Here is a 72089-nt window from a genome sequence, read left to right as displayed (position 1 = left end):
ACGGTCGCAGGTTCGAATCCAGCCTCGGGCATGGACGTGTGTGATGTCCTTAGGTTAGGTAGGTTTAATTAGTTCTATGTCCTAGGGGACTGATGACCTCAGAAGTTAAGTCCCATAGTGCTCAGAGCCATTTGAACCATTTTTTTAGAGATATCCATTCCTCTTCAACTGTACTGCCTACTCAGCTATTCCCTATTGCTGTATCTGAATGACCATGATGCAATCTAACTGAAATCTTCTCGTATCACCCGGCCTTTTCCAAGTATATCTCCTCCTCTTTCTTGAACAGAGTAATCGCTATTACTAGTTGATACCTGTTACAGAACTCAATTACTCTTCCTCCTCTCTCATTCCTTGTGACAAGCCCATATTCTCTTGTAAACTTTTCTTCTACTTCTTCCCCTACAACTGCATTCCAGTCCCCCGTGACTATTACATTTTCATACCCCTTTACATACTGTATTACCCTTTCAATATCCTCATACACTTTCCCTATCTCTTCATCTTCAACTCACGAAGTCGCGCATGTATGGCTAAACTATCGTTGTTGACGTTAGTTTGCTGTCGATTCTGATAGGAATAACCCTGTCACTGAACTGTTCACAGTAACACACTATCTGCCCTAACTTCCTGTTCACAACGAATCCTACTCCGGTTGTACCGTTTTCTGCTGCTGTTGATATTACCCTATACTCATCTGACCAGAGATCTTTGTCTTCTTTCCACTTCACTTCACTGACCTCTACTATATCTACATTGAGCCTTTGCATTTCCCTTTCCAGATTTTCTGGTTTCCCTACCACCTTCAGGCTTCTGACATTCCACACCCCGAATCGTAGAACGTAATCGTTGATTATTCAATCTTTTTCTCATGGTAACCCCCCCCCCCCCTTTGGCAGTCCCCTTCCGGAGATCCGAATGGGGAACTATTCCAGAATGTTTTGCCAATGGAGAGATCGTCATGACACTTCTTCAATTACAGGCCACATGTCCTGTCGATACACGTTACGTGTCTTTAATGCAGGATTTTCCATTGTCTCCTGAATCCTCAAGCCATTGGTAATTGCTGATTCTTCCGCCTTTATGGGCAGTTTCCCACCCCTAGAACAAGAGAGTGCCCTGAACCTCTGTCTGCTCCTCCGCCCTCTTTGACAACGCCGTTGACAGAATGAGGGTGACTTCTTATGCCGGAAGTCTTCGGCCGCCAGTGCTGATTATTAATCAAAATCAAAGCGGCGGGATTCGAACCCGGGACTGAAGATGTTTTGATTGTGAATCGAAGACGGTAGCCCTAGACCACGTGTGCATAGAAATAGCCATGTTAAATTAAATAGCAAACAAAAAGACGAAAGGTACAAACTATGCCATATTCTTGAATTACTAATTAAATCATTTTGGAAATTTATGCCTCGTCCGAAAACTTAGGAGACAGAGACACTAAAGTGCTTTCTAGCATTTGTCAGGTCTGTTCCAAATAGAAAATAGTTAAATTCGAAATGTGAAAATTGCGTCGTAATTTTGAATTAAAAAGCACCACTAATTCACAAAACTGTTCACGCCAAAGTTGCTTTTATCATTAGCAAATCCTGATATTGAACATACAATAGATATAACCTATCTGTAGAAAAACACAAAACTGCAAAACACCTGTTTGATAATCAGAGTGGTAAATACGGTGAAGTCAAATTAAGTATACCACTGTCAACACAACATGAACATCATATTCTCGAAAATAATTTCCAACAGTTACCGTAAACTTTATTCTCAACCTGTAAGTTTCACATTTTTGCAGTTTTTATAGTAGTATTAACCCGTGTCTAAAGCTTGCAAAGAAAATCCGGAATAACAACTCCAGTCTGAGCCTGGAGGCTTTACGAGTCTTTTGACATCTCGAAGCAGACAATGCGTTTGGTTGTCATGGATGGCAGGAAGCGGACGTGTTTTGACGATCGCTCTACAAACTGTAGCCACCACTAATTCATGTGAATATTGTAACCAACAGTGAAAGTGTGTTATAATTTGGAAGTAAGCCATCTGGTGGAAAATGACATCATGGCCAACACTTTTTATTTAAAGGCAAACGTCAAACCAATTTTTAAAAATCTGCACAAGAAGCAGCAGTAGCAGCCTGGGAGACAACGCCCAAATCTTCAAAAACATCAAAAACTAAGTTATCTCCACCTTCTTCATTGTGTCCTAATTTAAATACTTTATGGTGAAGACGAGTACTGCAATCTGTTCATACCTAAAGAGATACGAGGACAAATGGGTGAAGTGACGTTAGAAACAGGCAGCATCAATCTGCGTGATTCTCATCTGTGGACTACAGAATGATTGACGCATCAGCATTGATTCAACATTAATGCGATGGCAGCGATACTTGGCAACCACGTCTTGGACGTGTTATTATTAAACAACTCCTCTACCGGCGAAAGTATCTGAACTTCCTGCGGAATGAAAATGTTTCCATTCCACGTTGGGTGCCTGGCACAGCCACCGGTTATGAATTTCTTGAAATAAGACAGTTCCTTCGTAATATCCCGCCTGGGCTGCTTGAGAACCTGCCTTTGGTAGTACGACAGGTTAAGTGGTTTCAGCATCACGCAGCAGCAATTCACTTCCGCACTACAGTTTTGCCGACATCTCAACAACATCTTCCCTGGACATTGGAAAGGACACTAAGGTCCTGCAGCGTGGCGTGCTAGATGACCGGACTTAAACCCCCTGCGTTTTTACCTCTGGCGACACCTGAAAAGCGTTGTATATGCTGAACCATTTCTTGATGTGCAGACCCTTCAACAGTGTATTCAACACACCCGTAACGCTATTCGGAGGGAGGCCTTAACGTGCGACAGAGTGCGGCAATCCATGATGCGGCGTGTAAACGCGAGAATTGCTTCCCATGGAGATCACTTCGAACATTTGTTGTGACGTGGAGGCGGTGCAGCTCTGTACTGTATTCCTGGACAGTTTGTTGCTGTTGCACGGACACCATACATTTCCGGATACATGTTCATAGGATATCTTCCCATCCATTTTCAGTCAGGAATTCGTCCCTGCTCATTGACAGCTTTATTAATAGTCAACTTGTATTGAATAATTATTAAGTTACTCCTACACTTTCTCTTACAATTAGGAACTTTACGATTCGACGTGTGCGTGAATGATGTACTTGGAACATCGTCGGCAACTCCCAATTCGTACATTTCATGCATTGATGATAGCTGGGTGAAAGATGTGAGTTGTCTCCCGGACTTGTAGACGCTTTCATATAGGAAAGTACTGCTGGCGATATGACGAAAGTGGAGTCGGTTTCTGTGGCTGTGTATACCTCTCTTCCATTAGATGAAAATGATGGTAAACTCCCTCGAAAAAGAAATTCATTTCTTTATTTTAATCTGCCTCAGTAGCTGAGTCACTAACGCACACCTTTGCGGTGACGTTCGACTTGGGGGTAGCCAGATGGAATAATGCCAAGTCTTGATCGTCAGAATCTTTACCGACATCATGGGTTATATTCTAAGCCTTTTCGTGGTGCCGAGAGGAGAGCGTGACGCTGCTGATGGAGACCCGTCAGTTGGCGACCCCCTTGGTGCTATTTGAGATTAATAAGCGACATAGCGGCACCGGTCTGCACCCTCCCCTTTCTTTCACCACCACGAAACAAAAAAATCAACCAACACACAATCTTCTGGCTAGTTAAATGCGGACCACCACGAATTCCTCTCTTGTGCCAACCTCTTCGTCTCAAAGTAGCACTTACAACCTGCGTCCTCAATTATTTGTTGGATGTATTCCAATTTCCGTCCACCCCTACGTACGTCTGCAGCACCTCCATGTAATACCGTGGTAGTTATTTCCCGCTGTCTTAAAATAGGTCCTTTCATCCTATCTCTTCATCCTCTCAGTGTCTCCCATATACACATTTCCTTGTCGATTCAGCGAAGAACTCCCTCATTCATCTCATCAGTCTATATAATTTGCATCACGCCGGCCGCTGTGGCCGAGCAGTTACAGGCGCTTCAGTCTGGAACCGCGTGACCGCTACCGTCGCAGTTTCGAATCCTGCCTCGGACATTAATGTGTGTGATGTCCATAGGTTAGTTAGGTTTAAGTAGTTCTAAGTTCTAGGTGACTGATGACCTCAGATGTTATTTCCAATAGGCTCGGAGCCATTAAAACCATTTCAATTTGCATCACGCTTCTACAGCACCAAATGTCCAACGCTTCAATTCTCCTCATTTCCGGTTTTCCTACCGCCCAGGATTTGCTGCCATGCAATGCTGTGCTTCAAACGAACATCCTCGGAAAGTTTCTCTTCAAGTTAAGGCCCATATTTGATACCAGTACATTTCTCTTGGTCATGAATGCGCTCTTTGCCTATAATAGTCTGCTCTTTATGTTCTCCTAGTCTTATCTGTCTTGAAGAATGCACGAGCTTCATGTACTTCAGTGTCACCAATTGTGATCAGCTTCCAGGGTCAAGCAGACAGAATTCTGACAGATCGCAGACCGCAGCGGGCTTTAGTCAAAAATGGCTGTGAGCACTATGGCACTTAAATTCTGAGGTCATCAGTCCCCTAGAACTTAGAACTACTTAAACCTAACTAACCTGAGGACATCACACACATCCATGCCCGAGGCAGGATTCGAACCTGCGACCGTGGCGGTCGCGCGGTTCCAGACTGTGGCGCCTAGAACCGCTCGGCCACACTTGCCGGCTGGCTGTAGTCGCTTTCGCAGTTGCTTTGTGTGCAGAATGTAGAAATTTCAAATGGTTTGTGTTCCATCCAGTCCTAGACACATGACATGTATGTCGTAGATCCTACCACGATTGATGAAATCAAGGAAACCTCCATTGTTGTGAGGTATAGCGCAGATGCCAAGTTTGATGGTTCGTGCAACTTTTGTACACGACGTCATATAACATGCGGTCCCGACTGCCAATTAAGGACATCTGAGGAGCTACCACTTTGTACTACATGTGATGTATCATTAGGACAGTGTCAAGCAAGGTGCAAGCCTTCTCCAAGAACGGCAGGACTACTGCTTTGCTGGCCTACGCGTTTGTATGAAATGTTAACACTACTTGAACTCATAAAGACTGCTCGTCAAGCGACTGCAACAACATTTAGAGAGGGTAATCCTTTATTTTATTTTCAAAATCAGATTGATTTTCAATCTTTAAGTCACATAGTTGATTTTCAATCACATAGTCGTTTGTCGTGTAGTTCATTTGGTATAAGGGTAATATCAGTTACACATCCTTCTAGCGGTCAGAATTTTCCTAAACGGTTGTGTACGATTATAGATACATGTTGATCTGTTTCAGATGCTCACAATGTACACTGATGAGCTAAGATGTGACTATTGCGCATCGTGAGATAGAAGGTGGTTGTGAGGAAATTTACATAAGCAGAACAGAGACGAATGTGGAATTATTCTAGAAATGATACAGATCGCAAATTGGGAAATGGGAAATGGTTATGACTCGATACACGGAAACGAACATCTCGAAAAGCTGGTCGGCTGCTCCTATGGTACTGTCTTATATCGAGGGGGGGGGGGGGGGTGATTTTGGGAGAAGAGACCAAACAGAGAGGTTATCGGTCTCATCGGATCAGGGAAAGATCGGGAAAGAAATCGGCCATGCCCTGTCAAAGGAACCATCCCAACATTTGCCTGAAGCGATTTAGGGAATTCACGGAAAAACTAAATCAGGATGGCCGGACGCGGGATTGAACCGTCGTCCTCCCGAATGCGAGTCCAGTGTGCTAACCACTGCGCCACCTCGCTCGGTGTCTTATGTTGGTGAAGCACGTTAAAAACACGAGTAAATGACAAGCTGAAACTTCCGGGCAGATTAAAACTGTGTGCCCGACCGAGACTCGCACTCGGGACCTTTGCCTTTCGCGGGCAAATGCTCTACCAACTGAGCTACCGAAGCACGACTCACGCCCGGTACCCACAGTTTTACTTCTGCCTGTATCCCGTCTCTCATTCTGGAAACATCCCCCAGGCTGTGGCTAAGCCATGTCTCCGCTATATCCTTTCTTTCAGGAGTGCTAGTTCTGCAAGGTTCGCAGGAGAACTTCTGTAAAGTTTGGAAGGTAGGAGACGAGATACTGGCAGAAGTAAAGTTGTGGTTACCGGGCGTGAGTCGTGCTTCGGTAGCTCAGTTGGACAGTCTGCTTTAGGCAGTGGCGCGGCACGGACCTGCTGTCCCGGCCGCGGGCGCGCGTGAACGAGGAAGTGTTTACACCGCCGGTACTCGCGCGTGTTGTTGTCTGACTCGATCGCCATGGCACACAATTTTCGAAAGACTACGCTCCAATTTACGTTCGACAACGAATTTGCCAGACCCAAAGCTTTCGAAATAGAGCGTTTTTTGAGGGATGAAGTTCGTTTACCTGCTGCAGACATAATTGGAATACACCTGTCCATTGTAAGCAGTACAATGTACGTAAAGATGACCGATGAAGCTGCGTGTGAAAGAACTCTCTCCGCTGCTCAAAGAGGCTTTAAATTTCGACACTCTGATGGCCATATCAGCGATGTAACAGTAGCTCCTTCAGGATTGGGTGTGAGGGTCATTCGGATCTTTGAGTTGCCGTTTGAGGTGCCAGAATCGATGGTTACTGAATCGCTGCGACCATATGGAACGGTACTTAGTCATACGCCTGAACGCTGGGCTAGTTTTAATACCTATCCTGTGCTAAACGGCGTGCGACAGGTGCGGATCGTCCTTACTAAACATATCCCGTCTTATTTATACATTGGCGGATGTCGAGCTATTGTGATCTACGATGGCCAGCCACGCACCTGTTCTGGCTGTGGTGGAGAAGGACATATCCGCTCGGAGTGCATACAACGCCGCGTCGTGCAACTGCCACGTGGAGAAGCGTCACAGCGAGAAGTTCCCACGCAACTGCCGATGACGTACGTGTCGGTGGCCCGCCGGGAGGTGTTGCCAAGTTCGGAGCGTGACAAGGACGTGTTTATGCAAGAGCAGACCGAGTTACGGGAGCATGGAGGTGACTCGGAGAATGTCCCTGCACCCATATCACGACAGTTGAGGGAGGAACCTTCCGAAAACTCACATGTAGCAAGAGACGTGGAAGTGGATGTCCAGACGGTGGCGCCGGCAACGGACCAGCGAACGACCGACGAACACAGTGAGGCAGCAGAGGGCAGGGCACGCAAACAGCGATCGCCGAAGCGTCGCAAAAAGCGTCGCCATAGTTCGGGTGACACGTCCCCCCCTAGCCTAGGGGACACGGAAGGTATCCTAGCCGAAGAACTGTCTGACACAGAACACGTGTCTTCAGAGGACGCTGACAGGATTCCGTCCGATGGTGACCGGATGTCCTGCCTTTTAGATGGTCCCTCTTCATTGACACCGACTGACCCAGCGCTGCCGACGAAAGAGTCAGAGACACCAATGTCCCGGCAGCCACGTCGAACTACATCAGAGGACGTTTCTCGGATGGATGACCACTGCGACTGGGCGGAACCAGTCGAAGACCTACAGGAATTGCCACCCCCAAATGATGACCACTCACCTACAGGATGCACACCACGGAACGACAACGAAGGAGGGCAGCCCGTTGGCGGGCACCCCTCTGAGCACGAATAGTGGACTAAAGCCCTTGGAGTTCTCAATGACATAACACGAGCATGACAACGACAACGAACCAAGCATATAAGGTGGGCACAGTGAACATTAACACCGCACGTTCGCTTGCAAAGATGCAACTTCTCCGGGACATGATTTACGCCACAGACGTTGATATTTTGCTGATGCAGGAAACCTTCAATGCTGCTTTTCCCGACGTGCATGGATACAACACTTATCTAGCGCCGACTCCAGATGGAGGACGTGGCACAGCGATACTAGTCCGGGAAGGGATTCCGATGTGTGACCTCGATTACCTTCCTTCGGCTCGGGGTTTGGCTATGACCGTGAACGGCATTCGTATCGTCAACATCTATGCACCCTCCGGATCTGACAATCGACAGGCGCGTGCACGATTCTACTCGGAGGAGATTGCCCCCCTATTCCATGGGAGGTATGACCACATCTTGGTAAGGGGGGATTTTAACTGTGTACTCACACCGAAGGATCAAACTCCTAATTTCAGCTCCTGCCCCGCATTGAACACGATCTGCCGGGACATGGCCCTTATGGACACGTGGGAAAAGATCCATGGGCAGCGAGAGGGCTACACGTATTTTACTAGCCACTCGGCGAGCAGGCTGGATCGGATTTACGTTTCTGACGGACTAAGAGATCACGTGTTGGCTGCTGAACGTTGGCCCACAGCTTTTACGGATCACCTTGCGTATTTATGCACGTTAACCCTTCCACGGCAGCGGGTCTGGCGGAGTCGTAGTTCCTGGAAACTTAATTCCTCCTTATTGGTGGATCTCGAATGTCGCCAGCGGATCGAAGAAACATGGCAGACTTGCACTCGCCGTCTGCCGCTGCACCGTACGGTTCTTTCGTGGTGGCTGCAGTGCGCAAAACCGGCGATACGAAGAGCTCTCATAACGTATGGCAAGGAAAAAGCAAAATGACTCCGAGATACACTTGACTATTACTACATGGTGCTCCGCGACCTGTCCTCCAGGGCCCCATCGCCCGAACGTAAAGCGGAAGTCCATCGCATTCAGGCCTGCATTTTATCAATCACGAGACGTCGACTGGAGGGACTTTCGATCCGTGCTCGGTGCTTGGACAACGTCGATGGAGAACGTATTGGCATGCATCATGTGTCCAAGGGACATGCGCGTAATCGCCGATCCCTAATCACAGTCCTCCATGATGACGATGGTCGGCCCTTGACGTCACAACAGGCCATTGCTGCTGAGTTTCTGGAGCATTACCGCCTTCTTTTCACTGGGACGCCGACGGACAATCGGACAGAAGAAGAAATTTTGCGACAGATGCAAACGGAGGTGGATGGTCCGGATGCAGAGGTGCTATTGGCACCCCTAACGGAAGATGACATCCGGGGCGCACTCGCGAAGGGTGCGGTGCATAAATCCCCTGGGCCAGATGGGTTGACACTCGAATTTTACCGCGCATTCGCGGATTTAATGATGTCTCAGTTGGTATTGATGTATAACGAGTTATTGAGCCCTGACACGGATGTTCCGTCGCAGTTCATGGCGGGACTGCTTATACCAATACCGAAATCGACAGCGAGTGACAGCGCCCATCAATTTAGACCGCTCACGATGCTCAATACTGACTATAAGATCTTTGCGCGAATGTTGGCGGCAAGGCTCAAGATTGTAATATCCAAAACAATACCACCAGACCAGGCTTGTCTAGGGGTTCGGAGCAACATACATTCTATCCTCGGCGAATACCGTGACGTAATTTCCCTGACGGACGCTTGTCGTATGCGAGCGGCGTTCGTATCGGTGGATTTTGATCGTGCCTTTGACAGGATCAACCATGATTTCCTTGACTCGACCATGCGACGCATGGCGATACCACAGGATTTTATTACCGTCCTCATGCGCCTCCTTCGCGGCGCTTCTTCGACGGTGAGAGTCAATGGCAGGGAGGTAGGAACGATTCCTGTTCGCAGCTCAGTTAGGCAAGGATGTCCCTTGTCGATGATACTGTTTACAATTGCGCTCGAACCATTGATGCAGACTCTTAGACGGACTCTAACAGGCGTCCGACTCCGTGCGAGCTCCTTCACGTGTCGTGCATATGCCGACGACTTGATGATACTCGTCCGGTCGGAGAACGAAGTAAGTCAGGTGGTTACCCTTCTTACTACGTACGGGGTAGCTGCGGGAAGCAGGGTCAACATGAATAAAACCAAGGTCATGCACATCGGTCGAGGGCTGGACGCTCTGCGAAGTCCGTTTACGACGGTGGACATCTTGCGATGCTTAGGTGTCTTGTTCACCCGATCGTTACGGCAATCAGCGGCGGCGAGCTATCGACGTCTCCTCCAGAACGTCCGACTGCACATACGCAACAATTCCCTCCGAACGCACGACCTGCTCCAAAGGGTGGACTACACTAATGTTCACCTGGCCTCGCGACTGCCGCACTTGGCACAGGTACTGCCAATGCCACATGGTCTCGCTGACAGATTAATGGCGGCCTTTGGATACTATGTCAGCCAAGGAATGTTGTTTAAGATCAAATACGAGACTTTAACTCTCCCATACCACTCTGGAGGACTTAACCTCACGGATGTGCGGAACAAGGCTCTAGCTCTATACCTGCGAGCGACGCTACGAACTTGGAACCAGCGGCAACACGCCATCACGTCGGCCATCCTGGATGTGCTTCTTCTCACGTCCTTTGAACCACCGGTAGCAGTAGGCACCATCTCGCCCTCGTTTTCTCACGTCGCGCGATTTTTTGTTGATTTTAGTTATGTTCAGTTACAGATACCTTCTACCAGAATCCCCACTACCCGTGAGATATATCGATACTTGCGGCGTCATCATGGCAGCAATGTTGTCGAACTTAAATACCCAACACGAAACTGGCGACAGATTTGGCGAGCTGTCCACACACTTCTCCTCACCACAGCAGCGCGATCGTCATGGTATACACCAATCAACCGCAAGACAGTCAACCGCCAACGATTGTACGACATTCGCATGGTAGATTCCCCGCTCTGCCTTATATATGGCATGCAGGACACCGACGAACATTCTCTGCACTGCGGTGAGGCAAAGGATGTTTGGCGGCTGACGCAACGCATCATGGCCCTCCTCCGACGCACCGACGAATCCACGATCACGACGGACGCTTTATTTTTCCCTGACCCTGTCTTTTTCCCCTCACACAAAACATCGGCAATCCGATGGATTGGAGGACACGCATCACACTACGTGCTCTCGCGGACCTTGATATCGGTCATGGACTATTGGCATTATCTACTAGAACAACACGAAATCATCAGACGCCACTCTAAATATAAAACGCATTTTGCGAACTTTCTAGGCAGCATGTTTCATAACCCCCCGAAGCGGTGGGGAGTCCCAGGTTTACGTTGGATCGAGGGATAGGATTTACTCCCAGTGAGGTGACGAGGATGTCACTTCGGCCCTATATTTATTTCCCTTCTTCTTTATATATGATTTTTCTTTTGGGACATTAAAATTAAATGAATAAATAAAATATTATTGTTACTACAAAAAAAAAAAACAAAAAACAAAAAAAAAATTACAATATTAATGTTTCCTTCCTGCTGCCTCTCCCTTATCCTGTCAGGGGACGGGGACACCGTGGCCAGGCCTCCAAGTACGACCCCTGCCCACTCTGCCCCCTGACCTACCCAAAAAAAAAAAAAAAAAAAAAAAAAAAAAAAAAAAAAAAAAAAAGAAAAAGTTGGTAGAGCACTTGCCCGCCAAAGGCAAAGGTCCCGAGTTCGAGTCTCGGTCGGGCACACCGTTTTAATCTGCCAGGAAGTTTCATATCAGCGCACACTCCGCTGCAGAGTGGAAATCTCATTCTGGAAATATCCCCCAGGCTGTGGCTAAGCCATTCTCCGCTATATCCTTTCTTTCAGGAGTGCTAGTTCTGCAAGGTTCGCAGGAGAACTTCTGTAAAGTTTGGAAGGTAGGAGACGAGATACTGGCAGAAGTAAAGCTGTGGGTACCGGGCGTGAGTCGTGCTTCGGTAGCTCAGTTGGTAGAGCACTTGCCCGCGAAAGGCAAAGGTCCCGAGTTCAAGTCTCGGTCGGGCACACAGTTTTAATCTGCCAGGAAGTTTCATATCAGCGCACACTCCGCTGCAGAGTGAAAATCTGATTCTGGAAATGATAAGGTGTTGAACGTCCACGCCTCGTCACAGAGCGTAGAGGTCGCAGGCTTACCTGGTATGTGAAGCAGGATTGTTAGCAATCTTTGCAATCGACGGAGTTCAGTTGTGGTGCAGGGTCAAGCCGTTTGGCAGTACAATATTCAAGAAAACTGTCGAATATAGGTTTCCGCACCGGACGACCGGTACTTGTTGCTATGTTGACCCAATGACATCGTGAATTACGAATGCAGTGAGTATGGGATCATAAGGATTTGACCATGGGTCAGTGGAAACATGTCGCCTTGGAACTGTCAGATTTCTTGTTACACCAAGTCGACGGTAGTATCTGGATACGCCGTCATCCAGTCGATCAGCTGTTAACTGCACAATTTACTTTTCTGAAACCAGTATCGGTCCAGACTCTATCTTCTCATGGCGGTATAGATTGTCTATGCAGTTACATACCTTTCGTAAATAAGGATTGGTACTTAGAACGAAGCAAATTCCATTTGTTATTCGGTATACCGTATTACCAAAAAATGAAAAAGTGCATGTGGCATATTTGGCCGGGAGTTCTCTTCCAGAGAGTTCGGCTGGCTTGGTAGAACTCTTTTCTCATTTGGCGCCACTTCAGTAACTTTCGTGTCAATAATGATTAAATGATGAAGAGAACAACACACACATCCAATACTTATTGCAGAAAATCCCTGATCCGGCCGGGAATCGACTCCGTCCCGTGAGCGAGAGTCAGCAATGCTAAGCACAAGACCATGAGCTGCTGACATTGATAACTGAGAGAAGGCACAAATAGATCAGTCTGTATAATGTATTATTTTGAATAAGGAACACCTTGTCTTGGCGAAAGAGGTTCAAAACTACACTAGAAACATAACTTTCCGGTTGGAGATGGATTACAAGCGAAAGTAGTGGCATAAATGTGAGATGTGTAACAGAAAAGTATTGGGAATTTTGTGATTTTGGGCCTTGTACTAGTCCGAGTCACGCATTGTTTCATTGTTGTGTTGATAAACTGTACACAACGTACATTGGTCCTATTGGATGTTTAGTGTGTTGTCAGTTTTCAAAAAAGGTACATGTGTCTGCTTACGAGTGGTGATTATTTGATTGTTTCAAAAGTGGACATGAGAATTTGCATTAAATTATTCTAAAAAAATGGAACAAAACGTAACAAAGTTTCAGAAATGGTGAATACCGCTTTTGATGTCTCTGCTATGAGTAAAACATGGGTTTACTAGTTACCGCGATAGTCGTGAAGAAGTTGAAGATGACAAACGTTCTGGACGCCCTAGCAAGTCAACAACAGATGAAAAAGATAAAAAAGTAAAATAACTGATTATGACCGATCGTCGAATCACAATCAGGAAAGTTGCTGACTCGGTCATCATAAAGTCATGAAGTCTGTTCGGATGTTTTGGGTATGAAACGTGTGAAAGAAAAATTTGTGTCAAAGAAGCTGGATTTCGAGCAAAAACAGAGGCTAACTGAAGCTACTCAGGCGTCGCTAAATGAAGTCAACAACAATACATAACAAACAGTTGACGGAGCATGGGTGTTGGGTACGACGTCGAAGCTATGCCTCAGTAGTTCTAGTGAAGGCATTCTCGCTCCCAAAAAAGCTCGGCATGTGCTGTCCAATGTCAATGTTCTGAGTACTGTTTACTTAGTTTTTAACGGCATAGCGCGTCATGACTTCTTCCACAAAGGCCAAACAATCAATAAAGAGTACTACTTACATGTTCCACGCCGTTTGCGGCAGACAGTCCGAAAAGAATGCCCAAATTTGTGGCGAAACAACTCGTGGCTTTTGCACCTGCTCACATTTCATTGCTTGTTTGCGAGTTTTTGGTAAGAAAACAACAGAGCAATGGTGCACAGCCTCCATATTTGCCAAATGTGGCCCCGTAGGACGTTTTTCTATTTACAAAAATAAAGAGAACCTCTAAGGGACCGTTGTTTTAGAAACTTAGATGAGATTAAAAGTCTATCGCTAAAAGAACTGAGTGCTATCCCAAAGATCGAGTTCCATAAGTGTTTCGAGAATTGGGAGAAGTGCTGGCATGAGTGTATAATATTTAATGGGGATGCTTTGAAGGAGATAAGATCAATGTAGACGAATAAATAAAATTATTTCTACAAATTATCAAGTATTATTTGGACGTACCTCGTATGTCGCTCATTCTAAGAAATCGTGGCTGTCTGCGATGTCTCCCTCATCGATGTATTCTAGGGAGTCAGGGCATGCTCAGAAGAACATCAATCACGGATACGACCATTAAGTTTTCTTCTTCTGCATGTGCGTCTATATTCTGCGAACCACTGTGATGTGTATTTTACCTGTTATTAGGGCTTCATCCCGTTCCATACAAGTATGGAACGAGGGCAGAATGACTTCTTAGATGGCTGTGTGTGCGTTGTAATGAATCTAATCTTGTCCTCGACCTTCTTACGGGAGCTATAAGTAGGGGGTTGCAGTATACTGCTGGAGTCTTCTTTTAAAGCCGGTTCTTAAACCTTTGTAAACAGGTTTACTGGAGTAGTTTACTTCTGTCTTCAAGTGTCTGCCATTTCAATTTCTTCAGCATCTCTCTGACACTCTCCCATAGATCAAACCAACCTGTGATAATTCTTGCTGCTGTTCTCTTTACAGGTTCAATAGCCCCTATTAATACTATTTGGTACGGGTCTCACACACTTGAGCAGTACTATAGGATGAGTCACATGAGTAATTTGTTAGCAGTCTCCTTTGCACAGGTTCGAATCTTGCCTCGGGCATGGATGTGTGTGGTGTCCTTAGGTTAGTTAGGATTAAGCAGTTGTAAGTTCTAGGGGATTGATGACCTCAGAAGTTAAGTAAGTTAAGTCCCATAGTTCTGAGAACCAACCAACCACCCCTTATACACTGGCTGCTTTTTCATACTTTTATATCAATAAACCGAAGTTTTCAACGTGCTTTAGCTTCACCTGAGCGTATGTAGATGTTTCATTTCGTATCCCTATGGACTTTTAGACTGAGGAATTTTTATGAGTTGACTGATTAGAACTGTGACTCGTTGATACAGTAGTCATAAAATATTGTTTACTGGCTGCGCAATTTAGATTTTGAAAATTAAAAGCAAGTTGCCGATCTTTGCGTGAATTGGAAACCTTATCCATATCTGACTGAATATTTGAGCAGCTTTTCTCAGACAGCATCTCATCACAGGTACCTGAAGTATCTGCAAAAATTCTGAAATTACTCTTGGTATTAATGTACGTAAGGTCACTAACATACTTACATGAAGATATTAGTATTGGATGACTATTGTCTGAGTACACAATGGCTATTTCAAGTAGATTTCACGTCACAGGTGAAATTTATACGCCAAAGCCACGGAATTCTCACAGTTGGTTGTACAAAATAAGAGTAGAGGTAAGCGTAACTCATTTTATTACAAAAGGGCAACAAAAAGTACAAACATAACAAGGACTATAAAAAAACAACGAAGGATGATGGGACGCGAGGTCCGTTTGGAGGTGAGAGAGCGAGTGTAATGTACATATGACAGTCAGCGACTATGTGGGCGGCAGCGGCAGGCGGAGTCAGCGGTCAGTGCCATCCGTGGGCCTTGATCTGGTGGTACACGTGCTTGTAGACGGGCACGTGCACGGGGTACGGCTTGGGCACCGGCACGGCGATGGGCTTCTCCACGGTCACGTGGTACGGCTTCTCCACGGGGTAGGGAACCTTCTTCTCCACCGTCACGTGGTACGGCTTCTCGACGGGCACGTGGATGGTCTTGATGACCGGCACCTCGACGCGCTCAGCGTGCCGCGTGTACACGGGGTACGGGTGCGGCACGTGGACGGCCACGGGGTGTGGTACCGGCACCGGAATGTGGTGCGGCACCGGGATCTGCGGACAAATTGCAATTCCCATTAACATGACGTACTACATCAACAGTCACACGGAAGGGGCGTTCGACAACAGGGTTGAACAAGTGTATCTCACAAGACAGATCGTAAACAACGCACTATACAGATATCATCAAACATTTGTTACTAGACCGTGTTTACCGAGAGGTTGTTATATGTATATAAGTTAGTTCCGTTCATGGCAGGAAGAATGTTCACAGCAAGTAATCCTGACACATGGTGCTCAAGGTACTGGAACGCTATGCTGTATTGCAACTGGTCGATAAAGAGCATGCGAACCTGTAAAACCATAAAAGGTAATCGTTGAGTGAAAGACAAGGCTGTTCTCGCGAAAGACTCAGTTATTCTGCATCTGTCTTTTACCCTATGTAGCGGTGTCATCAGAATGACAAAATAAAGGGTATGGTGTTTAATGGATGCTCACAGTAATTAATCTCTTGATACGTACGATAATGATGTTCGAAAGAGCATAACTAACACTTATATGAGGGATCCTACGTGCTGCAATTTACAGTGACATGCGGCGTATTCACGTAGATGTGCAAACTATTTAACGATAGGCAAAGAACCGCGCAGATAGCTTAATCTTTAACACTGGTGACAGTGCTGAGCTATCCTGTTACATCAGGTGGGTTGCTCGAAACTCTGCTCTACAAAAGCCATCTTTCTCTTCATCACGTTGTGGAAAGATTTCCTCTGATTTTCTCTTTATGATGGTGACTGTTAGCCACTGACAAAGCCAGTCTCTCTTACGTTTCTTGCTTGCCAGTACTCGCGGGGGAAGGTTAGCAGAAAAGCCGTTTATGTTTTAGCGAAAACATCCGCAAGGTACTAGCGGAAGGGACCTTTATGGCACCTCAAATGATGAATCACATTGATAACTCATTTGATGGGATACTGATTGTAAATGCTGATGCCTAGATTTGGAGCAGTTGTAATGTTTCCTGAATGACAGCTGCAGAGAAAATTGTTCTGCACACGTAGGCCTCATTCAGAGTTAGTTAGCAACGCTAGTTGGACGTTTGGTCGTCAACCACCGTCTCTAGTTTGGGGTAAAAACGTATGAAAGAACAGCTGTGAAACATTTCAGAGGGGAAGTACCAAAACTTTGGTTATTCCTGCATCTTCTGCTGTTACACATATGCCAAGGAAAACGTTTTCCGTGGAATCACTTCAAATAGGAAACACAGGGTGAACACTGCTACCGAATTTTTGTAATTAAACGGGAGTGGGGCGATCATCTGGACATTCTAACACTGCACATAGTCCTCTGATGAACAATAAGAATAAGAAAGTAACATCGCTGTCAGGGCCAGCGGGCACTCGACGCAACCAGCCACCACATGATTCTCTGTACAGTGGCGTTTCTGTATGGGGTGGCATATCATCACAGCGGCATTCCAGTTGTCATATTTCTGAACCCTGCTCCTCTGAAGAATAAATCTGGGGTCAACCCATAAGCAGGATCTGAGGCTTTTTCGCTCACGGGCTCAGGCCCAGAAAGTTATACAGAGGAACTTCGGAGGATTTTGCAAAGCGGAACTGACATACGTACAAAGCTTTGGATCTGTTAATGAGGGGTTCTCGTATATGTGAGCTAGTAAGAGCATGTTACTGTCAGAACACTGTTCCACTTTTAACGTGACGGGAAATTTCGTTATGGCGTTCACACCATTTGAAAGTGAACAATTAAGTCTGAGATTCCAACTGTTAATGTGTTAGTAATTCGTAGATGAGACCTATGAGTGTTTCTTGAAATAGGAAATCACTCTAACTAGCAATTTTGATTTAGTCTTGTCACACATATATCGGATGCATCATCTGTTGGTGTCGAACAGCTGGTGATGTTACGTTAAGCGCACTAGTGATGGAGTGCGAGGTATTAATGATGATTACTCACCTTGAGCACCTTGACCTTGGGTGGCTCGATGCTCTTGTGGAAGACGTTCACGTGCTCATGAATTGGCTCGTAGCTGCCGGCGTCGTGTCCGCCGTCGCCGCCGCCGCCGTAGCCGCCCCCATAGCCTCCATCGTAGCCGCCTCCGACGCCGCCGCCATAGCCGCCGCCTCCGTAGCCACCTCCTTGGCCTTCAAGGCCGCCGCCCCCGACGCCGCCGTCGACGCCCCGCTTCTCCACCTTGCGCTCATTGGGCGCTGCCGGGTAGCAGTGCGCGCTCGCCACCAGTAACGCCAAGCAAATCTGTCCGAACGCGGTGTAAATACAAATGTTACTCCGGCTCAGCACTGCGTACGTTAAAGATTAGATTACTTCTTGCAAAGAATTGAAGATGCATTTGCCTCGGGCACTTCTCGTGGTGGAGTTCAGAGTTAGACAGCCTAAGAACAGGGGGACCTTGGCGAAGGATGAACATATGAAACTGAAAATGGAATGGTAGGCAGAACCTTATGTTTCAAGGAATTTGTTCCACTAAAAGTAGTAATCATACCTTACGGAAATGAAAGGTAAGGAGAAGGGGTAAAAATGTACCAGAAAAGATCCTTCTACTCTCGAATATGTCGAAGAATGATAACACGTTGTTTATACTAATCTAAGGACCGAATCACTATTTCCAGTGACACATACCGTCACTGGATCGTATTGTAAGGGAAGTTTGGGGTCTGACCTATGTCTGTGGTGTATGAACTTAAACCTATGTCACCCAGAAGGGGACACAGTTCTCCAACCATCATTCGAGATCGTGTGCTTCTGCAGTAGCATACTTCAACAATACTGGCTGCGGAATTTTGAAAATCGGGCTGCTCTTTTATTCGCGATTTGTGGATGAAAAATGGCAAACTATAAATCACCGCTTCTTCTCTTATTGTTGACTGTGATAATTAAACTAGTGCATCTATTTTCCAATTACTTTTCCAATTTCAAGCTCTAGCGATTCTGCATATGCATGGCGCGTGTCATTGTGATTGCTCCTACAAAACGAGAATACGGGGAAAGAACGACAAATCGTTTTGCCGCACATAGGTCCATATTATATCAAACTCAAACATTACGAACCAGAATTACCGCATGTTTCTGAAATGATGCTATGGCACAGGTGCAACGATTAGAGAAACTCCAGTGAATAATAGTCATAACGAAGAAGATATTTTCACTGTCGCTGGATTATTGTGCAAAAATTAACGTGACTCATTTTATACACACGTTAATTCCTTAGACTATCGGCAATCGATCACTGTTCTGTTATTTAACGTTTCGCTTCCGACGAGTGAGTTACCACAGATTTATTCTGATATTCATTAGAGAATCCATTCCTACCGGTAAATATTTCTTCCCAGGAGAAAGTCTAAGATACTGAAAGGTATCTACTCCATCTAGTCTCGAGATGAATCACTCGAAAGTTCGTCAATACTGACACGTGTTTTCACAAAGTCTTTGACCACTGTCGTCGAGCATGGAAAACACATAAGAAGTGATGTGGCTTGAGAGATCTATTTTGCTATATACAAATGGTTCAAATGGCTCTGAGCACTATGGGACTTAACATCTGAGGTCATCAGTCCCCTAGAACTTAGAACCACTTAAACCTAACTAACCTAAGAACATCACACACATTTATGCCCGACTCAGGATTCGAACCTGCGACCGTAGCGGTCGCGTGGTACCAGACTGAAGCGCCTATAACTGCTCGGCCACAGCGGCCGGCTTGCTATATACATCTACGAGTACATCTGCCTTCTTCACCCCACCTTGTGGTAGTGTTGTATTACGGCTCCATTTTACTAAACATCGGATGATTCAGTGAAACGACAACTTCCGTTGGCAAACCGAATAAATACAAATCTCTCAGAATTTTCGCTAGAAAGCACATGTATCACGATTCGTCTGCGAATGCCGAAGAGTGCTAATAACCTAGTTGTTGGGCTACCTAAACCAATAAACACTAAATCCCCGTCCGCCCCCCCCCCCCCAATACACACACACTTACTCTAAACTGACAGCACAATAAATTTTAAAAATAAGTATTTTCGTTAACCCTTCATCTTGCCTTTAGCGACTCCGGTGGACCTTATTCAACACTTCTATGACACTCTCGTGCTGAACAGGCCCCCAAGCGTTCTTTCGATCTTCCGTGACTTCTCGTTTGTGCAGCTCGGTAGCAGCCTCGGATTAAAGATTTAGTCATAAACCGATTCCTTCGTGGGTGAATTACATTTCAGTGGCTTTCTTCACGCCCTTAGAAATATATTTGTATGATGTAATTTCAGTGCCAGTTTCATTAAATGTCCACCCCTGGTAGCTGAGTGGTCATCGCGACGGGATGTCATACCTAACGGGTCGGATTCGTTTCCTGGCTGAGTCGGAGATTTTTTCCGCTCGGGGACTGCGTGTTGTGTTGTCCATATCATCGTCATTTCATCCCCAACGACACGCAAGTCACTGAAGTGGCGTCGGTTCAAAAGACTGGCACCATGCGAACGGTCTACCCGACGGGAGACCCTTGCCACACGGCATTTCCATTTCAGTTTCAGTAAATCGTTTTCAGGATCAGGATGTGCCATTTTCAAACAAAATTACTATAAAAATCGACGTTTCGACCTTTTCAGCAGCGGTTATTTTTAGAGCTACCAAACTCTGAAAAGACGATGGAAGTGTCTCTTTTTATAGCTGGTTTAGTTTCATTATTACGTGTCCTGACATCGAAGGAATTTTATTCACATATTTGTATGCTACTAGTACCAGACGAGTCTGCCATCGCAGATTTCGACGTTCCGATCTTCTTACTGGCTTTTATCTTCGGGACTAATGAATTCACGCAGTAGTACTGACTAGGACCGCTTAAAAGACAATGGAAAAGTCTATTGTTTTTATAGCTGTTTGGTTTAACACAATGCGCTCTAACACCCAACCTGATTTTATTAAAATATTTATCTATCCTCCTGCCAAACATGGCTGCCTAAGGATATCTGATTATTGCAACTGACCCTAGGAAGTAATCGACGATGGGACAGTAATAAAACAAGTTGTGAGCACTAACCCTATGGGAGCTACAAAAATTCCCGGTAAGAACAACACATATGCTTCAAAAGTTTTTGTCACGATGAAGAGAAATGTTGATTAAAAAAATTTGCACCGCTAGTCACGTTGCACAAGATCTCGATCTCCGTCGCAGGGCGAGCACACGTGAGATGTGGAGCGACTCACCATGTGGAGGGCCATCGTGGCGCTGGAACGATGCTGTGGGCTGCAGAGGAGAGCTACAGTGGGCGACTGATGGCCCGATGGCCGGCGCTGGCCTATTATAGGCGGCCCGACGGCTCCTTTCACCGGGCGAGCAGGCAGAGGCGGCATGCGGCAAGTAGCGCCCCCACCCTGCGTCCGGCAGGTGGGGACCGGGCGCGGCGACAGGACAGCCGGCGAGAGCACGGGGCAGCCGCGGCCGACTTTCCGCGGGCACCCCGCCACCGGATACTCGCCGGCTCCGGCTATCTGCACATTCCTGCCCGCTTCTTTCTCAAACTTGCACCTCCTCAGGGTCGCCTGCGTGCGAATTCCAGAGGAACCATTACCCACGATACTGCAGTGCCTTTGTTTTATTTAGAAAGTACGATTCAGTGTTCCTTCGAACGTGCATGCATGTCTGAATGCATATTGCATCATATACGAACGCGTGGTGTCTGTTCTTTCGAATATGTCCGAGAGAACAGACACTTGCATTCAATTATTGATTCACCTCGATGGGCCGTCAATCGATCATCTTCAGTGCGGTTCCCTGTAGAAATCTCACAGTAGTGAGCATGGGGAACATGGACGGGCACTGCACATAGGAGAAGCTCGGTAGGAGTGTGCGTCGGCCGGAATGCGTGCCCAGATATTCCGCACAGTTTCGAAAAATGCTGTGTCCGGATGGCACACTGGCTAACGCAGCTGACTAGGAAGCATCAGATCTCGATTTCGAGTCCCGGCCCTGTACAAATTTTTACTCCTCGCCGCTGATTTTGCATGAAGTCCCGATGAAGCTGGCATCAGTGAATCCTTCCTTTTCCATTCCTTTCTTCCTGCTGAAATTTCAATTTACGAGGCGTGGTTTTTAGCTAAGTACCGCAGCGCTGCGATCGGCGTTCTGCGCATGAGCACTGGGTCTACGCACTGACGCCATTATAGTTGGTTCTTACTTGTTTACGTTGTGTGCTGTGTGTTTAAGATGCCTCCGACAATCATGAATATGGCTCTGAGCACTATGGGACTTAACTGCTGAGGTCATCAGTCCCCTAGAACTTAGAACTACTTAAACCTAACTAACCTAAGGACATCACACACATCCATGCCCGAGGCAGGATTCGAACCTGCGACCGTAGCGGATAACCGTGAGTCCCGGCGACTGTGAAGTACGGGCTGTTATAAGATTATTTAGTGCTAAAGGCGTGAAAGCGATCGATATTCCTGGTGAGATCTCTGCAGTTTACTGAGAAAACATTATGAGTGATGGAATGGTAAGAAAGTGGGTGAGAGCATTTAAAGATGGCCGCACAAATGTGCATGATGAAGAATGGATTGGGCGTCTTTCGGTCGTTAATGAATGTTAGGTGCAGGAAGTGGACAATAAGTTGAGAGAAAACAGACGCTTTACGGTTTCCTCCTTGCAGGATGACTTTCCTAATGTTTCCCGTAGTGTTTTATATGGCGTCATGACCGAGCACTTGAATTACCGAAAATTTTGCGCAGATTGGGTGCCGAAAATGTTGACAGAAGCGCACAAAACCAAACGTTTAGACAGTGCAATGACTTTTGACTTTCCTTGAGCGGTGCCACAACGACGGTGATGCTTTCTTAAGCCAAATTGTTACGGGCGATGAAACATGGGTGCCCTACGTCACACCACAATCAAAGCAACAGTCCATGGAATGACAGCATTCAGATTCACCCAGAAAAGTGAAGTTTAAGCAAACAATTTCCGCCCAGAAAATTATGTGCACACTTTTATGGGACAGGAAAGAGACAAGCGGGAACTCCGGGTTGGAATCGCAGACCGACACAAATTTTTAATGTCGCCATTCCATTCTGCAGTTTCAGATTCCCTGTATTCGCAACTGAAAATATATTTAATGCACATAAAAAAATAGTACTCTGTGCGAAGTTTGTGTCTCCGTTTCGATTTTTCGTGAAAACGTCGCTATAAAATAATAAGTGTTTCGTATTAATATGTAACTAAATTATCAAATTTAAATACAATGGTTAAATAGAGCAGTACAATTGTTACAGAACAGACATATCACTTTTTTTTTCTTTTTTGCATGAAGCAGGGATCTGTAGATTCATGAAGGCAAAAGCGTATCGAGGAATGTTATCGTTAACGATGAGATCAGCATGATCAGCGGTGGCATCTTTCATAAAACATACGACCACCTGAAGCATATCACAAGCGTACATGACATGCGCTTAGATGGGCTCAATTTAATACTACGCGGTGATGTGTCTCATGGGTCAGCTACGTAGCCGCTTTACGGCGTTTTTTATTTCCTTTTTGAGGCTGCCGTAACTATCACATTTGCTTGGCACTGGACTTATTAGGCCTTTGGATCCCTTTCGACGCGAGCTTATCTGTAACTTGCATTTTCTGTAATGCCGAGAATATCTTATGTGTCGTATGAGATGATATACTTCATGACTTTAAAATTTTCTGTTTACGAGGGCGTACCGGAAAATATTGCCACCGAATTTTTTATCTGAAATCTCTTAAAGCTTTTTAAATAAAAAGTATTCTGTATCTTTATTCTTCGTGGTTTCACACATGCAACCCTCTGCTGCACATGGTGATGTGTAACGTAACAATGTCGGTGCTTGAGGAACAGTGTGCTGCAATTGAGTTTCGAATTCCAAGAGTTCGTCCACACCTCCGTCGGCATCACAGTGCCAGGACCCACGACCAATGTGACATCTGCAATAATCCGATGCCTTGGGTTCACCGTCATCGATCATCTTCCATCCGCTTTTCATATGTTTCCACAACTTAAAGAACACCATCAACGACTTTGATAGTGATGAAGCGGTGCAAACAGAGACGAGATGATGACGCCGTCAACAAAGCTAAACTTTACACATTGACGGTGTCAAGAAACTGGTCCTTTTTTGGGAGAAACTTATTCGTCACCAGGGTGATTATGTTAAATAAATATGCAGATGTGAAGAATTAAGATGTAGGGCGCTAACAACGTTTGTTTTATTTAAAAAGCTTAAGAGTTAGGACATAAAAAAATTGGAGGCATTACTTTTCAGCACCCCTACGTAATAACTATTTTCATTTATATTTTTGTGTTTTCACTTTGGGTCCTACTATTGCTCCGCGAGCTGTTCACAATGACACCCAACTCAGTATACTAGCAAAACGCGTTTTCTAGCTACATCTACTTACATCTTTACACAAAGCTAATTCGTAATAATCACTCACCTGCGCCTTACTGGTACGATGACGTCACAGATCTGATCTATGCGTTGTGCCCTCAAACATTGTTTACGCATTATTAGGCTCGCAGTTATTAACGATTCAAGTCTGACGATACTTTGTCACACAGGACAGTCCTGCAGACGAGTGAGTAGTTTTCACTTCAAAACTACTATGCAACTTTGAATAAATTGTGTTGTCCTTCAGTCGGAAGACTTGGTCGATGTAGTTATCCTCCCTTGTCTGTCAAGTGCAAACTTTTTTACCTCTGTGTAACTACTGTAACCTACATAAATTATGACCTGCTTACAGTGTTAATGTCTTGGTCATTCTTTACAATTTTTACTTACAGTTTCCTCCATTGCCAAAATCACTATCCTTGATGCCTCAGGATGTGTCCTCTAAGCCGATAATTTCTTTTCCCATTTATAATTCTTACATTGTTGTAAGGTATTCACGCATACATGCAATTTCCAGCATTCTTCTATACCACCACATCTCCTTGTCTTAACTGTTTATCGTCCAAGACTACCCTGTAGACAAATATCTAAAGAATAGACATATCAACATTGTAATTTGCAATCGATTTTAACAAATTCCTCTTTATTAACTGCTACCGAAGTGGTTAAGTGTATCTTTATATGAATTTGACCATTAAGGAATTATTTTTGCACCGTAGTAATCTTATCCCGGAACAGAAAATACGTGCTATAACTCATAATGTTTCATTTCTGTGCGGGAAGAAGTATCCGGGCATCCGTTTGTACAGCGGAATTGACCGCTAGATGTCAGGAGAGGTCGACCCACCAGTATAAAAGGAGGAGGGGAGGAGTATCGTGTCAGTAAAGTGGCAGTAACATCAGAATGGGGGGTTGGGGGAGGAGAGCTTAGTGACTCTAACCGTGAAATAGTCATTAGATGTCATCTGAGTAACAGACCCAGCAGAGACAATTCAACCCTTCTAAAGCTGCCCGGGTCGCCAGTGATGTGACTGTGAAGTGCAAATGCGAAGGAACGACCACAGATAAACCGAGACCGGATAGACGTCAGGTACGGACGGACAGGGTGCGTGGAACACTGATGTTTTGGTTGTAAAAAAATCGCATGAAATAACCGGAAGGGGTCGCTTGTGAGTTCCAAAGTACAACCATGAGTTCAGCTATCACAATGACTGCGCCTATGGAGTTGTAAACAATGTGGCCTCTCATAAGGAAAACATATCTGTAGTCAACACATACGGTTATGAAAAGAGCTACACGACTGAATAGTAGACGACTGGAAACGAATTTGGAGTGACGAATCACGCTATATCCGGTAGCAATCACCTGCCATCGTGTGCAGTGCCAACAGTGAATTACAGAGGTGCTTACGTTAAGGCATGGGAGTGAATTTCCTCGCGAAGATGTGGTTCCATTATTGTATGTAAAACAGCTAAATGCGGAAGAAAGTGAAGCACTGTATAGTTTGTGCAGTAGAGTAACAGTTTGGAGTCGATGACTGTATTAGCGTGACATTACACGCTGTCATAAAATAATATCTGCGAGGTAATGTAGAAAATAACATTTATAAAATGGACATGCCTGCACAGGACCGGACCTGAACTCAATAGAACCACCTGTGGGATGAATTACAACGTCTACATTTTTCCAGGCCCCAGCGTCCTGCAACACTACCTTCTTCCCAACGTCTCTGCGCAATTCAGTATGAAACATACCCCAGGCGATGAGTGGATCATTTATTAACCGGCCATGGCCAATACCCCTCGATCTACTGCGTACAAACCTCTTTCAGGAAGCTAATTGTTTCTCTGGACAGACAAGAACCCGAGAGACGTACTTCTATACTCTGCCGATTAGTCGCAGAAAATACGAATAATACACCCACACAACGACGTAACACAACCATTTAGAGCTCAGACTTCGTAAATTGATAACACCACTATGCGGACAGACTGTGTAGGGCGCTGCAAAAAGAGTACTTGCAGAGACGAGAGTGCAGGCGGCAAAGGGCACAGGCGGCAAAGGACGCAGATGACAAATGATCAGAGAGGCAATACAAACGAGACAGGCTGCAGCAGAAGTGGTAGAAGATTAGATGACAGCGGCACAGGCGCGACCAAATACGTAGTCACCGGAGTGTCACGAACTATTAGACAGCAAGAGAAATGTACAAATAAAGGGCAGCATACGCTTCGATAATGTAGAAGCAGAAACAAGCCGTCTGAGGGCGGGAGGCTCGAAGTATTATTGAGGTCCTCGCCTACGGATGATGAGTAGTAGTAAATCTGGCATTAGCTCCCCAGCAGCGAGAGGCTCAGGTACTCCCTCCTGGAAAGCATCGGTGGTGGCATTCTATAAACCTAAACTTTACCTAACTGCCTCTTTTCCCTCTTTCTTAGATTATAAATTGTTAATTTTAACTATTTCCGTCTCCCAGTTAGTTTTAACTTTACACGTGAAGCTGTCACATTGTTAAACTTTGTTAAAATAATAAGAAATAAAATAAGGTTCACATCTCATTTCTATACATGGTAATTGAAGTCACTTACTTACGTCCGTCCGTAAAGAGAGAGCTAATCTCAGGAACAGCTCTAACGATATTGATCCGTACAAACAGAGCAGTTTCTGCATCAGTCACTTGTTTATTTTGCCACTACACATTTCGATGGTTCATACCATCGTCTTCCTGTGGAGAGTTGTTTGCTTACATGGCTGGTGTTGGTGAAGAGTCAGACGTCTTTCCACAGTCACAGACCAAGGGCAGTGTAGGGCTTTTTGTGTCTTTGGCTAATGATAAAAATTTGTTTATTTAGGAAAGGCACTTTACAGGTTAAAAAAAAACATGAATTTTGGGTGTACTTATAGGGATGGTAATGTTGTAAAAGTTCTGCATACTGTTATTTGATGTAAGCTATATCCTCGCCACTGCACATTACTTATAAACTGTCACTTTAGAGATCTTGTAAATATAACACATAATTATTGTTTACTTTGGTTACAGAAATAAACGTGTTATTCATTTTTTAAAATATGAACAAGCTGCACCAGAATACTGACATATGCCACAATTCAGTTATTTTAGTTGGTAGCTATATACTGTAAAAAGGCGTCTGTACTCTTCACCAAAACCAAGCCTGTAAATAAATAGTTTTCTGCCTGAACATGATGATGTGAACCATCGAAACGTGCAATGGCAAAATAAAAAAGTGTCTGACGCAGAAACTGTTTTATTTGTGTTCGTCAACAGTCGCAGCTCTCATAATGCCGTCCCTTATGGGCGAAATATTGATTTTGACCCAGTTTAGACTAACAGACACACTGATTCATGAGGAAGGTTTTTCTATAAAATTTCGAAATATTTCGTAAAAATTGTTCGAATTAATGAAATGTAAGTTGTAGAAACGATGCCACTGACTCCTAGCGAACAGCCGCCATACCTCGGGGGGGGGGGGGGGGGGGGGGCAAAGTGACTTGAGAATGCAGCAAGCCGAGTATGGGATATGTCGTAGTGGGCTAAAGGTAGAGGGTGTGGCTGTAAACTGAAAGACTGTGGGGCCGAATCCTGGCTGAGTATTTTTTTTTCACTCTACCTTTTAACGAGCACTCACCACTCGTGTTGTTGTTGTAGTCTTCAGTCCTGAGACTGATTTGATGCAGCTCTCCATGCTACACTAGACTGTGCAAGCTTCTTCATCTCCCAGTACTTACTGCAACCTACATCCTTCTGAATCTGTTTAGTGTATTCATCTCTCGGTCTCCCTCTACGATTTTTACCCTCCACGCTGCCCTCCAATACTAAATTGGTGATCCCTTGATAACTCAGAACATGTCCTACCAACCGATCCCTTCTTCTAGTTAAGTTGTGCCACAAACTTCTCTTCTCCCCAATCCTATTCAATACCTCCTCATTAGTTATATGATCGACCCATCTAATATTCAGCATTCTTCTGTAGCACCACATTTCGAAAGCTTCTATTCTCTTCTTGTCCTAACTAGTTACCGTCCATGTTTCCCTTCCATACATGGCTACGCTCCATACAAATACTTTCAGAAACGACATCCTGACACTTAAATCAATACTCGATGTTAACAAATTTCTCTTCTTCAGAAACGCTTTCCTTGCCATTGCCAGTCTACATTTTATATCCTCTCTACTTCGACCATCATCAGTTATTTTGCTTCCCAAATAGCAAAACTGCTTTACTACTTTAAGTGTCTCATTTCCTAATCTAACTCCCTCAGCATCACCAGACTTAATTCGACTACATTCCATTATCCTCGTTTTGTTTCTGTTGATGTTCATCTTATACCCTCCTTTCACGACACTGTCCATTCCGTTCAACTGCTCCTTTGCTGTCTCCGACAGAATTACAATGTCGTCGGCGAACCTCAAAGTTTTTATTTCTTCTCCATGGATTTTAATACCTACTCCGAATTTTTCTTTTGTTTCCTTCACTGCTTGCTCAATATACAGATTGAATAACATCGGGGATAGGCTACTACCATGTCTCACTCCCTTCCCAACCACTGCTTCCCTTTCGTGCCCCTCGACTCTTATAACTGCCATCTGGTGTCTGTACAAATTGTAAATAGCTTTCGCTCCCTGTATTTTACCCCAGCCACCTCCAGAATTTGAAAGAGAGTATTCCAGTCAGCATTGTCAAAAGCTTTCTCTAAGTCTACAAATGCTAGGAACGTAGGTTTGTCTTTCCTTAATCTAGCTTCTACGATAAGTTGTAGGGTCAGTATTGCCTCACGTGTTCCAATATTTCTACGGAATCCAAACTGATCTTCCCCGAGGTCGGCTTCTACCAGTTTTTCAATTCGCCTGTAGAGAATACGCGTTAGTATTTTGCATCCGTGACTTATTAAACTGATTGTTCGGTAATTTTAACATCTGTCAGCACCTGCTTTCTTTGGAATTGGAATTATTATATTCTTCTTGAAGTCTGAGGGTATTTCGCCTGTCTCGTACATCTTTCTCACCAGATGGTAGAGTTTTGTCAGGACTGGCTCTCCCAAGGACGTCAGTAGTTCTAATGGAATGTTGTCTACTCCCGGGGCCTTGTTTCGACTCAGGTCCTTCAGTGCTCTGTCAAACTCTTCACGCAGTATCGTATCTCCCATTTCATCTTCATCTATATCCTCTTCCATTTCCATATTATTTTCCTCAAGTACATTGCCCTTGTATAGGCCCTCTATGTACTCCCTCCACCTTCCTGCTATCCCTTCTTTGCTTAGAACTGGGTTTCCATCTGAACTCTTGACTCGTACAAATTTCGAAATATGGTGACAATTTCAGACTACCAGTTCTGCTTTCCTCAGATTAGCAGTTGCAACTGGCACACTTAATTAGCAGGAAATTCTTCTTACACCAGGCAGTGAATTACTCAAGTTTGAAGTATCATTAGGAATACGGCTAATAACAAAAGGTATCCCCTCCTCCTTCAGGCTGTGATGTGAGATGACAGTTTGAAATAATAAAATGTTTGTCACCAACAGTTTCTCTGCAATAGTTTAAGAAAAACTGCATAGTGAAAACACATGTTAATTTAAAGTATGTGGTGTTTTATTTTTTTGGCTACAATAAAAACATTTTCCGAATAACTGCTTCAGCAAGTTTGCTTCTTTTACACAAAGTACGTTCTTCCAGCACAGCAGCAGATGTCTCAACTTTTCGCTTTCTGCCTTCCCTGAATCAAACCTGGATGAGGACATGTTTCTTTGCATGGCACAGCGAAGAAGCTTGCCGTAAAGAGCCCATGACAAAGAACTGCGGCAAAAAGTCTCAACAATACATCACAGTGTGTACTACGCTTCACAAGAGCATTACTATAACACTAACTAAACACGTTTATCATGCGTGAATTTTTTAACTTTTTTTTTCATTTGTGCCACCTTAGCCAGCCTCCAATACATACTGAATGACCCACACACACATACGCTGATGATTGGCATACAATATTTACTTTGGTTGTAAACATATTACTTACATCACGATGTGCTACCATCACTGCCATGAGATGTCACTCCATACGCCATTGCAACATGCAACACATAATATTGATGCCTGCAGAAAACTTTCGAGCCACGCGCTGCCCACATCACGTAAGTGATATGGTAGTGATGATCTTCAGTTGCTTAATGTCGTTCTCTGAAATTTATTAGCACCTCTCTGCAACAGCTCACAAACTTCACTACGCCACACAAGTCATCTGACCGTTGCGAAGCCTAGTCGGGTCGCTAATTATGTATATATACAGGAAATTTAACTGTTCATGTTAGACATTTCTAGAGGTCGTAGAGGGTATTAAGTAGATCAAGTTGTTCATACGAACCCATGTCCGGAAACGTCAACCAACGACGCCACTGAGCGTCAAAAATATAGGCGCTGGCACCTGTAAATGTATGTGCGCACTGGGTGTTTCCGTGATACATAACAAACGTTCAACGATGATGGATAAGGATAAATTTATCAATTTTAAGTAAAGATCCCAGTACAGTAAACAAACGAGTCGAGAGTTACAAGCGAAAACTCTTCTGATACCTCTGATAGTGGAATTCATGTACCGGTACTGTTGTTGCTAAGATTTTTCAGAGGTGGTACTATAGACCAAGACTAGAGAAAAACGCGCTAGTTAAAAATGGGCTCTACAATGAATACCTTAAGAACTATGAACACTTGTTCAATAGAGGTTTGGTGTTTCACATTTCAGATTATGAACAGGTGCTCATAGCTCTTCAAGTATGCATTTTAGATCACATATTTACTAGACATTTTTTCTTATCCTGGTGCATATTACCAGCTCGGAAGGTTCCATACCACACATTCCCAACAGTACCGGTACAGTTATTCCACTGTCAGAAGTATGAGAATGATTTTCGCTTGTAACTTTCGACTCGTCCGTTTCCGAACCAGGGACGTTGACCTTAAATTGCTACATTTGTTCGTCTCCATCATCCCTGAAAGTCTGTAACATCATAACCGAATCAACCTATATATACAAACATTTACAGGCGCCCGCGTCTGTAACTTTGACGCTCCGTAGTGTCGATGTTTGACGTTTACGGATAATGATTTCTATGTAAAACGTGATCCACTAAGTCCTCTCTATACCGTCCAGAAGTGTGTAACATGAATTGTGAAACACATTGTATGTAATTTAATGTTGCGAAAACATGACCTGTCGTAGTAAACTAAGTCTCAAGTCATTTTTAAATGGCAGCAAATAAAAAAATCACCGTTTCCTCTGGTTTCACTTTTTGAGGAAGACTAGGCTTCCTCCACAGACAATCAGACATCTCATTCACAGTGTGCACAGTAAAGCTCTACTCGTCACAAAGACGAAATCTGGACATGGTCATTTTAATTACCACTGACATATGTCCTGAAACTTTTGATAGCACAGTTGATGTTACCACACCCTCACCTTGTTCCTGTCAAAATTACGAGGACGTTATTTTTGTGTTCATTCTTGCTTTTTTTAGTTATATTGTTCCCTAAGAAATGTGAAACAATTTTTTAAACTGTAGGATGAGAGAAGACTCCGACTTGGTAATCACGTTGGATGAATTGCAACTCTTAGCTGCTGATCGTCCCTTTGAACATGCTGGAGGCCGTCCAGTACTTTCTTATTGTCCCTCTTGTTAAGCTTTCTCAACGCCCACTGAATGACATTTATTGTTTATGTATGAATCGGCAGTTCTGATAGAAAGTAGTGAGGAGTTTGAGAAATTTTTACAAAGATTGTGTTACGTACATAGTAAATTAACATCTTAACAGTCAAGAAAGAGGTGGCCAAATTAATATACAGGGAACTACACGGGAGTGAAACAGTATAATAGGCCAGGAAGAGGTATTGTAAGCCGCATCAAGCTTACGATAAAAAGTAGCGTAAATATATTTCCTTTTCCTTTTCAAGCTGAAAAAACCTAGCGGACAAAAACTATCGAAATTTTAATTGACTTTAAACGGATAAACGGCTTCAGACGCCGTTATTGTGAGACGGTTCAGCACCGAAGTAGGTAAGTGGAACATAAATGACCATTCCTTTGATCCTTTGATCTGTTTCATCACACACACACACACACACACACACACACACACACAAACATGCTTGCCGTAAAGCACTTAGTCGGGATTGTTGTAAACAGTACATTGAAAGTGTTTGAAAATTGGTACATTAGAACAGTTAAAAGGCCGAAGAAAATAGGAATGCCAGACGACAGGAATATTAACCATTACTGTCCCGTTGACGAAAAGGTCATTAGATATGGAAATGCTCAGCGAGGTGAAATGTAGGGTAAGACACTGGTCGTTGCCTCTTCGTAGGAACAATTGTTGCTATTTTAAGTATTGTAGTAAAACATAAATCAAGATGGATAAAACGAAGTTCGGTACCACTATACTATCGTCTACGAGTCCAGAGCGTTCACAACTGCACGAAAAGTCTGCGTGCTGGGCAGGAGGAAAGAGGGGAAACATTTCTGATTTTTTTACCCATAAATATCAAACGCATCTACGTTTATCCACTAATGCCTGGGGCGTGTAACAAAGAGTAAACGTTACATTGTAGAACTGATTCTTCTTTATCTACATCTACATTGATACTCCGCAAGCCACCCAACGGTGTGTGGCGGAGGGCACTTTACGTGCCACTGTCATTACCTCCCTTTCCTGTTCCAGTCGCGTATGGTTCGCGGGAAGAACGACTGTCTGAAAGCCTCCGTGCGCGCTCTAATCTCTCTAATTTTACATTCGTGATCTCCTCGGGAGGTATAAGTAGGGGGAAGCAATATATTCGATACCTCATCCAGAAACGCACCCTCTCGAAACATGGCGAGCAATCTACACCGCGATGCAGAGCGTCTCTCTTGCAGAGTCTGCCACTTGAGTTTATTAAACATCTCCGTAACGCTATCACGGTTACCAAATAACCCTGTGACGAAACGCGCCGCTCTTCTTTGAATCTTCTCTATCTCCTCCGTCAGACCGATCTGGTACGGATCCCACACAGATGAGCAATACTCAAGTATAGGTCGAACGAGTGTTTTGTAAGCCACCTCCTTTGTTGATGGACTACATTTTCTAAGCACTCTCCCAATGAATCTCAACCTGGTACCCGCCTTACCAACAATTAATTTTATTGATCATTCCACTTCAAATCGTTCCGCACGCATACTCCCAGATATTTTACAGAAGTAACTGCTACCAGTGTTTGTTCCGCTATCATATAATCACACAATAAAGGATCCTTCTTTCTATGTATTCGCAATACATTACATTTGTCTATGTTAAGGGTCAGTTGCCACTCCCTGCACCAAGTGCCTATCCGCTGCAGATCTTCCTGCATTTCGCTACAATTTTCTAATCCTGCAACTTCTCTGTATACTACAGCATCATCCGCGAAAAGCCGCATGGAACTTCCGACACTATCTACTAGGTCATTTATATATATTGTGAAAAGCAATGGTCCCATAACACTCCCCTGTGGCACGCCAGAGTTTACTTTAACGTCTGTAGACGTCTCTCCATTGATAACAACATGCTGTGTTCTGTTTGCTAAGAACTCTTCAATCCAGCCACACAGCTGGTCTGATATTCCGTAGTCTCTTACTTTGTTTATCAAGCGACAGTGCGGAACTGTATCGAACGCCTTCCGGAAGTCAAGAAAAATAGCATCTACCTGGGAGCCTGTATCTAATATTTTCTGGGTCTCATGAACAAATAAAGCGAGTTGGGTCTCACACGATCGCTGTTTCCGGAATCCATGTTGATTCCTACATAGTAGATTCTGGGTTTCCAGAAATGACATGATTCAACAGCTATAGAGAGGAATTGGTGTGGCGCACATGTAGCGATGAAGAGGTCTGAATAAATTAGACTGGAATGTAAAAGTAGATAATAGTGTTATTCATAAGTACCTTGCGCAAAACCTGCAAGGCATACCGTAAACAGACACACATTAGTGGACCAAGCATCTCTCCAAGTTTGTAGTTCACACTGCAGGTACTCAATATGGGTTTCGTTTGTGATGTTGCCAGTGCCAATTCGTGGGTGTAAGTCGTTGACGCGGTATGTCCTGGAAAAGGCGGACGCAAATTGTTTTGCGAATCTAGTAACTGGGTTGCCTATCTACAGGTGTGAACTATTTCAATGCTAAAATACAGTGACGAGGATTAACAATGAAACTTGAGAACAGCACAGCCTGCAGGTGCAGTCTATAAGAATTGTGCTAAACATTAATACGTTACTAATACACAACAATAAAATGCAAAAATTCCAACGATTCTCTGATAAACTATCGTTGGACACATATTTCCCATAGGCAGTCAAAGGGTTAACGGGATCACAGAGGTTGCTAGATTTTACTAAGTAGTATCATGTGCAAATGCTCACGAATCCGAAGTATAGAAGTAGGAATTAACTGGACTGATAACAGGCCTCTGGAGGTGGTAGAGGGAACTTCACAGATAACGTTGATAAGGAACCTATATCCAGAAATGTACCGTTTGCATGTAAAATAAGTTCGAGTGTCGGATCACTTTCGAAGCTCCCGTCTCACAGTACGCACAGAACGGAGGGAATGGGCCCTGACCTGTGTGCTCTACAGAAGCCACTTCTCGTGGAGATTCTGCGGTTCGTTGCACAAGATGCTTGCTTTCGTAGACAATTCGCACGTCCGTGGAGTGTCACAGTCAGCCCTCTTTTGGGCGAACGTACCAGTTCCTGTAGTCGAAATTGATCTATGATGAACTGAGTGATACGGTAAACGTTCTCGGTACATGCTTCGTGTAGCTCTACTGGACGTGGGGTCCTTATCAACATTTTATCGACGACCCCTGGGGGCCTATTTCAGCAGTTGTGAAACATGCTGTGTGAAGAACTGACGTGACGGAAAGTCTGAAAATTGTTACCAAATGAAGGAACATATCGTCCGGACATTCAAGAATAGATAATTTAATACAGGAAGAAACCATATATGAGAAACAGGAACATAGAAAGATTTGAGAACGAATAGCAGATTATAGAGGAAGCAGAAGTGGTTGTGTATGAAGAGATTAGTACTGGGCTGGGTGAATAACACCGGACTGATGAATTAAGAAAAAAGATTGAATAACACATGGCATCCTAACAGTGGCCGTCATTCAGCTTAAGATTTCCATCGGCTGGTAACAGGCAGAAAATATTGAGGTGGTAGGGTAGCTACAGTATTTTCTTTATTGATGTACTTTCGAAAGCTTTCATTGGCTTAAGGGTACTTTGTGCTGAGTGAGTAACGTTCTCGAGTATTCCTACTGTTTGACCTCGTGTTCCCTGTCAGTGACATTGTTCCTCTCCACGCCACAGCACTTCGGCTTTAGAAGATGTTAATGAACTCTGCCAGCAGACATGTTGTGGAGTGGCCGTGAGACAGTAACCGCGACAGTGAAACGCCGCCAGCTTTCTTCCCATAACAAGTACGCCGTTGAGTGTGCTCACGTCGAGTACCTGGCATAAACTGCAGCCGCGTGCAACTTAACGCTGCGTGCAGCCGCTCGCCGCTCTCCGGCAGCTCGCACCTGGGTCTCGCTTATAGCTGACTCACCCATCGTAACTACCAGACGCGATATTAGCAAGCGGAACGCAGTTCATTCGTCACGCTACACCCATATTTACAAGTGTAATCAGCAAGCTATTTTCGACAGTTAATGAATGCGAGCGTTGGAAGAGGGACAGGGGACGCATTGGATTCTGCGGTATTATTTTTAGCTTTTGTAGGGATTATTTGGCGTATCCTATGTTGTAGTGGGCCTACTATATTCATACACTTTCTTCCTGATCTGTATTCGTTTACTACTTTAATTTTGCTTCCTTGAAATTTACCTGTCATCTCTCAAAATACACCAATGACTCCAAAAGCAATGGTAAACCTCCGAATCACTCCGGATTCTCAGACTGTCCCGTCATCATTTCACGAGATGTGTGTGGCAAGGATTAAGTCTAAAAGAAATCCTCTCTATGTTGCAAAACGCTTCTCTTGAAGCGTTTGCCTTGGAGTTCGCTGAGGATCTTCGTAGCGTCCTCGCACTTACTGAATGAACCCATAAAGACACACCAGGCCCTTCCTCAGACCTTCCATATCTTCTCCAGTATTCTAGCCGGCTGATAGACACAGACTGCGAGCAATATGCCTACTCAACAGTCGGTCGAATGAGTGTGTCGTCAAACCGGCATGTGTGGCCGTGCGGCTCTAGGCGCTTCGTTCTGGAACCGCGTGACCGCTACGGTCGCAGGTTCGAATCCTGCCTCGGGCATGGATGTGTGTGATGTCCTTAGGTTAGTTAGGTTTAATTAGTTCTAAGTTCTAGGGGACTGATGACCACAGATGTTAAGTCCCATAGTGCTCAGAGCCATTTGGACCTTTGAGTGTGTCGTCAAGCGCTTCCTTCGTTAGTGAGTTACATTTCCTTTGGGTTCTTCCATTAACTCTCACTCATCTGTTTCTCCTGTAACTACTTTTATGTGTTTTTCTTTTTTTTACTTTAGTCCTTTTGGAACTGCTATCCATAAGTGCTTTACAATTCTTCCCGCCTCTGGTGACCCATCGACAACTGGCTGATAGAGCAGTACCCATTTTAGTCTGAGGGTCAAGCAAAAGATCCTGTGCCAAGCGTGTACCCTCATCAGTTTTTCTACACTTCGGTACAGTTTTGTGATGTTAAAATTTTCCTGTATTCATTGCCGGATCAGAAATTTTCTCCACGGCGACGAGGCGTTTTGTGTCCCTATATTTGTATAGTCATCATTGACGTTCCACTGTTGAGAAGACTGCATGGGTGCGTACCGAAAAGCCAAACAAAGTAAAATAAAACTTTCGTGTATGTATTATCATCATCCACGAATATCCTCACGGAGATAATTACATTACACACTTTATTTTTTGTACACTGTTAACGGTAAGAGAATCTCAAATAAAACGTCGAATATACTGTGGGACTGGTTCACTGACAAAAATCAACACCATGTGTTAGGCATAATTGCGACAAATAACCCGCAAAGAATGTTCTCAATTGGTGCACAATGCTACATAAAATAAGAAGGGTAGTAGAAATGTCACGAAAGTGTGGTTCTTAGTTCAGGTCCTACCCGTTGACCAACAAAAAAAAAAGAAAAAAAAAACAGGAACGCCTACACAGCAAGCGATTTGTTGGTTTACATGGTGGGGTGAGATTCTCTGCAGTTCTCTGCAATTCTGCACCCTCAGCTTAAACGATTGTGTATTATGACTGACAGACATGCGCGCAAAATACACATCACTACTCGTCAACAGAATTAAGCGTGTAATATAAAAGGGTTCACAATCGCCAAATGTTGAATTGTCTGATAAACATTGCCCGATATCAGAGCTAGCACCGGTTAATACTGTCAGTATCCCATACCCACTTAACTTCGTTAGAAATTATTATCTCAATAAAACTTTTATACCAACAGACGTCCTAAAGAAGAAAGAGCTCGTAAAACTGCCATAGTTCTCAAAGGAACTCCAATTTCTAATAAATGGGTATTACAGTTACCACAGCACAATTGGACAATCATGTGGGAAGATTTAGTGATGAAAATAATACCAGAAGGCGCCATATCGACTTGGTTCAAAGTGACAAACCGGACATTATCGACCATCTCCAATCTTCACTCCAGTCAACTTAAACCGGCGGCAACATGTGGAAATTGTAATTCAGAGGACACAATTGATCGTTTCTAGTGCCCAAAATTTGTCGCAATATGGGACACAACAAGGGACGCGATTTAACTGATCAATAGAATGGACATACGCAGTATACAGGCCCCTAACGCCATGATGCCAGTGTGAAAACCGTTTCCCAAAGCTCATGGCGCACACAAGTCTTACAATTTTTGGACTTAAATTAACAATCCACAGTACCTAGTATCGTGGTCCCCCACGATGAATACGAGAAAGTAACTCGTCATGAAAATACAGTACTGCATATCCGTATTTTGTCAAGATTCCAATACGTAAAGCTTATGACAATATGCGCCATGAAACGCTCCACAACGAGTGAAAAAACCCTCTGATTGGATTTCTAAGGAAGAGTCAGCTACGAAGTAGCTCAATGGACAATTTCTTACAGATTTTGGTACTGAAGTCTGAAATTATTTATAAAATGAGTTTATTTTCTGTTATGTTCTTTACGTCATTTTATTGTGTGACAAAGTTAAATAAATATTTTGAGGAAAAAAAATATATCTGACGACTTCACCCCATTAAGAATGATATATTGAGCACTAGAGCTGGTCTTATATTCCCTAAGATATACTCACTAGATAGTGCGCAGCTGTGAGAATTTCTTTCGGAACACGATATGAAACTCGGCACCCTCTGGATTCCACGAATGAAAAAAGCTGAGTGCCCAGAAGATTCCTACAGAGTAAATTTTCATTCCTGAAGTTAGCTGTTGAATGAAAGCAAATTATTGTTTTATTGCTATTTATGTAGCAGTAACAATCATCCTCCACCCCACAGAATACAGAAAATTACTTCTCATTGAGCACATTGTAGATTCACAGTTCTTCCCAGCTAATTGCACCCGAAAGAGTGATGGAGAAGTAGGATTCCCAAATAAATATAATGGAGAGAAATCACGAGTGCAGGCCTTTGCGTGACAACCAACCTTCTCAAAAACCTTTTTCAGAGCGGGGATATTGGAACTATTTTCAATTTCAGTTTGAGAAAGGAATTAGGATGTTGAGGGTCAGCTGCTTTTGCTACTATTTCAGCACGACAAGCAGCCAAAATTGCAAAATAGCTCTTTTTATTACTTGGAGATGGCCAGTTCCGGGTTTTTGTTCATAACCAATTCTAAAGTCATCCTTTGAAACAGTGGGCTAAAATTACAATTTGTTACATAAAGTACCAAACAGCCAATGCATTTCACGAAGTGCAATGCCTAACGTACCATTTAGTCATAATAAATATTACTCCACAAAGGAAAAAGTCATGACAGATGTTATCCAAACGAGTACAATGCAAGCTATCATGAAACCGCATACAAACAGAGACTGACAGTCTAACCTCAGTCAGCATAAGGAAATTTTCTTCCAAATGGCTCTTTTGTCGGACATTTAGAGAAATCTTTATTGCGTACCATAATCATCATCCACACAACAAAATAGTGAATACAGGAGTGTGTAAGTCACACAGCTAAGAAACTGTACATCGTTTTTCTTTCATACAGAGTTTCTTAAACCGAAACAGGAAGTGATTTATAAATAAGACGGCACACATAGCACCACACTCGGAGCACTGAAGCATTACCTGAGCCACTTTTTACAAACAATCATAGGTGAGACTAGACAATTAGTCTAACACAAAACCTTTTGATAAAACATTTTATTTTCTTGTAATGAAAAGATGTCAAATTTTAAAATGAAAATCACAAATAGTCTAACATCAAAACTTTATAGTAAAATCAAGTTTTATATTTTCGTAACGAAAAAGATGTACGAAAATGAATATTACAGTAACGGCTGTTAACGACATAACAAACAATAAGCTCTTGATGGCTTATAACGTATTAATCAACACATTTGTCCACCATAAATCGGATCCTTGTGGCTTAAAACGGAAACAAGACCATTTTTCAATCTGCCACCATGAATCGCTTAGAAAGTACACTATCCTAGGTGCCAACGAGATATCATAATAGGAGGGAAAAAAACAGACTAGAGGATACAACCATAATAGTTACATGGTATACTGCAGCATAAAATTCTTAAAGCGTTATTAACTTAAAAAAATACTTCTCACGATCTGATTACCAGGCACAGCCAGCTTTGCGCTAGTAGTTAATTAAGAACGAGACTTCCCCGTGAAATACTGTTTCACAGAAGCAAGTGAATTCAAACGAATCTAAAATCATTCTCTTGCTCACTCTTAAATTTAATTTACTTGTAGAAACAGCCTCGACAGCAGGAACCAATTACCCCAGCGAAACACACATATACCAAGATCAGCGATCCAAAGCTGCCTCATCCATGGAGCATTAGTATTAAAGAATCCAAGAATAAATCTGAATAATTAAAACATAATTCAAAGACTATTAAAGGGGCTACTAGTAGGCAGCGGGTCTGATTGATTGAAGGATGGTGGGTCTTTCTACTGTATTTTCTTGAGTACACAAAAGAAGCCATCTTTCCAGGAGGATCTGAAAGAGAATCATTGAATGCCGACCTCCTCTTTTTTCATAGACCTGCTGCTTAAGATAGCCAGGGAGGGTGGGGAGGAGAGAGAGTCAAGGGCTACAAGGAGGTTACATCAACCAATCATCAGGTAAAAAAAGTATGAGGGAAGGAAAAAGCAATGGAGAATTTGAAGTAACTGTGCAGAGTAACCTGCCGGGTAGAGGAAGGTGAAGGTAGGGAGGAGGGGAAGAAGATGCGGCAAGGGGGAGGGAGGACGGACATAGGAGCAGAATGTGGGAGAGAAAGAAGCGAATCAACAACAATCATTTGACGCAGCGTTAGAAATTGTTTGGAAAGAGGGTAAAAAACCGATTGCGGCGTAACTCCACCTTTCATTCGGAACCTTATCCGGTTGCTTTATTTGACTTTTGAAAATCTGCAGTTGCTCCAGATTATCCAATTGCATGCTCTTCGGCGCACGAGGCAAAATTTTCATAGATTTATCTATACTATCGACACGGTGGCGCTTATCCCTTAAATGTCGCCCGAACGCAGTTATATTACCGGGACCCACATGCTCTTTGAAGCATTTAAAAAAACTTCTGCCTGTCTGTTCTACGTAAAAAGAGCCACACTAAACGCACTTTAGTCTCAAAACACATGATGACCCATATTTGCCGCCCCTATCCGGCTGTTCCAGCCTAGGCCTAAGTCCATATCTCAACAGCCCAGTCGATCGAAAACCTACCGTGAATCTCTTTGGGAATGCAGGGGTCGTCTTATCTGAAATAGGTCCCCTATATATGCGACATTAGAAATTTCTTAACATCATCTATTAATATATGTCTTTCAAAATAGTTTTAGACTCATTGAGCGATCGCAGGAAATAACTGATTAGTATCCGTAATAGGTACTAGAGTGTAGGCAAACGAACATTATTTTTGTTTCTGGGTCAACCTTGCCCCAGACAAAAATCAAAATGTAGCCTTTGTGCTTGTGGGTACGTGTGCATGTGTGTTTGTAAGTGTGTGTGTGTGTGTGTGTGTGTGTGTGTGTGTGTGTGTGTGTGTGTGGTTCAAATGGTTCAAATGGCTCTGAGCACTATGGGACTCAACTGCTGAGGTCATTAGTCCCCTAGAACTTAGAACTAGTTAAACCTAACTAACCTAAGGACATCACAAACATCCATGCCCGAGGCAGGATTCGAACCTGCGACCGTAGTGGTCTTGCGGTTCCAGACTGCAGCGCCTTTAACCGCACGGCCACTTCGGCCGGCTGTGTGTGTGTGTGTGTGTGTGTGTGTGTGTGTGTGTGCGTGTGTGGGTGCGTGGGGGGGTGGGGGGCTGAGTGGTCATAACAGGTAGATTGTTGTATGGATGATAATATTAAAACAGGAAGTAATCCTGTTTCCGTCAACATATACCTGTGAGTACGGAGATGGGAAGCTGTTATTTAGTCTGAAGCAGTAGTCAGCCCTCCACAGCCTGGCCCACTCTGGCCGCAAGTCTGTTCAGGGGCTGCTGGTTTCCAGACACACTACGGCGGATTTCCGGCGTTCCAATCAGTCTGCTGTCGGTCTCCGACAAGTTCCGCGCATTACAGTCGGGGGCGTAAGGAACTGAGAGATCCGCCCACGTGTTGTGTGTTCGGGGCGGTCCGTGACCCAATTTTGTTACATTCCTCCCATTTACTGGCGCGCGGCGCTACTCTGGAGACTGGCTGCTCTGTGGAACTCTGGAAATAAAATCCCAGAAATAGGGACGCTGGTGTTCACTTACTTGAGAACTCGTTGCACCTCTGACGTACACTGCCATAAATGTTTCTGGTGGGCAATTTCCTAAAAACTGGCAAGTTTATTCGTGGAAACCAGAGAAAATTTTCTTGGCAATAAGTAAATGAAACGAGTATAACAAAAATTTCGCGCTACACGTTGGCTGTGACCTGCCCCTACACCCACATCATACTCTGCAAGCCACCTAATGGTGTGTGGTGGAGGGTATTTTCGGTACCACTATCTGATCCATCCAACCCTGTTCCACTCGCGAATAGTGAGTAGGAAGAATGATTGTCGATAAGCCTCTGTATTGGCTCTCGTTTCTCGAAGTTTCTCCTCGTGGTCAATGCGCGAGATGTATGTGGAGGGAGGTAATATGTTGTCCGACTCGGTTTTTAATCGTACTGAGGCCAAAAACCGCAGAAAAAGCACCAATCAAATGAATGGTTCAAATGGCTCTGAGCACTATGGGACTTAAGATCTGTCGTCATCACTCCCCTAATAGAACTACTTAAACCTAACTAACCTAAGGACATCACACACATCCATGCCCGAGGCAGGATTCGAACCAGCCACCGTAACGGTCACGCGGTTCCAGACGGAAGCGCGTGAACCGCACGGCCACACCAGCCGGCCAGAAATTTCAGTAGGAAGTCTGTCCATGATGCACAACGCCTCTCTTGTAACATCTGCCAGGGAAGTTTGTTTAGCATCTCGGTAACACTCTCTCGCAAGCTAAACGACCCCGTGACGACACGCGCTGCTCTTCGTTTGATCTTCTGTATCCGCTCTATCAGGCCTACCTAACAGAGATCTCAGATAGATTAATAATACTCAAGAAAACGGGCGGGCAATCGCCTTATAAGCCACTTATTTCGTGGATGAGTTATATTTCCTTATGATTCTTACGATAAATCTGAGTCTGGTGTCCGCTTTTCCCACTATGTTTTATGTGGTCATTCCACTTATTCATAACTCAAGATCGAAATATTCTCACATATATCTTTTTAAGTAATAATAGAAGATGAACAGGAAAATGTTGCCAAAACTTTGCAAACTATCAAATGTCTCAAGATGACAGTGCCATTCAGAAACTATTAATGCTTGTTTGCCTCGCTACTACGAATACCGATGATAAGTACTAATCGCAGTGTTCGCTGCCCTGGTTTCCTTCGCGTACTACTAGATAATCTTGTCACAAATGGTGCTTAACCAACGTGAGCAGAACCGGTTTTGACTCTACGGCAATATTCCGATCTGGATGAGTGGCTACAATGTAGCAACAGACCGGTATTCCGACCCGCATCTTCTGCATACCACAGCAGTCACACAATTAGACTATTCGAGCAACCGTGTAAGATGAATCCAAATATTTATTGTCTCTTATGTTTTCCTCCTACTTTTCCGAACAATCAACTGAAAATAGCAACACCGGAGGATGGGAAGGAGAATCACCATGGCTTACCGTGCCACAACAATCTGCACTGAAATGATGAATTATAACTAATCAGACAGATCCTAAAATGGCACCTAGACGCCGAAATCGGCTACGTTCAGCTCGGTTAACATGAAAACCCGGCTACCAAATAACAGGTTCAGATAAATAACACTGTCTGTTACTCTCTTACACAATATGTCTGTCTTTGTAAGTAAAATTTCTGCTGATGTACAGGGTGGTCCAAAAGTATGGAAACACCCTGATAAAATCCAAATGAAGTAGCAAACACGGAAACAGAGTTCCTACACACGAGGAACGGGAAGTGGGAAACTTTATAGGCTATTCCACCAACGTGGCGGCCATCTTGAAAGCCGTCATCTTGGATTCAACTTCAAAATTTCAAATGGGAATGTGGTCATGTGACGTATCAAACAGATAGAGAATTTCACCAGAAAAACAATGCCGTTGTTATTTCAAACATAGCTTTGTTCATTCTCGGGTTATAGCTAATTACTTGCGGCAGCAGTGGGACGCTCGGCAGCGTGAGTATTACGTACTGAGAAGTAATAAAATTGAGCCTGAAACGGTGAAAAGTGACTATCCCATGTGTTTAACTATTAGGTATCATTTACTCATGCTGACCTATTAATCATTGTTTCCTTATTTACAGGCTACAAAATGTCCTTAGCACATGAAGAACGCATTGAAATCATCTTGATATCAGGAGAAAGAAGCACACAGGTCATTGCTGAGGATTTCGACAGTCGTCACCCAACCAGACAGCCCATCACTCACAGCGCAGTTGCCAAGCTTTTGCCCAAATTCCTAGCAACAGGTTCTGTCGCAGATAAACCTAAGGTGAGAAGACCAAAATCCGCCACCGATTAAGCAACAACACTGAGCGTGTTGGCATCATTTAGCAAGAGTCCGCAACGGAGTACTCGTCGCCTGTCACAAGAATGTGGGGTTAGCCGTACCTCCATACTGCGAATTTTACCGCAGCACAAATGTTACCCGTACAAAATTCAGCTGCTCCAACACCTGAACGAGGATGACACAGACCGTCGGGTACAGTTCGCGGAATGGGTGACACAGCAGCTGCAGATAAACCCACGTTTCCCCTATCAGGTGCTGTTCAGTGATGAAGCCAACTTCTTTATCGATGGTGAAGTGAACAAGCAGAATCACAGATACTGGTCCGACACAAATCCGCACTGGATTGATGCTTCCAAAACGGTCGACTCATAAAAAGTGATAGTCTCATGTGGTGTGCGGGGTACCAAAGTCGTTGGACCTTTTTTATTGATGGTACGTTAACAGCAAACGGTTATCTGAGGTTATTGGATGAAGAAGTGTTCTCCTCGTTGTTAACGGAGGACGGGACATTTCCGACATCTTCCAGCATGATGTAGCCCCACCACATTATGGGCACAATATGCGAGCATACCTGGAGGTGCAGTTCCCTCAGAAGCGGATTGGTCGTAAGGGTGCTGTGGAGTGCTGGAGTGCCCCCCCCCCCCCCCCCCCCCCCCCCGCGTTACACGGATTTGACTCCTTTGGATTTTTATCTTTGGAGTCATGTCAAAGCACTGGTTTATTGTGTGCAAATACGGGATTTGCATCATCTAAAGCAGCGCATTGTTGATGCGTGTGGTCAAATTCAGCCAGATGTGTAAGTTCATCGGGACTGGGTTCGGAGGATAGCATTAACAATACAACATAATGGACAACATATCGAGCCATCCCTATGACTGTTGGTGGTCTCTCAGGACTGTGTAACATCGGCGTAATGTTTCTTCGGCACATTACACACATGCTGCCGAGCGTCCCACCACTGCCACATGTAACTGGCTATAACCCGAGAATGAATAAAGCTATGTTTAAAATAACAACGGCATTGATTTTCTGGTGAATTTCTCTATCTGTTTGATATGTCACATGACCACATTCCCATTTGAAATTTTGAAGTTGAATCCAAGATGGCGGCTTTCAAGATGGCCGCCATGTTGGTGGCATAGCCTATAAAGTTTGCCCCTTCCCGTTCCCCGTGTGTAGGGGCTCTGTTTCCTTGTTTGCTACTCCATTTGAATTTTATGGGGGTGTTTCCGGACTTTTGGACCACTCTGTACTTTCTTGTCATTAGTCTTTCGGCTTTTTTAATGTCGTCCTTTGTAAATTTTTATTTTTGTGACAACATTTATATCACTACATATTTATACGAAAATTATCGATAATCTGTTGTAAAAATTCTAGCACTCTACAGTAAAACGTTTCAGGGAATGTTTTTAGGATCCAACGCTTCGGCATGTAGCAGCGACCGAGACGTTGGTCCATACAGTACGACGACGCGTTCACACAACCGGGAAAGATTTATTTAAAGTGGCAATGGCTGCGGAAGCTTCCCCTCGCATAATGTAATTTTTTTCTTCTTGTTCGCCTCCCTTTGTTCTTTCTGTAATCACTGACCTCAAAGAAGATTCACCATTGGTTCTTCTCTTATTCATAGATTTCTTTTCCCCATCTGTCCTTCCTAATTTCTCGTCATTACATTTACTTCCACCTAATTTTTTTATGCTCCACGTTGCTTCTCCTCGGGTTTCCTCGTAGTCAGTATATCTACTGTATTTATACAATACGTTGCTTCAGACAGACAGTAAAAGGAACAGTTTTTAAATTCGTGTAAAAAAACTCTTTCTTGTCGAAAAGAACTGGCGTTCTCTATATAAATTGTCTTCTGATTTCTTCCTTGTTTCTGGTACTTCGAGTAAGTTAGCTTACTAAATAGGAGAATAATTTTTCTTCTAGGAGTTATCACCAATTTTGGTGTTTCCGCTTTAAATCCTCCCACTACGTATTGTACTAACTATAAACATGATCTTCTACTTCCTTCCGAATAAGGTGCACGGTTCAGATTAAAACTAGCGCAAACAAGTCGAAGAACGAAATTTAGATGAAATGTAAGTCAATATCAGTATTCGCTTGATGATACCGATCCATAATGAACAAACACTAAAAGTACAATAAGGAATTTCTATAGGAAAATGTTTTCCAGAGAACTATAATCAAATGCTCCTACATTATTCAGATGAGAGCTCGCTTTTAATACCCATTAACCACCAATCCTCCACTACTGCAAGCAGTTCCGTTGTAATGAATGTATCGGGATCTCAGTTTGTGATGTTCTAGATGGTGGATGACGTCAGTAATAGAACTGAGCAACCTACGTGCAAAGCGAGTTGCCCTTCTTTGAACTTTTTCCGTTGTCCTCCGTCAATCCTACATGGCAAGGATCCCATACTGTACTGTACTAGTAGAGGACGGACAATGTTGAGTGCTTGGCACCTTCGCCGGCCGGAGTGGCCGAGCGGTTAAAGGCGCTACGGTCTGGAACCGCACGACCGCTACGGTCGCAGGTTCGAATCTTGCCTCGGGCATGGATGTGTGTGATGTCCTTAGGTTAGTTAGGTTTAAGTAGTTCTAAGTTCTAGGGGACTTATGACCACAGCAGTTGAGTCCCGTAGTGCTCAGAGCCATTTGCACCATTTTGAACCACCTTCAGACCATTTCTTTACCGTTAAACCCTTAACTGCGAGCGGGAAAAACGAATACTTAAATCTTTCTGAGTGAACTTTAATTTCTCAGAATTTAATACCATGATCATTTCTCTCTTCCTAGGTTTTCGTCAACAGAACCTTTTCACATTCGTAGCAGAAAGATTGTGTATTGCTCCTTTTCAAGTTATTCATAATTGTAATCCCTAGGTATTTAGTTGATTTACAGCATTTAGATTTGTGTGATTTTCTTTGTAACCGAAATTTAACGGATTCCTTTTAGTAATCATGCAGTTGACCGCACACTTTTCGTTGTTCCGAGTCCACAACACAGATATCGTATCTAAACCATTTTGTAATTCGTTTTGGTCTTCTGATGACTTTACTACATGGTGAACGACAGCATCATCTGCAAGCAATCTAAAAGCGCTGCTCAGATTTCCTCCTAAATCGTCAGCCTTGTGCCGTATACTTTGCAAACAGTGCGATTATTATACAGAATGTAATTAGTCCACCCTATATGTATTCAGATGTCGCTAACTTGGAATACATTCTACATATGTTCATATGAATGACGCCACGTTATTCTAAATCGTCGGTTAGATAGTGTGATTCACTGTTAGCGCAAAAACAAAATTCCAGTTTGTGTACCTTCATTCCATGGGAGAGAAACCATTGCGACAATCAAAAATGTGTCATTATTTCCTAGCTTAGTTGTATTCTTATTCGTAACATAAACAGTGAAAGAAGTACACAACTTAATTAACTTGTTCAGTTATACATGGAATAAGTGTATGTGCAACGTATACGAAGTTCGTATACGAACTAAAATTTGACTTTCATTCGTGCATTAATGCAAACAATTTAGTATAGATTGGTTTACCGAGGAGGAAACCACTGTTTCACACCTTTCCTAATAGGTACACGAGGCAGTCGTGTTAGTATTGCAGGACAGTTTAGGTTTCTAATGCGTTGTCCACTGACTTACGTGGCTCAATATTCAGGTAGTCCAGAAAATGAATTTAGTATGTTCGTTAAAAACTCATTAAATACTACCGGTTCTGTCACCAGTCAGCTCAGGGATTCTACATCAAATTTATTGCTCATTTTCAATTGTTTTGCGCTTAGAGTGATAGTTTGTTTCTTGTTTAGTTTTGGATCACTCATATTTCTACTAATAAACCCATTTATTTATGTACTGATACTTACGACATAGAAATACAGTGAATGAAGTGACGCCACTTCACTCTTGTCTCAAAAATGTTAAAATGTGTGTGAATTCCTAAGGGACCAAACTGCTGAGGTCATCGTTCTGTAGACTTACACACTACTTAAACTAACTCAACGCTAAGGACAACACTCACACCCATGCCCGAGGCAGGACTCGAACCTCCGTCGGGAGGGGCCGCACGATTAGTGACATGGCGCCTCTAACCGCGTGGCCACCGCGCGCCGCTCTTGTCTCCATCACTGTACCATCTCCTGCACTCAAATATGTGTTCAACCTCTCATCGAACTGCACTTTCTCCCTCTCACTTTCTTCTATCCTCCACCATGTCACCTTATGCTCCACACACTTTCTGCAGTTATTATTACTTTCACTTCTTGAATGTTTCAAGAGCGTTATTTGGAAGCTAGTAGTTATAAAAACTGATTCCTAAAAACTTTCTGTGGGAGCGGTACGTATAGGCTGATGAATCTATACGTATATCTATAATCCGTAATTCACATTATGGTTTGTAGTGGATGGTACTTCTGGAACCGCTATGAATATTTGGAACTTTCGTTGGTTACTCTAGATAGGCCTGAGGTGAGAAACAAGGGATCTTTTTCAAGTGCCGACTTTTTTCATACTCTCTCATCATTCATATAAACCAGTGACCGTCAGTCAGTACTGGACTACTTTAAATGTGCTCGATGGCTGGCCGCGGTGGTCTAGCGGTTCTAGGCGCGCAGTCCGGAATCGCGCGACTGCTAAGGTCACAGGTTCGAATCCTGCCTCGGGCATGGATGTGTGTGATTTCCTTAGGTAAGTTAGGTTTAAGTAGTTCTAAGTTCTAGGGGACTGATGACCACAGATGTTGAGTCCCATAGTGCTCAGAGCCATTTGTGCTCGATGTTCCCGTTCTTACTGATATTTATTCTACATACTTAAATAACGTTTTCTTAAAACTGTTTTGTAATCGATCTGCTGTTGACAACTGGAGCTTCCATATATAAAATAAATAAAATAAAATAAAATAAAATAAAATATTAATTATTTTTATCTGTATTATTGGCTCTCCTATGAGTCGTCAGGTTTTGATTATTCGGTATCAGACGCTTGACAATGGCTTTTTCGTAAAGGCAATGTTACTCGTAGTTGACCGTGAAATAAAACTGAAATAATCGGACTTCGTAATTAAATCGTTTCCAAAGACTGCTGCGGTAGGTGCGGACTCATAAACTAAATCTCAATATTACAATAATTTGCCAGCCATGCCAAAACGTCGTACAGAGGTGATTGTCTACTAAACAAAAAATTACACAGTTAGTTAAATCAGATATATTCAATGAATAGGCCTACAGTTCATAATCCTACTTACTTTTATAAATATAAATTCTTTACAGAATCGAGTGCCTAGTATGGTTGCAACTCGCAGTAATTTTCTATATCATGAAATATGGCGGTGTGCCAGACAATAAACTAAAATACGTGCTTCTCGCACCACTTCAACCAGGGCTCTTTCTTCTTAATCAAACATACGAGTAACGTAAATGTACTTTTGTTTTATCAGCGACACAGCGCTGCAGTTGTGTGCCATAGGCTTTATTTATTTGTCACTGATTATTTATTTAATTAATATTTCGCGTTTCCGAGGAAACTCACGCTCGGCATGCAAATGTGCCTTTATATTGCCCCCTGAATTGCGAGGCGAAAGGACACACCTGCAGGCGAGCAATTCACCTAAGGCACAAGAAAATCTAAGTTATCTACAACTATTTACATGACTTACATTATACTGTATATTATATACAAAATTTGAATGACGCGCGTGCGCCGAAAAGTTCTTATGTTGGCAGATAGAGTGCGCGCATGCGCAGAAGCGTCTGTGTAACTACGGCACTGCCGTTATTTCGTAAATTTAGATCACGCGGCACAGTATTGCAGTTCATATTGTTCGTGTACGCGCGCATTTCTTAGTCGTTGCACAAAGAAAATATTCCACCAAGATTACATATGAAGACTACATTCTATGACAGGTAACTTAGTTTTAAAATTACAATATTTGTTATAATACAATACAACTTTAGATTGTTGAATGTTCTTAGTTACATAGCATTGCAATGAAATGCTTCAACGAAAAATGTTCTGTTGTTTCAGGTGCGTTGACCTATACACATGGTGTCGTTATCACAGTTCATATTCATCTGCTGCACAATAATTTTTTACAGGTTAGTATCGTCGTGGTAAAGTTTTTTGATCACAGTAACATCGTTGTATAACAACGTGATTAATACATAAGCGTGTCCATTTCCTATTTCCATTATAGTCGTTGTGATGCAGTTCGTTGTGACAAAAAGCATTGTTTATTACAGATCAGACGTGACCCGTCGAGTAATTGGTCCACGTGCAGTTCGTTTTTTTTTTTTACATTCCGTGGAAGCTTGGTTGCAGAACCTCGGACGGCACATAGCTGGCGTCGATCCTTGGACAGTCCAGGTAAGAGTGTCCGTCACATTTCGAGAACATTTCATTCCCTGAAGTTCCAACCAAAACTCTTCCACCCGTCGTGTTGTTTTCTGGACAGGCACTTTGTGTCCATTTAATCCAGTTAACATCTTGAAGTTGGGTACTGTAGTAATGTCACTAGACGATGCACGAATTATTCACTTCACATTTTCATTTTTTTGCTGAATATAGCTCACCTAAATGTTCGTTAATGTCCGTGAACAGAGGTTCACTATGCAATGTCTTTTTGGCACTCGTTTTGTTCAAATTTTTACATGATACATCAGTTAAAAAAATAAGTAATTATACATACACACGTCACATATTTTCTTAGCATAAACATAATACAGTTGCACATAAACATGTTTACATCATCATTACATAGCTATAGGTTATTACATTGTGTCACATTTGATTACATGAATTGCAGATATTTACATCCTCTTTAGCGGTTTTGCTGGGATATTATAGATGTTTTTTGTGATGTCATCTGAAATTAAGATAGGTTAGACACAACATTCATTACATCAGTAGGCAAGACCAGGCGTTTTCACTACTCAATAAATATTCAAAATAGTAAGAGAGAGAAAATGTTCGATTCCTCGCGTTTTGTGCGTGTGTGTAGAGTGTCTGTGTGGCCTTGACTACTGATAGATGCTTTTCGTGTTGAGAGATGTGCGTCTAATCTATTTCTCAAAGTAAAAGATCGCTTCACAGATGACGTCTGTCAGTTCGTCAGGTGTCATACCAGGTCAGTGGTACCTACAGTCACAAATGTTCCGTGAAAAATTTATATATCATTCACTGCTACGTAATCATAAATTTTACTTTAATATTCAGTCTTCTCGGTGGAGCCGCGGCGTTGAAAGAAAAGTTCTTCTGTCTTCAACTGCGTCACTGGAACCGCTGAAATGAAAATTTCTATACTACTTATAATCTATGTTGTAATTTGTTTTAGTTCTTGCCACACAGCAGGTCGTTGAGATAACGGTACGTTATATGTCTTGTGGTAGAAGATCTTGTGAGGCTTAACTTCAATCTTGTACACATACGTGTTGATAACACCTAATCGTTTGGTAAAAACTTGTAAATATTTGGATAACACTTCCTGTAGTTTTATACGTTCATGTACACTGAGAGCTGTAGCTTCACTTATGATCCAGCAATGTTTTCAAGTCCATTAGCTCTGTGTCAGATGAGTGTGTTTGCATGTCTTGAATGTCTTTGTCAAGTACTAACTGAACCTTGTACCCTGTACAGTGTTTGTAATGCTTTAGAGTTCTCCTGTCCAAATCAATAATAATTACCCTGCTTTTATCATTTAAAATACATTTACCTTTGGAGAAGTCTATAATGCAGTCCTTCTCGCTCATAATATCTATTCCTAATATGCAATTAGTCACAAGGTTTTGTACAACCAGGAATGGCCATTGTACGGTTCCATTACCTATTTTAACGTTTACAAAAACTTGCTTCGTAACCCTACATGACTTATTACCTAGTGCAGTAGTTATTTTACAGTTTTGGGCAGGAAACTCAGGCACAGGTTCCAATTCACACATCTTTTTATAAAAATTAAAAGATAAAACGCTCACAACTGCACTTGTATCTAGGATAATAGTAGTTGGAATCCCACCTACTACACCAGTAGTGGATGCTAAAACAATTTCATTTGTGTCTAAACGACATTGTGTACTGTCTTGTAAAAGTTCATCTGATATATTGTTATTGTGGTTGTATCTTATAAATAAAACAGGTAGTTTTTGTTTAGAATTACTGGGCATATCATTATTCTGTTGTTCAAGTGTGGTGTCAAATAACTGATTAACATTGAAGCCGCCCCCCAAGGATTCTTCAGCCACGACCTGGGGCAAAGTAGTGACTGTTTCTAGTTTGTTGGATTAGCATTTGTACTAGGTACTGACACAGATTGAGGTTGTGCATCAGGTGTCATTTCTATTATATTCACATTCGGATATTGCCTATTATGATCTCCAAACTTTTGCGGTTGTTGTTGCTGTTGCGCATTATAACTTACCTGTCGGTCGTAAGGTATGCTCCAATTTTGACCTGGTGGCTGCTGTGGTAAAGCAGAGTTTGAATGAAAGTACTGATCGTTACGAGTCCAACCTTGATGCTGTCTTGGCTCGTAGTTATTATTATTTCTATTTCTGTTTGTGTTTTTGTTATTACCTTTGTATCCGTTGTTGCCGTTGTAGTTATTACCGCGGTGCCTTTTGTATGGATTGCCGCATGAAATGTTATTACTGTTGTAACTATTGTTCGTATTGGAATACGCGTGTTGATTTTGATTTCCGTACTGAGACGGCATGTGAGTTTGCTGTTTTTGTTGTACCGCGTATCCAACTGTGGGCGCGCCAGAATTGTGTTGGCAAGCCTGCATGTTTTGCATACCACTAGTGTAAACATTGTGGCTGCTGTTTTGCCGCGCGAAGCGCTGATCTTCAAGTAACATGTCAACCGAATCTAAAGCTGTTAAAAAATAATCTGAATCGTCATCCGGGATATGTAGAAGTTTTTCCTTAATGTTGAAAGGCAATTTGGCCTTCAACGCTCGGAGTATATCACGTGTTGCGACTGGTTCGTCTAAAAAATGTCCCATGTTCAAGTATTTTTCAAAATATCTGCGTTAAGTTACCATTTTTACTGTTAAAAGTTTCAGGTTCTAAGATTTGTCTTCTGAGTCGCTCCTGGACGGATTGCGACCAGAATTTGTTCAGAAAAGCACGCTCAAACTCACTGTACGTGGTACATACGTCAGCTTGACTGTATGCCCAGACAGCTGCATCGCCTTGGATGTATCCGACAATATATGAAATCTTTTTCCGGTCACTCCAAGTGCGTGGAAATGCGTTACTAAAAGATTTGAGAAAAATCACCGGATGAATGGTTCGTTTTTCTGGGATAAAAATCTGAAATTGCCTGTGTTTCATTAAGCTTTCTTCTTCCTTTGCATTATGATATGGATTTGTACCACTGTAATTACTGCAATGCTCAGCTGGCGAGTAATTACGATAATGTTGCTGTGGTTTACCATGATAATACCTTGTGTTTGTGTTTGCACGTTGTGGTATGTGTTGTTGTCGTGGTGTGTTTTGTTCTTGTGTGTATGTTGTGTGCGGTATGTGTGCGTCATACTCGAATGTATATTGATTTCTGAACTGTACATTTTGACTGATATTTTCGTTACATTCAGACTGTGGTTGATCGGTGAATTGTCTCATGGGTGCAGTGACGGATTGTATTGCGTCACTAATCAGCTGTTTGTTATTAGTGATGTATTCCGCTACGGAGTCGTGCACAATTGTTGGTAAATTTTCACGTATGCATCTATCAAAATGTTTGTCTTTGTTCTCTACCCAATCATGAAATTCTTTATTAATATTTTGAAAATGAGCTGTGGCATCAGATTGTAAGATGTCAGTCAGGTGTTGTTCAACATCGTCAAATTTATTCTGCACGTCAGTAATTCGTTTTTCAAGGTTGTCGTGTACTGAAGGATATGTTTGAATTTGTTCAGTAAGAGCTTCACACGTGACATTAAGGTTTTTTAATTGTGTCTGTAAAAGTGCTACGTCATTTGTAGTCTTTTCTTGTCTCGTATTAAGCTTGGAAAATTTCGTACTGAGTTCAGTCATCTGTTAGGTCAGTGTGGCGTCTATAAGTTCCACACGCTTACATAAAGTGTCATTAGCTGTCTTGAGTGCTATGAGATCAGATTTGATTCCGTCATTTTGTGTCTTTAACTGTTCATTTTGCATCTGTAAGGTTGCCATGTTTTCGGCGTTTTGCTTCATTAGCATTTGTAACATGTCGGCAATGTTTACCGTTTGCAAGGTCTCTGCCCCCGCCGCGTCATTAGACGTGACGTCATGCATTAACATGGGCTCTGATTGAGACTTTGAAATTTTTGTGGTGGAAGGCCTATTGTCAAAATTTTCGTCAACACTCGCGTCAATGTTTGATGAATCGTCACTACCGGTTGCTGTCGTAAAGTCAGTTTCTAACATTTGTCTCTCGTCCGAGTCGGATTGCGTCTGAATAGTACGTCTTTGCTGTTCCATTTTTGCGTATTGTTTTCTAGTTATTACCATGCCACACGTGATATATGTTTCAAGAAAATATTTGACACTGATTTTAAAATAAAATACAGTTGAGTATGAATCGGTCGTAGCAACAATGGCTGTCTGTTAATTTAAAAATATAAACTGAATTTGAGATTATTGGTAATGGCTGCTGGCCATGTTACATGATATCGTACAGAAGTCGGCCATATTGTACACTCGTGTATTGGTATTGTTGCATACGTTATTGTTTAAGGAAAAATACTGAGAATGGAATTTATCACTGAAACTGTTATGCGGAAAAGAAACACTACAGAATTTTACTGAAAAGCTAATACACTGAATTATACGTCTGGTCAAGCCTGCTAATGCAAAGATGCTGCGTCTTACCTTATTTTGCTGGAAGCTTCTTTGCGTCTTCCCGCAAAATTTTATAATTGGCAAATATCTTCTGATTTTTTTATTTCTCATATAGTCAAGTCCAGGACCAGAAGGTTGATTTTTCACATGAAACAAAGAGAACAATGTAACAAATGACAAAATAACAAGTCCGACACGCAGTCGCCAATATAAAATAAATAAAATAAAATAAAATAAAATAAAATATTAATTATTTTTATCTGTATTATTGGCTCTCCTATGAGTCGTCAGGTTTTGATTATTCGGTATCAGACGCTTGACAATGGCTTTTTCGTAAAGGCAATGTTACTCGTAGTTGACCGTGAAATAAAACTGAAATAATCGGACTTCGTAATTAAATCGTTTCCAAAGACTGCTGCGGTAGGTGCGGACTCATAAACTAAATCTCAATATTACAATAATTTGCCAGCCATGCCAAAACGTCGTACAGAGGTGATTGTCTACTAAACAAAAAATTACACAGTTAGTTAAATCAGATATATTCAATGAATAGGCCTACAGTTCATAATCCTACTTACTTTTATAAATATAAATTCTTTACAGAATCGAGTGCCTAGTATGGTTGCAACTCGCAGTAATTTTCTATATCATGAAATATGGCGGTGTGCCAGACAATAAACTAAAATACGTGCTTCTCGCACCACTTCAACCAGGGCTCTTTCTTCTTAATCAAACATACGAGTAACGTAAATGTACTTTTGTTTTATCAGCGACACAGCGCTGCAGTTGTGTGCCATAGGCTTTATTTATTTGTCACTGATTATTTATTTAATTAATATCTCGCGTTTCCGAGGAAACTCACGCTCGGCATGCAAATGTGCCTTTATACATACATGCAGTGCTACCATTGAAATTGTTGTGGATTGGCAAGAGAGCCAACCCACTATGAGAGGAAGCCGAAAGGCACGCGTTTTAGCTCACGCAGGCTGGCGTGAGGTCTGGAACAGGTCAAGGAAGTTAGACTTTAGCAAAAAAGGACGTAACTGTTGGAATATTTAACTTTAATCCGTAAATGGTGAACATCGCTCTTGACGGTACATGTTTTACAGCATCAATAGTAACTGGTAATGGCGCTTTCCTAGATCGTAGCAAATGACGTAGCTGAAGGGTATGCTAACTATCGTCTCGGCAAATGAGAGCGTAATTTGTCAATGAACCATCATTAGCAAAGCCAGCTGTACATCTGGGGCGAGTGCTAGGAAGTCTCTCTAGACCTGCCGTGTGGCGGCGCTCGGTCTGCAATCACTGATAGTGGCGACACGCGGGTCCGACGTATACTAACGGACCGCGGCCGATTTAAAGGCTACCACCTGGCAAGTGTGGTGTCTGGCGGTGACACCACAGAAATGAGACCTGGCATTGGTTTAACGACAGCTGAAACTCTGTGATAATTCCCTGACACATCACACCACATTGTTATTCTCAAATATTGTCCGATACTTGAGTTTAGTAATAATTCAGTGGCAATGTGCTGAGAACCTACTATAGTTTTATAATTCTCAATGTAATAGCTTTTGTAGAGAACTTAAAAGTATGTACTTTTTTGTCCCTGTTGATTCAACCGGCCACGAATTCTTCTCTTGTGCTAATGATAACCACTTCATCGCAGCACTTTCACCTAATTCCTCGGTTACTTGTTGAATATATTCAAAACTCCTTCTTCCCCACAACTTTTACAAGAGCCCTTTCGTACCACGGAGGCTACTTCCTGAAATCTTAAACGTTCCCATTATGCGGTCCTTTTTTCTCAATTTTTAGCACGTATCCCTTTCTCAGCCGTTTCTGAAGAGGAGATCAGGCTTTTGCTGGAGTCGATGAAGGAGTGCCAAGTAAATAACTCATCTATTACATACGTTTTCACTGCATTTTATTACAAAATATGTACAAAAGTATAAAAAATAGATAACAAACGGAAACAAGCAAATTCAACAATAAAAGACAACATTTAAGCAAAAGTGGATGATGTGAGTGAGGGAGATTGATGAGGCGTGTGGCGACAGCAGGACTGCAGTCGGACGCTAATGGTGCTTGGGCACGTGGTAGACGTGCTTGTAGACGGGGACGTGCACGGGGAACGGCTGCGGCACGTGCACGGGCACGTGCCTGATGACGGTGATGGGGTACGGCTTGTCGATGTAGTGGGGCACGTGCTTCTCGATGGGTACCGGGATGGGCTTCTCGACCTCGACGCGGGAGACGCGCGTCACCGGCACCTTCACCTCGACCGGCACCTTCACGTGCACGGGCACCGGCTGCGGCACGTTCACGCCCACGGGCTTCGGCACGGCTACCGGGATCGGCTTGGCCACGGGTACTCGGATGATCTTCACCACCGGCACCTGGTAGGGCCTCAACTCCGTCTTCACTTGCGGCTCGGCTACGAAACCGGCTGCGCCGCCGCCGTAGCCGCCTCCACCGTATCCGCCTCCGTAACCGCCTCCGTAACCGCCTCCTCCGAAGCCGCCGCCCCCGATATCGCCTCCGCCGATGGCACCGCCGCCGTAGCCGCCGCCTCCGAGGGCCGCGTGGTCTCCACCGCCCAGGTCTCCACCTCCGTACCCGCCGACGTCACCGCCGCCGCCGCCGATGTACGCGCCTTGACCCCCAGCGGCAGCGGCTCCGCTGTAGCTATCGCCGCCCCCGCCGAAGCTGGCACTGGGTGTGAAACCACCGCCGCCGCCCCCGCTGTACGCAGCAGAGACTGCGCCTCCGTAGTCGCCGCCACCGCCGCTGGCGCCGCCGCCGTAGTCACCGCCGTCGCCACCGCCGCCGCCTCCGCCGTAGGAGCCGCCGCTGTAGTCACCGCCACCTCCGGAGCTGTAGCTGTCGAGAGCCGCCTCACGACGCTGGACCGCCTGGGAGGAGCTCGAGGAAGTCACGCACACGAGCGCGACAAGCACTGCCGTTATCTGCGAAAGAGAACGTCTCGCTAACACCAATGCCTTCCACAGAAAGTGAAGCCGAATGTTTTCGTTGACTGATATCTCCTGATGCCCTATCAGTCCCCAAATAGGTAAGTTTACCAGCTGGGACAACAAAGCCATCACACACAGCCAGAAAGAAAAAATTACAGACTAGCAGCAGCACGATAGTGCGCGGGATTAGCCGAGCGGTTTGGGGGCTGCAGTCATGGACTGTGCGGTTGGTCCCGGCGGAGGTTCGAGTCCTCCCTCGGGCATGGGTGTGTGTGCTTGTGCTTTGGATAATATAGGTTAAGTAGTGCGTAAGCTTAGGAAATGATGACCTTAGCAGTTAAGTCCCATAAGGTTTCACACACATTTCAACATTCTGAAGTAGCGCGATATGAATTAATGCAAATCAGGAATTTGTTGATATCAAATATAAACTTGCGTGTTAGGCAGTTTCTGCTAAAGATATTTGGAGTGGCGTTATTTAGAGTGACGCTTTAGACGAAATTGGAACGTGGGCGATAAGTAGTTCGGTTACGAAGGGAAGTTTTTCAGATATGAAATAACGTGTTGCTAAGGCCCCCCGTCGGGTAGACCGTTCGCCTGGTGCAGGTCTTTCGATTGACGCCACTTCGGCGACCTGCGCGTCGATGGGGATGAAATGATGATGATTAGGACAACACAACACCCAGTCCCTGAGCGGAGAAAATCTCCGACCCAGCCGGGAATCGAACCCGGGACCTTAGAGTTGACATTCCGTCACGCTGACCACTAAGCTACCGGGGCCGGACTTTTCAGATATGATGCTGCACAGGAATGCTGAAGATAATATGGTTGGATCGAGTGACATAATAGGTGACAGTGCATGGAATTAAGGGAAAAAAGAAATTTATGCACAATTTAAAAGAAAGGACTGCTTGATCATCTAGAAGCAACAAGGAACATTCTGTTTCGTAATGAAGGGAAATGCGAGACGTACAAATAATTGAGGCAGACCTACGTCTCAACATGGAAAGCATGTTCAAATAGCTGTAGGCTGAAGTGGTTATTCAAAGACGATGAGGTTTACATCGTACAGTGCAGCGTAGAAAACTGCATCAAACTCGCTCGGACTGTAGACTACAGCAGCAACAACTACCATAAGGTCGTGCGATTGGTTCGTTTGGTGTGCAAAACCAGTACCCCCAGACCGTAAAGGAATGCTATATATGATATTTTTAGTTGCACCATGATCGGCAATTTTTCTTGTCACGACTATTTCGCTGCGTACAAAACATGTACTTTACTGAAACGCAACGTAATTGTTATTTATCCACTAGGACAATGGAAGTTCCTGCAGTTACATATGTCTTAATTCCGTCTTTCATTGCCATCGAAACAACCTTTAAATATTTGTTACTATCTACTCGAAGCCAAACTACCACGACATGACTTGGTGAAATACATGCAAAGCGAGTAATCGACTTTATTCCGCAAACTGAAGACTTAACTTGGGTGTCAGAATAACCGTGATCTAATTCGAGAAACAGTGAGAGGGATGCAGGATGCTCTAACAGTGGTACGATTCTGTGTAATCATAGGTCGGGGTCTCCAACATGCAACATTTCTAGCCAGTGCCCTTAGTAGCACGAAAACACTGAGAGGCTCTTTTATTTGATAACACTCACAGTTGGTCAGGAGTTGTTTACAATGTGATGTATAATACGTTATGGATGAAGACACATACGACGCTGCTTTAATGTTCTACAGTGTTTATTATTTTCTTTTACAAAGCGGTTTTCGACTTTCATGCCATCGTTACGTACAAAGATAAATATATGTGGCAGTGAAATTCTTTTTAGAACAAATAATTTACTGTCTCTGGTATTTTACTAAACCTAAATACCTTATATCACATTTTCACCGAAATAATTCCTCTCGTTTTAGTCCTAAGACAAATATTAACAACTGTCATCTTTGGAAACCAACTGAGACACGCTGTACATGTACTAGTTTAAAATCTTTGATCCTATAAAAATTTCACGGTCTTACGTATTTGTATTTCTACACGACGATGCGACGATGTCGTAACAGTCAAAGCAATGTGCCTTAATAAGCCACTGGCCGCTTTAACTCTGATTCTTCATCTTTTCGAAAGAATCTAATATACTACGCCTTTTTTGATACTATGAAGTCTCTGTCGCACATGATGACTCGTTTATTCCCGCAACTTTCAAAACCAATCCCCACAGATAGGACAATTTGTATCAGATTTTCTTTGCTAGCCTGTAAGACCAGCGGAGCACGAATAAAAATTTGAAATTACTAATAAAATTATTTCTTTGTATTGTTAATAATACCGTAGAAATTGCCGTATGCAACACTTTTATCCACGCATTTTGCTTCTATATGCTTCAACCCCCTCCGGTCGACACCGCTCCCAACCTGCATTGACTAGCACACAAGTGAGTCACCCAGGCCGGGGATTTTGCTTGCTCATTTATTCCCCGTTTCTATCTGCAATGTCACCCCTTTCCCATATCAATAAAATGAATGAGATAAAAGCAAGCATTTTCCGCATCTGCTATGCTTCCTTTCACTGCGAGGTAACAACTCCCCTTACTTCTAACTGGAAGGTGGATGTAGAGTATGGTTAAAAACAATCTTACGCTACTTGGGAGGATCCCCATGAAAAACGTTTGGCCATAGAAAAATGGAACTTTGTGGGAAAATGTGTAAGGAAATACGAAAGAGAAATAACGAATAAACCACTGAAAGTAACGGATTTTAATTTTCACATGAGAGGATAACATTTGTTACTGCACAGCATGTTTACGTTCCAGGCTACGAACGGTGGTCATGTGACGACCATTTGCATCCAAGACAGTCTGAAACCACACTAAAGATTGCTCTACCGCTGCCCTGAACAACGGCAGCACTGCTTGAGGATCGCACAATGTGCCCAGCATTCTAAGCCATGGCAACAGTAACTTACTCAACTCAGGTGACTGAGAGGAACAGAACTGCTTCGAGGTGTGTGATTTACATCAAATTTTATATCAGTTCAATAGAAATATAATATCAGGAATCGTGCCCAGGAGCAGCTACTGTTATGTTCATAAGGCACACGTAAATGTAGACAGTTTTCTTAAATGACTTATTCCATCAAGATCATCACTCTCAAATGCATCTCCGTCCACGATATAAGTAGTTACATGTGACACTCTCGTCGCAACGTTTGACAACGTAATTTATTCCTCACGGAACGAACACATTTCAGAAATGAGTGAACAGTCTTTCCACTGTTACGAGAATACAACAACGTAAAGCCGACATCATTTCAGAAAATGGACTGAAGACAACAGTTTATTACAATACATGTTTCTAGTGGATATGTCTGCACCTACCGCGTAACTTCCAACTGCTCGGACGACAAATACTAGATTTTCCTGTAGCGTACCGGCGAATTTGGAAACACAGCAAGGACTAGGCATTCTTTGCCTTAGAGGAAGATTCCTTTTGAATTGAATCCCGTGAATTCGAGATTGATTTCGTTCACCGGAAGTCGCACTGATATATACGCATGCAGGAGGTGTAAGTATGGGGGGAAAAACCGGTTCAGAGACAGGAAACTACAGAGGTGCTGATTTATTCACTGTTAAGGTATCACAGTAGAACAATTACGTTAGTAGAAATCTAGATAAATATTACTGACATTTCAATCGAGAAGCTGATTAGGCCGTCAAGTACCTCAGGGACAGAGATAGATAAACTTCTTTTTTTTTTAAGTGTAATAACCACTTCATAGTTTTCAGAGTAACTGTTTAAATCACTTTGTATTTCTCTTGATTATCATAAGAATTTTTCTGAAACGTGTGGAAAATAATATTATGCGGTTGAATAGTTGCATTATTATGAATGAAACTGCTCCTATGTGGTATAATGTTTGAGAAAATCTATCACAATACTAGTCAAAAACTGCACAAGGAAAGTCTTCCAAGGAACTTAGGGGAACTGACACATAAGCAAAATAATCATTTCATAGTGTCAAGAAGAGTATCTCTGAGCAAGTTACTTTACAGTCGGTTTATTATTATACAAATCAAATTTGTTGTTATACGAATTTTCTTAAACGCGAGAGAAATAATCTTTTTCTTTCTCCTCTCCATCATAGCTTCGAATTTTACCATTCTATTTCTCTTCCCCTAACCTATCTACCTCTTCTATATCTCTTTCACCCCATTCCATCGTCTTATGTCTCTGCTTGATGAGAATAACTCACAAGCTGCAAGAATATAACGAGAAAATTCCCAACCAGCAATAGGACTGACACTCTTAAAAGAAAAATATGTTTACTTTCATATACATAGTCATTATTATTATTATTATTATCATTATTATTATTATTTTTATTATTCTTGATTGTTATAATTATTTTTTGATTGTTATAATTATCATTGTACTACTTTTATAATCTCTATTTTTTTTCTTTAACATTAATACTGTATAACATATGTCCTAATTTTCTGTAGACACTGAAATTTGTTGAATCTGAGTATGCCTGGTTAGGTGTAAGGGAGGGCCTGAAGGCCCTAATCTTGCCAGGTAAAATAAATGCATAAATAAATAAATAGATAAATAGTGTTGTACAGTGGCCCGGTGGCAGTGAGTGCGTGTATCAAACTGCTCCTAGGTAATGTAATGATAGAGCAAGCGGAGAAAGCAGTTATAGGCGCCTGAGAGAAGGCGTCCTGGTGCAGAGGAGGCGGAGGAGGCCTCGCTTTCACGGAGGCAGTGGCTGCTACTCACCATGGGCCTCATCGCGCCGGCTGGAGTGGTGAGTGTGTTGTGCCTTGTGCTGACTGCTGCTAGCGGCTGCTCGTCACTGCCCGGTCTGCAGCTGCGGGCCCCCTATATACCCGTATTCCTCTCTCCCCGGCGGCGCCCCTTTCACCGCCGATACTGAGCCACGCTCTCTTTGTGCCCCACAATGACCGCTGCAGCGCCACGCCACGCGTGCTTCCCCCGCACCGCTAATAGGTTTCTTGCCCCTGCGGGCCTGGCCATTAACCCTTCATTGCTCGTTACTGCGGATCCAGAAATACGAAACGACAGTCGAGTGGAGACGTAACAGCGATCTGAAGGAAACCTGAGAACTGATTAACTCGTCCGTGTCAAGGTCATCAGGGACTTTGTTTTGACAAGAATGGGGTCAAGGTGACGTGATGGCCTCGATTTTGTCGGAGGAGCTATTATAGCATTCTCCAACATCGATCTTGAGAAACCATGGAAAAATTTTGTTACGATTGCTGGTTTGGTATTTCAGTCACTGTGTTGCAAAATATGAATACAGTATTCTCCCTCTGAACAGCAATGCCTAGATTCATTTCTGGTCTGATGAACACATCCATAATACATAATGAACAAAAGGTAAACGAAAAAAAGCCACGGTTTCCTCGAAGAAAGGCTAGTCTTTAACGTCCTTAGAAACAGATTGCACGCTGTGCTGGAAGGTGACTCGAGCACAGAATTGTAATAGCTTTAAATCTATTTTATTTGTAGATAACAAAACACAATACTAAGTGCTAAAACCGTCACCAAATATGCAACCATCCCTTCTCTAGGCAGAGTCTCCTGTCAGATAGCCAGTTTATTCAGATGTGCAAACATTCAAGTTTCTTCACGAACAATGAGCTGCAACAGCATTCAAAATGCATATACCTAGACGAGTATAAAATAAAATGTGAATTTTGTCTCCGAGGTACGTTGTAAGCACCACATTACACATTACTCAAAGAATTTAAGAAAATCTACACTTGCTGCTCGCATTACTGATAAGAAGCATTCTGTACAAAACACTGAGAGCAACCTCACTATGAAAGTAAGCACTATACTATGAATACAAACGTAGATATATGAATACGAATACATAAAACTGAAAGTACATCACTACACAACCAGCAAACAGTGATTTTCTACGAAGAGTTTCAAAGGCTACTAAAAACAGGTACCACCAGCTTCTAACACAAATATATATGTCACTTGTTTGCATTAAAATTTGTACATTAATAAACATTAAATATTTTCAGCATATGTATGTTTCGTTTGTGTTTTAAAATTCCCACCACATTCCATAATATGTAATGCTTAATGCAAATTGGAAGCAAGAATAAGAATTACAGAGATACCTTTCGCAATTCCGCTTCTACAGTACAAATATCAAAGTGATTCTGGTTGGAAGAATATAAGAGTGCTGTATTACTTATAGATTACATCAGAAAGTACTGTTTGTATGATGCTAACACCTCTTATGTACGTTTAATTTGCATGTGCTGCTCACTGAATTATGTGTTTATTATTGACGACTACACTACTATCTTATTCTTAATTCTTGCAAATTATGTTTCAGGAATAATGTATGCGACTCATAAAACATTAGTGACTTTGCTTGCTATAAGTGCATGCAGAGGACGAGATATTAATGTAAAATATGGTTTTTCAATGTATACCTGCAAATGGTGACCCGATTTCGACTCTATGCAGTCGTTTTTATGACTTTAAAATCACGCAACATAGAGATACTTTTACCTGCACTATATTTCGTGCTACACAGAAAAATGCACTGCCGCAAAGCAGCTAGAACACATTAAGTCTAAGTGCTTGTGCTATAGGCTTAACATGTAATTTTCAGCTTGTATTTAATCTCAGATTCGATTTCCTTCTCGAACATTTATCAGTTTGAAACATTTCTACTGTAGCACACGGTACCATTGAAGTATTAACACAATTAATATACGATATGATGTACAAATCAGCCATCTGATGATGGGCAAAACGTTCCAAAGCGATAATAGCATAACCAATAAATGAGTTAAAGAAAATGTCACCAAGCAATAGCTTCGTTCGAGCAATCATCCCTGCATTTGCGTCAAGTGATTGAGGAACACCACAGAGATTCTAAACTGACTTGACATCAGGGGGCATTTGAGTCAGACTCCCTCGGAATACTACTCTGGGCATTTCACCCAGAGTGGTCAAGCGAAACAGTTGAAAACCTCGCTCTGATTTCCTGGAAGCTTACGCCTCGTTCAGAGTATTTTAATGTTCATTAAATGAGACACCGAGAAAAAATATCACAAAGATATAGAATTCGTGTGAATGCGAGAATAATCTAATAACAATAACTAATTAATATTGCAGATGATTGCGTACACGCGACATCTTTATGGTGACCGGATGCACCAGTTTTAAACCACGTCCAGAGATTGAGGTGTGGTAAGATGGAAACATGAAGAGAAGTTCACTTCTTCGAGACCTAGCAATATGAACAATGGAATGAGTTCGAAGACAGTTCATTGATCGATATCTTTGAAATGTGTCAGTCATAACCTGATTATACATCTCGTTAAGATAAATCTACATGTGATGCGTTCGGTCGAATAATGGAACAGGAGAGCGTCATACAGTACGACGAGCGAGAACTGGACCACACAACGTGATGACAGTACGGCATGACCTCCATCTTGTCAACGTGGTAGTAATGGACAGTAATAGTGCGTCTGCAGTGTTGGTTCAACCCTGCAGTACTGCAAGTTGTGTTGACCTTTCTGCGTCAACAGATCGACGTCACCGAATTTTTTGGTGGAGAGCTGTCACGCTTGCCACTGTCCGTAAACCACACGCAGTTTCCAGGCAGCAAATCAATGACGTGTTGAGAGACATGCTGTTTTTGGACGAATGTGGAATATGCTGGTCGCAGCATGTACCTCACGATCACCCAGTGTTCACTGTTGGTGACCTTTGGATTCGGTACAAATTTGGACGGGGGAGATTTTCCAGGACCCAATTCGTCAGAACCTCATACACTGATGACCACTCTTTACGGCGGTTTACAAGTGTACAAAAACTGCCTCCGCTTTGTTACACAGCCTCCCTAGACTCTGTAGTTCTCTACTAATTCTTGTGTAATCTCGGATAGTCCCATGGGTCTCCCACTGAATAATATTTGACGATCAGAGACGGATAATTCACTCCGTTCTGTCATATTGCCTACACACCTCTTTTGTAACAGACTGCTTAAATACCGTGTCTATACTTGCACAATGTAACTTCGGTTTCCCTTTATACAGCCCCACACAAATTCTCGTGAAAATGGGATATAACACACGGCATTTAGTTGCTTCGTAGCAGCATTCTCGTTTCTGTAGCCAGAAGTGTCACCCAATAGGACATCACTTAAACAATAGAGTATGTAAACTCTCTAATTAAAGTAGGAAAATTGAAATTATTGATTGAAAAGCTGAACCAGAAAGAAATTTTAATATGTGCATTACAAGAAACAAGGTTTTTAGATGAAACTGCTTTAGATTTTGAAAACTATCGTTTATTTAAAGGAAAACCAGGTAAAATCTTAATGAAACAAATGCAATACCTGGGAACAGCATTTCTGGTACATCACTCAATTTTAGATTCAGTTACTAACTTCTACTCGAGTTCTGAGAGACTATCCATTCTTGAGATTAAATGTAAAAACAAAGGATACTCTATAATCAACTGCCATGCACCCATAAACCAGGACAACAAAAATAACCCGGAGAAAGTTGAAGAATTTTGGGAGATACTTGAAATGGAACTGGATAGATGCTCAAAGAAGAACATAAAAATGTTAGTAGGCGATTTTAACGCACAAATAGGAAGGGAGAAAAAATACCATGGAACAGTAGGCCTCTTCCCAGGTCACAAAAGAACTTCAAAAAATGGAGAAAGGCTTATAGAGGTATGTAGGCATTTCAACTTGAAAATAATGACAACACATTTCAAAAAGCTGAGCCGAAAAACTAAAACATGGAGATCACCAAATCCACTTCTCGGAGAATTCCAAATTGACCATGTGGCTATCTCACTTCATTGTCAAGAAGAAATTCAAAACACTAAAGTGCTGAAAAGCCTTGATGTTGATTCAGACCACTATTTGACTACGATTAAATTCAGACCACTCCCATTTCGAAAAGAGAAGAAAACCTTTTACAAAATTCCAAAATATAACACAGAAACGTTAAAAAATGAAGAAATTAAACAACGGTTTCAAAGAGCATTGCACAAAGATAGCGATGGCATATCCACAATAAATAAGGAAGCGGGATGGGAGGAGATCAAAAACGAAATAGTTGAAATAGCAAAAGAAAATTGTCTCGTGAAAAGAGTAAGAAGACATCCATGGTGGGACAATGAATGTGATGAGAACCTGGAGAAGAGACAGAAATTGTGGCAGAAATGGAACTCCACAGAAGATCCTCAAGATCTTGACAATTTTAAAATCCAGAGAAGAGAAACAGCTAAGCTTTTCCGTAATAAAAAAAGAAGACAATTTCAGGATAACCTAGAACAGATTGAGGAAGACTTTAAAAGAAATAATTCTAGAGATTTCTACAAAACTTTTAGAAAACAGCTAACCAAATACCAATCCCCAAATTTATGTTTTAAAGATGAAGAGAACAAGCTAGGTTTGACAAACAAGACTAATTGTGAAATATTAGCAAAATATTTCGAGAATCTACTAAATTGTGAACCACCCAAAGATAAAATGAGTTTTGAAAACCACCGAAAACCTCCAGACGCTGAAGAAATAAAACACATAATACACAGTCTAAAAAACAATAAAGCCCCAGGTGAAGACTCTATAGTACCAGAAATCCTAAAAATAATGGATACCAACCTCCCACAAGTTTTGGAACATATGTTTAAGAAGATCTGGGACGAAGAAAGAATTCCTGAAGACTGGCAGTGTGCCCTGATACACCCACTACACAAAAAGGGGGATAAGATGAATGTTAATAATTATAGAGGGATCTCGCTACTACCAGTAGGATACAAAATTTTGTCAAGGAAATTACTTCAAATCGTGGAGCCAGTTCTGGATAAAAAAATAGGTGAATATCAAGCAGGTTTTAGACAAGGTAGATCCTGTGTTGAACAAATATTTAACCTGAAAACACTAATTCGTTACAGAATCTCAAGAGGCCAGAGATTTGCAATAGTATTTGTAGATTTCAAAAAAGCATACGACTCGGTAGATAGAGAAACATTACTGAAAGTATTGGAAGAATTTGGGGTCGATACGAAAACAATTCAAATTATCAAACAGACGCTAACAAACAGTAAGGCCAAAGTTAAATTTATGGGTGAAATTTCAAGGAAGTTCGAAATTAAAACAGGTGTTAGACAAGGTGATGGTTTATCCCCAATCCTCTTCAACTGCGTACTGGAAAAGATATTGAGAATATGGAAAGAAGAACTCAAAGGCACCAAGAATGACATCAGAATTGGAACAAAAAAAGAAAAAATAGAAGTGGACTGTTTAGCTTTTGCAGACGATCTGGCAATAATTACAGAAAACGAAGAAATAGCTCAGAACTACCTGGAGAAACTACAAGAAGTTTCGGCCAGAGCTGGACTGCAGATTTCATTTGAAAAAACCGTGTATATGTCTAATCATAGAAATAACAAGAAAAATCTTATTACTAAATACGGCAATATTAAGAGAGTAGAAAAATTTAAGTATTTAGGTGAAATAATTCAAGTGAATGGTTTAGACAAGAGTGCAAACCAGGCGAGAGCAAGGAAAATGGAATTTGCTTTTCAAAAAACCAAAGACATATATAACAAAAAAAACATTTCGATTCAAGCTAAATTAAGACATTATAAAACTGTCATTAGACCAGAATGCCTGTATGCATCGGAGTGCCTAACTCTTAACAAAAAGGGGGAAATAGAAAACATGGAAAAGAAAGAAAGGAAAATTTTGAGAAAAATATTAGGACCGAGAAAGATTGGAGAAGAGTACAAGCTAAAGAGTAATAAGGAAATATACAAAACTATTGAGAAAGTGAGTGAGGCAATGCGTAAACGCAGACTAACGTTTTATGGTCACCTGTCGAGGATGGATGGAAACAGACTAACAAGAAAAGTGTTTGAACATAGTAACAGGAACGAAAAAACCAACAATAAATGGATACAGATGGTGAAAAAGGATTTGGCCTATTTTAATGTCACCCGTGAGTCAATCAGGGACAGGGAAAAGTTTAGACAAATAGTGAACGAAATTAAGTGTTTTCCAGAAGAAACGAAACTAAAGAATAATAACAGGAAATGGTCGGAAGAGCGGAGGAGGAACCACTCGAAAATGATGAGGAAATATTGGGAAGAGAGAAAAAAAGATCAAAAAGCCGGGCAAGTGAATTGTTGAACGTGGTCCAAAGATGGCCGAAATCGAAAGAAGAAGAAGAAGAGTATAGCTTTGTACATGCCGCTTTATAATAACGAACACTACTAGACAGTTGAATGCAGTATTCAGAAATTCACGTTTTGAACGATATGATGGCCTTATGGTGACTAATCAGTTTTAAAATATTGAGGCTCTTATGCTTCTTAGCTGCTCACTCATAGCAAAATTATCCATTCATTTAAAGCGATTTGTTGCTCATTTCTCTGTTGGGGACGATATGCAAAGTACATTAGATGAAATTCTTGCTCAACTAACGTACTTCTGGAAATACTATCCTTTTTCCTATTTGTGTATCTCGAAATATGATAACTGCTTAATTATATGCAGCTATACGTATGTATTCCTTCTTAGAAGGAGTATAGCAGCCTATAGGAATCCAGTTCCGTGATTTAGAGGTCGTAAATTGATTCGAAGATCCCCAGCTTGATGAATGATCACCACTTTAAAGCTTCCATCACGTGGTTTAAGCCCGAAAAGTATCGTTGCTTCCTCGACTGAGAAACAATTTACATTATAAAGCAACTCTTCAATGCTGACGTCGCGGAAATGGCGGCATAATAGAGCTTGGAGCTGCAATTGAGCTCCACCAAACCTTCCAATGACTGCCTATGGTTGTGAAAACATTGCTACGAAATTTGTTTCCTCATTCCCTTTTGGCTTGCATTCGATAAAGGTGACAACCATTTCTGCCTAAATCTTTCTCGTATGTAACTGGTCATGTAAAATTCATCACAATTTCTGACAAACGTATCGCATGAACTGTTTCACACAAGTGTAATAAATGACTTTTGCACTTACTCGTTACTTTCATCCGTCGTTGTATTTTCGGGACAGCATTCAGGAGTATCACCGTCAGGAGAAGTATAATTCTCACCCCTCTCTCTCTCTCTCTCTCTCTCTCTCTCTCTCTCTCTCTGTGTGTGTGTGTGTGTGTGTGTGTGTGTGTGTGTGTGTTTGTGCGTGTATATGTGTAAGTACATGTGAGTGTTATATCATGTGATCATGAGAAGCAAATACTAGCAGAAACTGCCACGGTTGAAAGTATACAATAACAGAATGAAACACATCCGAGTAAACATGGACCAGTAATCGAAACATTTGCGAGATAATGGCGCCTGTGTGCTTACAAGGCACCACTCATTTCAGTATGAAGTATTATCCTAGTTGATGTAGATACCATTTCGAAGGTAAGACCGCTTCACTTGTAAGTCCTTTATTACTAGGCACGACTGGTTTCGCAGCTTTCCAGCTGCCTCATCAGGTGCAATAAAATCATCTTCCGATCGAGAAAAGAGAATATGATGACTATAAACGCTGGGTCATCCCAGTCTCTTTTCTCGATTGGAATATGATTTGATTTGATTGCACCTGATGATGCGGCTAAAATGCTGCGAAACTAGTAGAGTCTATTAAAGTATTAAACGGCTGAGGAGCTCATATCTTCAAAATGATATATCCAGTCTCTGGCTGCCCTGACTACAGAGTCTGCCGATACAGATGTATCTGACATAGAAACTTTTCGATTAAGCCGCTGGAATCTCATTGAAAGGAAAACAGTTGTATTCAGTTATGAGTCCCACTTGGAACTGAGCCCCGATGAACAGCGAAGACGTGTCTGGAGCCGCACTGGACAGTGGTGGGTACCAACCTATCGCCCGTCCTACAGCCCGACAATCAAGAGTAATTGTCCGGCTCTCCATTCCATTTCACAGCAGGGTTCCATTAGTTGTCATCCACGTCACCCCCGCAGCACAGCGGTACGTCGACGATATTCTACGCCCGGGTATGTTGCCCTCATGGCACGCCATCCTGGTCTTACATTTCGGTAAGATAACGCCCGCCCGCAGACGTCGAGTTTCTACTGCTTATCTTAATGCTTGCCAAAATCTACCTTGCCTAGCAAGGTCGCCGAATCTCTCCTCGATTGAGAACGTTTGGAGCATTATGGGGAGAGCTCTCCAAGTATCTCGAGATTTCGACGATGTAGAGTGCCAATTGGACCGAACTTGGGATGAGATCCCGCAGGAGGACATCCAATAACTCTGTCAATCAATGGCAAGTCTAATTTCCTGCATAATGACCAGAGGTAGGCCAACAAGTAGTTGACACGCTCAGTTTGCGAAGCTCTTCCTCTTGAATAAATCATCAAATATTCCTGGAATTGTAATCACTTGTTTGTCTGTACATGTACATCCCATTCTGATAATTCCTTCGTGCTGTGCCGCTTTTCTCCCTTGAATTGTGTCTCATACTGAAGTCGATAGTCTCTCGTGGGCACACATTCGCAGTTGTCTAACAAATTTCTGGTCTCCGGGCCCGTGTTGTCTGAAATGAATTTGCTTCCGTTATGGCATACTCCTTCCTGTGTCAGTTTTCGCTATTAACCATAAAACGCCGTGTCTTTATGTCGGAACTATTAAGTATTTATTTATACACAGAAGATCGAAAGAAACTGTGTAGGGCACCGGCGAGCACGCAGAAGTGCCGCAATACGACGTGGCATGGACTCATCTAATGTCTGAAGTAGTGCTGAAGGGAACTGACACCATAAATCATGTGGGGCTGTCCATAACTCCGTAAGAGTACGAGGGGGTGGAGATCTCTTCTGAACGGAACGTTGCAAGGCATCCCAGATATG

At 42.8% G+C, this 72089-nt stretch overlaps 1 protein-coding gene and 1 long non-coding RNA gene across 2 annotated transcripts; one reads left to right on the top strand and one right to left on the bottom strand.

Annotated features, from left to right (window-relative positions):
- Window positions 1-15216: 15216 nt before the first annotated feature.
- Window positions 15217-63114, bottom strand: LOC126456015 (homeobox even-skipped homolog protein 2-like). Its single transcript, XM_050091771.1, has 5 exons — window positions 62977-63114; window positions 57308-58188; window positions 20880-21252; window positions 17619-17918; window positions 15217-15698 (listed from the first exon to the last, which is right to left on the bottom strand). Exons 1-5 carry the CDS (start codon window positions 62986-62988, stop codon window positions 15393-15395), a joined length of 1872 nt encoding a protein of 623 aa, XP_049947728.1. The 5' UTR covers window positions 62989-63114; the 3' UTR covers window positions 15217-15392.
- Window positions 50207-50765, top strand: LOC126455563 (uncharacterized). The gene is made up of 3 exons (XR_007585337.1): window positions 50207-50305; window positions 50427-50497; window positions 50642-50765. It is a non-coding gene; the product is annotated as an uncharacterized LOC126455563 (long non-coding RNA).
- Window positions 63115-72089: the final 8975 nt, after the last annotated feature.

This window comes from Schistocerca serialis, chromosome 2, assembly GCF_023864345.2.
Source record: "Schistocerca serialis cubense isolate TAMUIC-IGC-003099 chromosome 2, iqSchSeri2.2, whole genome shotgun sequence".
Classification (NCBI taxonomy): Eukaryota; Metazoa; Arthropoda; class Insecta; order Orthoptera; family Acrididae; genus Schistocerca; species Schistocerca serialis.
The sequence above is the reverse complement of the archived record's forward strand: the minus strand, read 5'-3'. Positions and strand labels throughout refer to the sequence as shown.

Coding starts and splice junctions, on each gene's coding strand:
- LOC126456015 (XM_050091771.1), bottom strand. Junction 21,253..57,307: donor CACGTCTACCACGTGCCCAA/GCACCATTAGCG, acceptor AAGGCACTGCAG/TATCGTGGGTAATGGTTCCT. Junction 15,699..17,618: donor CCAAGGTCAAGGTGCTCAAG/GTGAGTAATCAT, acceptor ATTTGTCCGCAG/ATCCCGGTGCCGCACCACAT.